We start from the raw sequence: 72,089 nt of genomic DNA on the forward strand, positions 1-72,089 counted from the left end.
ATGGGATGCCTGTGGGACAGGTATGTGAGTGCTGTATATTTGCTAGCGATCACCAGGCCGAATCAGTCATGAGTAGGGGACCTGTGGGGCAGATAAGAGGGGCAGGATCCAGGCAGGGGTACTGAGCATACAGGGGAACCATGCCAATACTTCAGGGATCTGCAAATGTGCATGCGCTTGTGAACCTAGAGGGTGCTGTGTGTGTGCCTGCACTAGTCACCTTCTGTTTCTGCTAGCCAAAGAGGAGGAAGGGGACGTGGACATCTGTGCTTTTTTTTTAAGTGGATCCTGTATGTAGATGCTGTTGAAGGCCATACCTTGTCTGACGCAGTCTGCGTGACCAGCCAGGTCAGTGTCCGGCGTGTGTCTCCAGGACACATGCTCAGTTTTGCTGCAAGTGGGAAAGCAGCAGGCACATCCATCAGCTTGAGGAAGAGACCCCCAGGTCTCTAGGCAAGGCTCCAGCATTCAGGCAGGAGGAATCCACAGACTCCCCAGCTGCTGGGAGCAGCAGGCACCTATAACTTCCCTTACCATGTAATAGTCTTTATATGGTGCACATGATTCATTTTAATACATATTAATGAGATCTCCATGTGACAAACAGCTGCAGATCTGTGCACAGTAATCTGCAGTCACTGACTGGATGGTAAGTGAGTGTCTTCTGGGTTCATCTGATGGTCAGCAGGTACAGTTATTCGGGAAACTGCGACATTTCTGAATTTTGGTAGGGTATTTTTTCAGGTGTTTATGACAATGAAAGGTTAGAAAAAGTTTATGATGGAAAATAATTTGGTTAGTGATTATCAAAATAATGATAACACAAACAACTTTGCTATCCTAGTTAAGGAAGGAACAAGAGCAACCTCAGAAAAGCAGGCTCAATACAGCAAACAACTGGACAAGATAACATAAGGGTTAGGGGGATGCTGAGTGGCATCTGCCAGGCCTCTAGCACATAATAAGCCTTAATGGCCCTGATCAACCTCACCTTGGGCCTCCACCCACACCCATGGGCCCAGGAGCTCTATTTAAGCTCAGACCTGAGGTCTTTAATCCCTGTTTGGTCTATGTATGGAGACTGGGACCAGGACTGAGACCGGGACTACTAGTCTCCAGCGCAAACATGCCCCTGTTTAGATATGGTGTCTCTTGATCCATATCTCAACCAGTGGGTAGGGCTCCTGGCTTGACCTCAGTCCTGTCTTGTCGCTATGGACCTGCCTGGTGATCTCTGGACCTGATCTTAAGCCTGATCTATGCAGTGACTTCCTGGCTTGGCCTAGGACATGCCTCATCACCATGATATTGCCTTACAACCTATCCTCTTGGTTGGACCTGGCACTAGCTCCAGCTCACCTCACTGATCCTGCTGGCCGTGCTATTGTTCTAGTGTCACCCAGTGGCAGGACTGGAGGCAATGGACACAAACCAAAATACAGGAGGTTCCCTCTGAACATCAGGAAACAGGGTTTTTTTTTCTATGAGGGTGACCAAGCACTGGCACAGGTTGCCCAGGGAGGTTAAACATCCTTGGAGATGTTTACAAGTCATCTGAATGTGATCCTGGGCAATTGGCTTCAGGTGGTCCAGCTTGAGCAAGGAAGTTGGATGAGATGACCTCCAGAGCTCCCTTCCAACCTCAACTATTCTGTGATTCTGTCCCCACTGCACCCCAACACCCCCACTGCAGCTACTCCTTACTGCTCTCAAACATCATCAATCAATGGAAAATCATAATGGCAAGCTACTCTAATGTCAAGAAAGGATATGATGTATACTGTTAAAAGGCTTTTATTATGACCTCAAAATGTGAATTATTTTTAAAAAACTGACTAATGATGAGCATGAAGAAATAGCACAATCAAAATGAGAAAGAGAAAAGATTGAATTTCATTAGAAAGGGCCAGAAAAGGCAACAAAGGTTCTGTAACTTCATTAGTAGACAAAATATAGAGAGAGACCCATTACTCAGTAGGAAAGAAAATAAAAGAAGGTAGATGTGGTCCATTCTTTTGGTTTTTTTTTTCCTTTTGTCTTTGCACATTAAAATGATACAGATACATAGGCCTCTAATACTTCCCAGAGTAAACATCTGGAGCATGCTTAAACAAGTCAATGTAATTTGGAAACCTTTATAAATACCTCTGTGGGCTAACAGAGGATTAATGTGGTCACAGATAACTGGTAAAAGCAAATTTGTTTTTAAAAAGAGAGAAAGAATTAAAAGAAACCAGGGAATAATAACTCACACAGACTCACTTCAATAAAAGATACTAGATTAAACCGTTAAATGAGCAACTTAAAATTATCCAAAAGAAATGATGAAACATACCTAAGATTGTAAAGAGCAAATCAGGTCAAATCAATCTATATTTCTTTTTTTTTTTTTTGCAGATTAACTAGCTTTGTGAGTGAAAAATATATAGAGATGTAGCATACTGTAACTTTAATGATGCACTGAGCTTTTCTTACTCTTACCTTACTTTCACTTACTCTTACTTACCTACCCAAAACTGGGCCAAAGACTGCACTACTTCTGCCCAGCAGTGGCTAGGAGATACCATATGCTGTGTGATCTCTACAGCTGTTGCAATGCAGAGTGTGCCTAACTTAGTAAGTAATAGGGATACAGATTGAGCTAATTGCAAAGCTCATATTCCTTGTCCAGAAGGTAAGCATGTGTTAAGTGGTTAGCTGCATGTGGGACACGTGTGCTGCCCAGCTATAGTGCATACTTGATGAAATTGTTGATGACAGTCAGCAGCTATGCAGAAGGCTCCTACGTCCACCTACAGTAATCAGTATTGCTATAGATAGTGGCCTAAATGTTACAGTGAGGATCCAGGAGGCAGAACATAATGTTGAGTAGGCAAGTATGAGAGAAGGCCTCATGCTGGCAGGGCATGATGGTGTATGGGTAGACAGTGCTAGGTTATATGGTGGCTTACTGCAGCATCAAGTTGGAATGGTGGTTCAATATTGAACGCTGAATTCTTCCATGACCTACCCATTCATTTGATTTGAAAATGCATGCCATAAGCAAACTAGGGAAGTATAGTCTATGTGTAATTGCAACAAAATAAGTGCACACTACTCTCTCTCTCTCTCTTAGAGAGAGTAACTGTCAACACTTGTTATCAAGTGGGCAGGTCATTTGAATGGGCAAGGTTCTGTCCTGAACCCATCTCTGTTCAATATTTTTGTTAACAGTTTGAATGATAGACTGAAGGCTATTTTTCAGAATATTACAGATATAATTATGCTAGGAGAGGAGATTTCAAGAACAGTGACAGACATGACAGATATTAAATGCAGTGCTGACTAATTGGAAAGAATTCAAAATTAGTTAAAAAGAATAAATAAAATTTAAAAGAATACTATATATATCTAGGAGAATTCAGACACAAGGAGTAGAGCCTGGCTGAGCAGAAAGCTATTTGTGCTTATACTGGTTAAAAACCTATGAGTTAACAACATGAGAACTCTGTAAAAGCCACATTTCATTTTGGAGTGAATATTAGCAAAAAGAAAGTTAATTATTAGATAAAATAACAGTCAATGTTATTTCAGAGAATAGAATTCCCTAAATCTCATTATATAGACTTGGTAGAAAAAGGTCATTCCTGCTGATTTCAAGTTTGATCTGTATGTGTAGAATAGGTTAAAACAATAAAATTCTGACTGTATGAACTGAGTACCATGTCTTTCTCACAGATAAATACACTGACATTTTAATCCCTTTTTCTGGAATTACATTTGATGGGAAAGAAATATCCAATATCATGCCTGTTATTACCAATGAGTGATTCCTGAATGTAGACATGGCAATCATCCATTCACACAAAACCCCTGCATTTGATAATATTATCAACACTTCTTTCACAGTAATTTGTATAAACCAATGTTTGATGACATTTAGAGAAACAGAAAGCACTCGACAATGACCATAATGGACATTTGTCCATTTATGAGTATGACTGAATTGAGAAATTTCCATCAAAACTTTCAATTTGTAGTAATTGAATATTCTCTCTGTAAAATGGAATTCTATCCTTTTACCCAAACTATATAAGTTTTTAATATTATATGAAAAAATGAGATTTTTCCTTAAAAATATTTTTCAAAAATAAATGTTTACATTGAAGTTTTCTTCAGAAACAAAATTTTACTTCCTGCAAAGCTATTCTTGAAAAACTTGGCTTCAGGAACAGAAAAAAGTCATTTGACTTGTGTGATTAGTTGCATGGTTGCATGAATGAATTGCAAGCATTTGAAAACTGGAAGCAAAGGTACATCTATTAATTTGATGGAAGTTTGTAGACTCAAATATTGTTGCGCCACATAGTCTAAGTTACTTTGTTCACAAGCTGTAAATAGAAAGAAGGGCTAAGTTTATCAGATTTTGGAAAGAGTATCAATTAGCCACTAAAATTCATTTGTGACCACATCCACTGTAAGAACTTCAATGAATCCATACTTAAAAGTTAATCAAACAGCACTGAAGATGTGGAATCAATCTCTCACACATTCTTCTGTTTCTCCTGATACATTTACTGTTGTCAATGTATTCACACTGCTCAGTTTCATCACATGTTCATGCTTACACAGCCAGTGATCTCTTTATCTTGGGGATTAATCAATATTTTTTTTTTTCAGATTGCAACAGACTAGGAGAGGATACAGCCATCTTCTCTTTCTCGGGTAAGAAATGGTGATTTCTTAACCGAGTGTTTGATCATCTGCACGAATACTCCAGCCTTTCATCTGGGGCCAATGAAAAGTAGAAGCACTACTGTTAAGTGCAGTATTACTAGAACTGTCTGCTCTCTTTGATTTAAAAAATGACCTAACTGTAGTGATTCATACCCATCACAGAGTTTAAGATATTAAGGGATTAGAGGCCAGGTAACCTAGCACCAGCCACCAGGTCTTCCAAATGCCAAGGGTATGTGCGCTGAAAAGCCCTCCTTTAGGCAGATGCAAACTGAAGACCATTATTTTGAGAGATGTCTATTTTGGCATTGCTGGATGGAACTCTCTGACTTCAGTAATTTCACAGGGTTTTTTGTTTTGTTTTTGCTTGCAAGGGAAGCGAAGGGAAGAAAAACAGAAAGGGAAGTTCTATTAAATGCAAAAGTACTATTAAACTGCATTGCAAGACTGGACTACTGATCCTCAGGCATGGCACACCCTGCCTAGCTGGGCTCTAAAGAAGAATCTAATTTAGAAGTTACAAGCCAAACTTTTAAGAATGTAAAAATATATGTAAAGAGGCCCAATATATTTGTTTTGTCCACTGCTCTGTAAAATGAGAATTGTTTCCCACAGCTATGGGTTTATAGCCTTGCATTGAAGTAATATCTTCCACTACTAAATGCTTCAGAGACATTCTCATCAACAGTAACTGAAAACCAGTTGTCACTCCATAAAAACAAAATGGGAGGAAGGAGGCTGGACATCGGCAACTCTGGTTTTTTTTCCCCAGTAGAAGTATACAATGTAATTTCTTGATAGCAAAACTGGTTTTAGAAAAATATAAAATGCAACACATGAGAAAATTCCCTGAGAAATTCCTTTATGTCACGCTGATTTTTGGCCTGAACAAGACTGAGTTAACTAATTAGACGTACAGAATACCACATCAAAGGCAGACAAGTAAAAAAGATAAAAAAGAATCAGACAGGCTGTTTCAGTATAAGCACTCTAATTTTCCAAAAGTTTTTATCACATTCAAAGTGTATTTTTAATGCTGATATTAAGTTAGGATACAATACCCAGACAATGGAAATGTGATACATTTGCCTTCTCCAGCATTGCATCAGACTAGCTGAATGCTGTTATAGTTCAGTCATACATGACATTACATCAGTCTGTTTGGTGTAACATTACTTTCTAGTGACAAGGTGGGAAAAAGCAAACTTAATTTGAGAAAAAATAGAATGTGGGCCTTTGACAAATTTCTTAAAGGTCATATAAAACCATTTTGATGTAATTATAGTTCTGGTCACTTGGAAGAATTATTTATTTTAGTAAGCACTCCAAGGCTCCATATAAATACATTTATCATGATTTTATATATATATATAGTGCATGAAGAAAATTAAAAGTATACTTTGGGTAGTTCAGTGTCTATGAGTAAATGTGCAGTTAGAGAACACATTTGCCATAGTTGTTATAGGAGTCCAATAACTAATTGCAAAAGAGTTTGAGAAGCAACAATGGTGTGTTATCTAAATAAGCCCCATGACATAGTTGGGAAAAAGTATCAGTTGCTTTTCATTCTGGCTTCCCACATCCCACTTTCACAGCCTATTCAGCTGGGCTGGTGGACTCAAATGTGAATTCTCTGTTTGGGTTGAATCTTGGTTTCAATATCTTTAGGTGCTACATAATCCAGTCTAAAATATTTCTTAATGCGTGCCCAAGTTGGGTTTTGATTCTGGAGTCTCATGTTAAGTTACTGTTAAATTTTAACTTTACTCTGTCCTTGCCAGTCTCCCAGACTCCTTTCTAAACAAGCAAATGACCTTACGGTCTTCCTGTCTGTCAAGTTTCTTTATATCTGGAGTCATTCCTGGACTTGAAGCTTCCTTACCCCATGCTGTGTTTGATAAAGGGGGCTGGAACATTGATTCTTATATACTACTAGGAAGGCAACATGTAGTTCTTGCACATCAAGCATTTGGCTGTATCTGTGGGATGTACACCATCACTATTTTGTTGAAAGAATCACTAAATACATCCTATTCAGTGATAAAATTTTGGCCTAGGAAATCTGTAAATACAGTAGTGCTCATATGAAGCAAGGGAACCAAGTATGGTTCCAAGTGGTGATAAGCAGTGACAATTGTAGTCAAACACATGACAGGGAGAGTATATCTTCCTGTAATACTTCTTTTATGAAGGTCAATGCCAGTGAAATTCTCCAAAAGCGAGGGAGGGGGGGGGGGGGTGTGCATGGATATTGTAAAAAAGGAAAAAGAGGAAATTTTTTCTAGGTTGGATATTACTGTGATTGTTGTTAGCCTTATGTAGCAGAAAGTAGCTTTGATCAGCTTTGATCTCTGGGGAAGCAAATGATTACCCACATTTCACAGATGGGAAGCCATGGAAGAGAAATTAAATGGCTCAACAAATGTGTCAGAGAAAATCTGTGGCAAAAGTAGAAATTAAAGCCAGGTTTGTTGTGTCTTCGTCTAACTCTATACCGGTGAGTTCCTTCTTCCTCTTTATGATCCTCATCTTCACAAAATATTATCCTGGCCTTATGGAAGGCACTAGAAAAAGTGAAAGAGAGGAAAAGAAAGAGACATGACTGGGAGAAGAGAAGGAATGTTCTTTGTGGTATGTTTTGGGAAAGGAGTCCAAGAAGGACAAATATAAACAGTCATTTAAAAAACAGGCTGCCTGCTTTTCTTGCTTTGTTCTGATTCCTCCCACTCATCAGTAAAATGAAAATATTATACAAAAAATTCCAGGAAAGTGATTTCAAGGAAAAAAGAACTAGTTGGCAACTTCTATAAATAGGCCTTTTTATTTCTTTCAGCTTTTCTGCTTTGTTGTCAATGCTTCTCCCCCATCAAACAGGTTTGTTTTCCCCATGCAGTCAGCTTTAAGTATATTAAAATTAATATTCTAAGGCAGATTGTTTAAGGACTTGACTCTGTTTAAAGTTTGCCTACAGTTTAGCTGGCGTCGGTGTAGATAATTTCTATCTAAATCAGGCTTAATATTCGGACGCATGATAGAAGGCAACTGTTAACAGCAGCTTGATAGAGTGCCGCTTGCCGGCAGAGTGCCTGTAGGATCTGAGGACTGTGACCGCTGCGCCCTGGAGCAAACAGCTGCTTGATGAAGATGTGAATGACCTCAGCTGTCTGGCCCTACCGCCAGACTCTGCTGCTGTCCTCCCAGAGCTGGCAGGAGCTGACGTTCGCTTCCTCCTCACTCTTCCCCAGGTCAGACACTACTCTGCAGCACCCAATTTCCCTGGCAGTTTGTGTGAATGCAGCAAATTACAAAAGGGTGCAGCTAAAGTGTGTCGCAGATTCCCCTCTGCTGCTCTTTTATCTTGGATGTGACCCATAGCAGAGGTTCAGACAAGCAGCCTGGGGATCTGGTACTTTCAACTGTTGCAGTCAGACTGAATATAGCCCACCTAGGAGCACCCTTGGCCCAGGTCATTTATGAACTTAAAGAAAAAAGGCAGACATTTGCTAACATTATACTTTTTTTCCCTTCATAAACCAAAATAGGGTTGCTAGTTTATAAATTGCAATAAAATGGAGGTGAATGTGTAACGAAATCCAAAATCCTGCATTCTATAGGATGTTATTATTACTTTTTTAAAAATAATCATGGTAAATATGACACTTTAAATTACTTAGCTTATCCTAGGGCTGAAGTTTATAATAATTTATTTAATTAATTTAAATTACAAAAAATATTCAAATTGTAACATTGGTTACCATTTTTTCTGCTGTTTATCAAAATGAAATATCGAATAAACTATAAGATGAGATTTAGGTCAAATAAGTTCTTCATAGTTATCAAACTAATGGTAAGGAGAAAAATAATTCAAAAACCTACCAATAGAAAGCAGGAGTAAAGGAATATACTTTAAGTATATAATCCTTGCTTGTTTGCTAGTTTCAGTTGTGATTAGAAGTGGTCATTTATTTCACTTTGATTCAAAGATGTGGTTTTCAAAATGAGGTCCACAGATCTTTGGTAAACTCCAGATTATTTCTACCAGGCTTCAACGATAATTGAGAAGAGAAATCATCAGTAGGCTTAAATTTGCCTTTTAGGAGTCTGTACTCATGGGGAATTTGAAATCGTGACTGGTTGACTAAGGACTGAAACTAAGTCTCTGGGACTGGTGCTGGACAACTATAGCATTTCTCCAAGAGAGCTGGTGCAGAGGTATGAGAGAGTTTTTGGAGATGCACGAGACCTGAGGGGAAACTAATACCTGATGTTCGATGACTTTTCATGTTAGAATTGTGATAGTGTTACAGAATTTGAAGATAGTACTGCAATTTGTACTGCCAAAAGAAAACTGGTCCTGATTTTCATCTGACTTGCATTACATTACCACTATAATTCCGTGAAGTACCACATTTACTTCTGGTTTACATGACATAGGTGAGGCAGGAATTTAGGTCACTCAGTGAAGTGGATTCTGGCTATAACATTCTAGTAAGTTTTTGTTGTTTGTGTTGTATATCCTATGCTAGTTTGGCTGGTGACTTTAAATTATTTGGGAGAAGGAATTGTTGTCCAACATGTTCATTGATATTGCCAATGGAGACTCCACAGCTGCTCCAGGAAATCCCTTCCAGTGCTTCACCATATTTTCTGCTAGGCGCTTTGTTGTTATATATCTCCTTAATCTACTTTGCCATACGTTAAGCCATTATATCTTTGCTTATACACCAGATATAAAAAACAGATTATTGCTTCATTTTTGCAGCAGCATCTTATCACTTCCTCTGTCAATTTCCACTTCCTTCAGTTAACCAGCCACGATTTTATACATCTTTCCTTGTAACTAACTTTCTTAAACTAACAATTTTTGCTGCTTTCCTCTGAACTCTCTCCATCTTTTTTAAAAGTGTACTGTCAAAACTTGGATGCTGGATTCCCACTGATAATCACATCACTTCTGCACAGATAATTTCGCATCTCTCTTTTAATATGTATATAACTGTCTATGGGGTTTTAGGCAATAGCGCAGTATGTTTTACTCCTGTTTAGCTTCTGATTATGCACAATAACACATAATCCTTTCCTGCAGAAATGCTGCCTAATCTCTTATTTTCTGTTCTGTATTTGTGCAGATATTGTCATAATGCAATGTTCTATTGTTTCATCCTTTTTTGCAGCTGTGACATGAAGCTGACAAGAACACTTTAAATTGTCTAGAAATAGGCTGTTTTTCCTAAAAATGTCAAAAAGTGTATTATTGCAGTTCAACTTTTTCTTAGTAATTGACTGCAATTACATTTGATATGTTTCTTGCTATAATAAAAATGTACAGCCAATCTCATTATCTACAACCGATACAAACAACTCTTGTGGAATAGAGCAGCATTAAGAAAATAATCTAAATCGGGTACAAAGATTTGTTTAAAAATCCATTTTACATTTTGATAAAAATAGAAAGAAAAATAAATAAAGCTGAGTCTTTCTCTCCATGACTTTAAGAAAGAGGTGCTCCTAAATGTAATTAAGGTAATCCTCCAGACTACCTGTTCCTGGAGGTCTTCCTAGCCAGGAGACATTCTCCCAGTAATTAGAGACATTTCAGACTCTCCTAAATGTCAGCTCTGGGGCTGCTTTCTCACTTTCTGGGGAGGAGCTGCCAGTTAGAGCTTACCATGAAAAAAGCACTTAGGTCTTCCTCCCCTTCCTTTCAGCAGCTTCCACAAAGTTGTCAAAGGAAACCCTTTTTTCTCCCTTCTGCTTTCCTTTACATAAATTCTAAGACAGTTATTTTCAGTCCTTTCCTCTGCTTCCCTACAGCTTTGCAGCTAGACAGGAGAAAATGAGACTCAACTGATCCTTTCCCAAGGTGGAAGGAAGAACAGGAAAAACTACTACAGCTCTTAAGGGAGCAGAAGTGACTGCTTACGGATGGAAGTGAACTGGAAGCTAAAAAAGTGCATAAACGTGGTGTTGAAGTTGAACTCAAGTAAATACTGGGTTGATTTGAGAGTTGGAGGATGAAGTGACTTCCTGAGCTGAGGAATTCATAACCAGAATGACTGGATACACACAGCCTTTCAGTTAAGTAGACTATTGAACTGCTAGAACTTCAGAAAGATATTTTTATATCTTTAAGATTTGAAAGACTTTAAACTACAATTTTTTAAATCTTTTAAGTATCTGTGAAAAGTAGGCTGTTCTACTGATTTCAATGAAAATTCAGTGGAGACGTAATTTGAAGGTCAACAAAAAATTTCTTCATTTTTTATTTGTAGTTCTAGCTTATTCTGAAGGAATACTTAGAATTTTGGAATGATACTACTGAGCCTCTCTACATAAGTGTTTATTTCAGGGAAAGCAGTTGAATTGAGAAAACTGTAATATGGTTTTTTTTTCATGTTTTTAGTTTTTCTTAAAAAAAATTGGGGGGGGTGTGAATTTTATAAGACTTTCCAGGTTTCTTTCCTCTGTGAATGTGAACACTAACATCACCGTGTGAATGAGAACATTAACCTAGAGCACTTCAAAATTTATATGGGTTCAGTTTAACAATCAAATAAATATACAAAACAAGCAAAGTTCCCAAATTTTCATTGCACTTGAGCTTTTTTTATCCCAGACATTCATAATGCTTCATATGTTGTAATTATTAATTATTGTATCACGGCTTCGTCAAGAGAATACATACAGTGAGAGGCCCCAGTGAAGAAGATTTTAATTTAGTAAGGCTTGTGTTCTTCTGTCTAACATTAGGCATCTTTAGAAATCTTGCTGTAAACTGCTCTAGTCAACAGAAAGGAAGGCACCGCCATCCATCTCAGGAATGAAGCCGCTTTCGGAAGTGCCTGTTTCTTTTTTCCTACTGACTATAGAAGGAGTTTAGGATAATAAGCATCATAACTTGGATATCTCAGTTGAAATCTTAGATTTAAATGAATCTGTATATCAGAATTTTACTTCTCAGTGAACTATTCTGATAGTGCTGGTGTAATAGGTGACGAATTAGTCTACTAATAAAAATTTTCAAATTTTGGAGTGCCTTGTTTCCATGCAATTTAAATTGATAAGACAGCTGGTATTTGGAACAGTATTGGCAGATGGCATCATCCAGCAGAATCTATTCCAAATTCACTTGGGATCTTAATCATAAATTAACTTTCATACAAATACAGGGTGAAACTTTGTTAAATTCTTGTCACTTTCCATGTATATACAACAGTCTGAACCATTCCACACTTTCTGTTACTTGTTTCCTGGTACTTGGGCCAAATTATGTTTAATTTTCAAATGGTTATATTTCACACAATATCTGTTGAAAAAAGAAGGGATAATTGTATCATTTCATTCATATTGGATCTCTAATTGGAGGATACCCAGGTATTAATTAGGATAAACCAGTGGAACTACTTCAGTATCAAGTATCATACTTTTGAGCGTTAATTAAGGATATGAGATAGTAATTTAGAGACAGCTAAATTTCTATTGCTTATGTATTTTAATGGCATTTTCAATAATGTAGTACTTCCATTGAAAATGATAATAAATAAAGGGACTGATGATTACCCATTGGCTTAGTGAGTAGTACCTTAATATATGATTAATTTCACTTAAAACACTCTGTATGCCTAACAGATTAATAAACAATGAGTAAGGGTAGCACAGATGGGCTGCATATTTTGAATAATTTTATAGAAAAGTAATATAGGATAAAGGTTTGTTCTACAATTATTTCTCCCACGAGTTAACCTTACTCACTAGGGTAATGCTGCTGAATTTTCTAGTTAAATTGCTATGATAATTACTGGTGAAGAAACTGAATAATCTCAAAGGTTTAAGTCAAAATAGCAGGAGCTGCAAATGGAAGTAAAACATGGAAACTACCAATGAAGTAAGGAGGGATTACTCAGTGTCAAGCTTCCAGGTAAAAAAAGCAACCGAAACATGAATTTTAGTAGGAATGTCTCTTCATAATGCCTTGTTCACACGGAATCAACCAGACATTTTCCTGTTTTCAAAGCAGAGATTTAAACCACCTGAAACAAACCTCATCTTCCATTCTCTCAGTCATTTCAATCTCTCTCATTCCCGTGCTACATTCTTGGACCTAAATAGGCAGTGAGTGAAAGCGGGTAGCAAAGTTTCATAGTATTGAATCCATGTCCTGCAAATATTTCAGAAAGACTGTTACTACTTTTTCCTAAGGACTTATAACTTCAAAATACTGTGCAAGTGTTTTAAATTCTCTGCTTTTTAAAGCCACTAGGTAGACCTTCTAGCAGTTTGCAAACTTTTTAAGTTAGGCTTATCGCCCATCCTGAACCGTAAACTGGTAACACTGAGATATGACCTGCTGCTTGAATGGGCCTAATACTTGAAAGGATGAAAAGTCTGGAGTCAAATTTCTGATATTTAAACATAAAATTGGAGCTGAATCAAGTAAATGCATGTCGATGTTACTGTGACCATGATGGTGAACAGGACCTGTTAAAACTGTCATCTCAGAAATTTTCTGTGGGCCAGGTTCTTCCAAGTGTGGCCTTGCTAAGCCTGTCTCATGAGAAATCAAGACAGAAGAATTTCTTTACAATGTTAATCCTGCACACTTAAAGCCACATACAGAGACTATTAATAAAAACTGAGTAAGAGCAGGATGCAATTATGCAGTTCAGATTGATTATTCCACGATTGCTTATTCCACATATGTAGACACTGTGAGTTATGCTTCTATGAATTCCTTTATTTTATTTAGGAATCCTTCTGGGAGCAGAAAGGTGCAAACCTCACTGCTTCCCAAACGAAAGTGGCTGTATTTCACCTGAACTTAACTTAACTCATAGTCCACAAGTTCTAGGGGGGTTCTTATACTACATTCCTTCTTTCGTTGATTATGCCTGTTCGGGTTGCAGAACCTGCTGGCAAACTACATACAAACTGATGTAGCACAAGGCATAAGGACTAACCTGTAGAGGTATCTCCCTTCTTGCAAAGCTAGGTAGAGTGAAAAAAAAAAAAAAAAAAAGAAAAAAAAAAGAAAAAAAGAAAATCTTCAAAGAAACTTCTAATTTTATTTACCCAACTGCTCTGTTCAGTCTCATTTTTGGCTGAGGACATATTTTCTAGCTGTAGATTTAATGTTGTGGTGAGATTCTTGAAACTTTTTGAATGTTCTGCACAAAGAATACATGATTGTGAAATTTTTTTCCACGAACTGTACTTTAGGTTTTAATTAATGATGGGATTATATTAAAACCTGATTTTGCACAGGGTAAGTGCAGCAGATGAATGAAACATGTTTACTGAGCATGAGGTAATGGAAATTGCTCTGGTGTTTTTGAAAGGCATGTCTTTTCAGAGAAAGAAAAGGAAGGCTCTCAAGACCAAATTATTCTGACACAAAACAAAAACCACATTTATATGGTAATGCAGAAAAGTCAGAGGTGGCAAATACAGTATTAAGCGGAGAGGGAACAGTTTCAGAGAACCAGTGACAGCCAGTTTTGAGAAAAGTGCAACAAAAGCTTTGAGAGAAGTGGATTTGTGTCTGGAAGTTGAGCTCAAGTGTGAAGTCTCTGATGCCTTAAATTTAAGATTTGAGCTCTTGAGTGTTGCCATTCCCTCAGTGTGGGCACTGGGAGGGTCACTCTTGTTTACACAGAAAACTGTTTTCATGTAATCTGAAGGAACATGGTATTCTGGAGATTTACATATCCTCAGTCAAATCTGTCTGATGTTGGTCCAGCAGTTCAACATGTTCAGAAGAGCCTAACTTTGACACAGAAGGGAAAAATGAGTGATCACATTAAGCCACATTTCATTAATAAGCCAGGCTAAAAATAGGTGAGAGAGCTTTAACACCTGAATTGTGAACTAACCATATTTTACACCTTGTAGATAGGTCTGAAAAGCCAGTGACACAAGACAAAAAAGGAAAACTTCTTTAAGGCTATAAATTTCTTCAAGAGGGGAAAAAAAAGTCAGCCTTTAGAAATATTTTTTGAGGTACAAATATGTATACTGCCCTGGTATAATGGAATTTCTTAAGATTTGCTGTATCCCTTATCCCCCAGTTTGGTGAGAAGAGTGCCTGCACTGTAAAGTAGATTGTGGTCTAGTCATCACTGTGCAATGAGAACCAGGCAGATACCTTGAAATTGAAGGAATTACTGGGAAAGGCAGCATGGAGAGGGAAGGAGAGAGAAATTGTTTATGGCTACTGAAAAGCACCTGTTGGTCAAACTCTTCTGATAACTTCAGGACAGTGAATCTGTTGTGATGAATTTAGTTTTACGTAATAGATAAGGGAATGATTTAAATGCATATAATGGCACAAATTAATAAAGATAGAATTGCTAAGAGTGGCAATCCTGATTACAGTAACTACTAAGGAAATAATCTCCTTTTACCAAATTTTCCTGAAATTCTTCATTTCCTTTTTATAACTCTGTTTACAAAAATGGCAAGCCCAAGACATTCAGCATGAAAGTTCTACTTATGCAGACATCTAAATAAGTGGCTGAGACTACCAAGTAATCTAGCACGACCCCTTGAAATGAATGAATTGAAGTGTTCAGCACCTCAGAAGCTGTTTAGCATGACACGTAAATACGTAATCTGAAAGCATATATAGCAGCACAACTTAGGGATAAATATTTGATTAGCATATTCGAGTATTTAGATTTTCCTAGTATTCTGAAGACACTTTTCTAAGGATAGAAGAAAATGCTGGTTTGGAGCAACAAAACAATATATAAAAAGAGATCAACTGTACAAAGTTAAAAAGCAAAAAAAAAGATCCATTCTTTAAAAATAATTTTTGAAAGGATTTGTAACTAGTAGGAGAGCTTGGTTAAAACCTTTTCTTAAGTTCAAGGTGTTGCATTTGCAGAGCACTGGTGTATACACAATGATACACAAAATGCAAATTAATCTAGAATTTAGAATGTGATAAGTGATATAGTCACATTTAGATCTGTCAGCCATGGTAACAAAAGACAAAGAACTTCAAAGGATAATAGATCAAAGTTGGAGTCAGATTCCTGTTTGTAACATGTTAAGAATTATTTTTTGCGTATCACGTGTGTCAATCTCTAAAATTTTTGTAGACATAAATGAGTGTAGAGGAGCACAAACACATAAGTATGAAGTGAACAAACTAAAAAAACAGTGAATTTCAATTAGCCAAGAACATAAGGCAAAATTAAGACACTACAAAATATATTTAAATAATTTTAAAAAAACCCAGCCAACCAACCAACCAAAAAACGCAAAATGTTGATATGGTACTGATATGGACATATGTTGATATGGACAAGAAAGAAGCAGAAATACAAGATGTTTTCTTTTTACAAGGAAAGTTAATTTGACCAAATAATTACTTTTAACAAGTAGATGTGAGTTGAAGAATATTTATCCAAGATAAACGTTCAAGTTGGCAAGCCCTGACGTAATGTATTCCTGAGTACTTAAAGAAGTAGATGAAGTAATCCTTGAAACTCTTAGTGATTGTGCTTCAGAATTGTGAAAGATGAAGAGAGGAGATGATAAGACAGGAGCAAACTTTTTTTTTTTTTTTTTAAGGGAAAATAAAGAATGTTAGGGATTGTATTTCGGACATACTTTGACATTCTCTTAAATGAGGTAAGGATGTACCATCCAATTATAACTGCCGGAAAGAAGGTTTAAAATTACTTTGACAGAACAGGCAGACTGAAAGAACATCTGAAGTTGCAGTTGTTCACGTGCTTTCTCTGCTGATCTCAAAATGGGAAGTAATTGGTTAGGCAGCTAAAAATGATGTCCTTGTTGTTATCCAAGGGGCGATAAATTAAATATAGAACAGTGTGTAGATGCTGGAAAAATGCTGGCTCTATTCTAGGCTTCATTAACAGGAGTTTTTCTGTAAAACAATGAAAGAAGTTAAAAGGCTTCAGTTTGTTTAATCTGGAAAAGAGAAGCTGGAGGGGAGTCATGATGACTGTTTTTCCAGTATGTTCTCCATTGCCACTGAAAGAAAGAGGAGAAAGCATTGGCTCAATTTTAAGAAAAGTAGATTTTGGCTTGTTATTAGGAAAAACTATCTAACTACACAAGGGTAGAGAAACTGTGGAGCAGGCTAGGTATGGAGCTTGTAGAATCTCTTGTTGGAGATTTTTAAGAGTAGATTGTGTACCTGTTGGGAATATGCTGGTAAACAGTGACATGATGCAGATAATCAGACTAGATATTCCTTGAAATTCTTACTACATCTACATTTCTGTGATTCTGTAACTCAGAATTGCCATATTCAAGACAATGATTAAGAGGCTGCAGAGGACTAGCATTTGCAGATGAAGTCATGAGGCTACTGACATTAAGGCCGCCTTACGGAAATGACTGTTCAGCTTTTTAGCAGGACTGACTGCCACATTCCCTTAGCGTGCTGAAAAAAAAAAACCAGAAAGCAGTGCTTGACAGAATAATAGGACCTGCCACTCAGAGCAGGAATGAGCATATAGTCTGTCTTCTGCAAATCCAGATCCCTGACAGCTGTAGAGAACAAGCACATAGAATATGAAATAGGAATTAAGAAGTCACAATTTACAGTGGTTAATCAAACTTTCATGACGAATGCACTTCCTCTGAAAGCAAACATCCTTCATTCTGGAATTAGGTGGTAACTGAAGACATATAATCTGACAACTAACTTACTAGATGTTATGTGAAGTAAGACCTCATTTCTTTGATGAAATAATTTTACTTGGTGTTGACCGTGTGTATTATAATAATGTATTTTATAACTCCACCTCATTCTCTAGAATTTACAAGTTTACAAGTAACAGTGCAAGCTTTTGTTTAATGATGCTTTTCTTATGTCCTAAGAAGGACATTTGTTTGCAGAAACAATCATTTTTTGTGAAGGTACATTTACTTTGCTTTCCTTCTGTTGTAAACTTTTGGTGGGGGAGGTTAAGTCTTCACTTGTGTTATTTCTCCTTCCAGCCTTTTATTATAGACTACTTATTGAAAAAGATTTATTTGGAAACCATACTTTTTTTTTTCTATCCATTAAAAAATATAAAACTCAGAATACTATAGTAAAGAATTCCACGTATCCTAAGTAAGATGTAACCCATAATTCTTTTTTTTGGCAATTCATGAATGGGCCATTCAAGATTAATGAGTACTCTCCTTAAGCCTGGCACAGACTAAATGAAAATGCTGTGACATGTAACTGAAATATTTAATTATTTAATTTTGAGAGCTCTTGGGAACATGAGGCTCATTGCAAAAAGATCTCTGATTTCCAGACCTGTTACCTAGCACTCTGACACAGGTACTATTTGAAAAGAAAAAGACATTTTAAACAGACTTTATTCTGCTAGACAAAAACAAACAAACAAAGTGAATGTAAAGTTAAGAGAGATAATTTGAGGAGGGGCAAGTTTCCTTGCTCTGTGAATTTACAAATGTAGAGGCTAGCAGAAGGCAAATGAAGGCAATGAAAGCACATAGGTAAGACTTTAACATTGCTGCTGGTCTGACCATCTGCTTGAAGAGGCCCTCCTCCAAGCCCTGGGACACTGTCACTCTCACATCCTTGCAGAGAGACAACAGTTGTTGTCATTTCAGCTTTCTTAAATTGCCAAGCAAAAATCAGTATGCTGGATGTGCGTATAATCTGCCACTGTAAAATAGCCTGCTGTTTCATTCAAAAGTATTTTCCTGTTTATCCAATATTTTATTTAGGACTCAATTCCATACCAACTATTTTATTTTAAAGGTGCTACCCTTCCATTTTTGTCTTTGTGCTCTCTTAAAACCCAAGCTTCTTGGAAACAAAGACTGAAATATTCTTTCCCCCCAAGTTCTCTCCATATTCTTCACATCCTACCTGGAACTTGAATTAGGCTGAGTTTTGTACAAAACTTCCATTTACACAGTCTGCCTGATATGTAACTTACCTGTAAGCACTACGAAATATATCAGACTGCTAGAAGCCTGTACAGAAAAATCTCATTGCCTTGTTTATTTGAAATGCTATAGCAGAACCAACTTCTATAAGGTTTAATTCAAATAACAGACAAAAGGTTCATAACATAGCTTTCACATGCTCTGAAACTAACATCACATTCCAAACAATTAGATATATGTGAAAACCTGTTTCCTCAAATTTAGTTCATCCAGTATTATCATTTAATCGTGGATCTTAATCATTATCTTAGATAATCGAGTATTCATCACCATGGTGTCCAGAAACAGTTTGCTATGAATGTGTCCATGTTTCTAGAAGATAATTTCCACTGGTCTCTACGCAGAATAGTTATGTAAACTAGTATTAATGATCCAAGTACAGAATGAAACAATGCACAGAATACTTGCTCCCTAAAGCCCTTTTTAAAATGTACTCTGGATTGCTGGAAATTTTTTCAGAAATTCTCTTCAGGAGGAGAAGAAAAGATTCTACCCCAAAGAGAAAAGTTGGAGTTTTTCTAGATAGCTTTTCATCAGGATGACAAAGTGGTACCTTATACAGAGTCATGGCATTTTTATCGGCAGAGAATCAACCCCTATGGTTGGAATTTAACCTAAGAGTATAGATGGCAATGCTTTTTCAAATTCAACCAAACTGGTTTAAGCAATTACTATCCTCCAGTGGATGTGTTGGACTCAGCTGCTGAGGTAAAGTAACTGGCCATATCAATACTCCTCAGTTTCAGGAAAAAGTTTTAAATGGTTTAATTGAGATGATAGCCTTCAGTTGAAATATGCTTAGCTTCTTTGAATATTGAATAATTTCATTTGTTTCCTCAGTTCTGTTTGATCTTAATGGGTATTTGTTTACAGTTTATGTTCTGTGCTGTGACTATGAGATTTAGCTTTTCTTTTGGATTATATATTTTAGCAAAATTTTATTACAGTTGTTGCTTCAAAAATATTTTGCTTTTATGTAATGCATGATTTTAGATAATTCTATACATTAATCCTTTTAAAGTTAATTTCCTTTTTTCTCCTCTGGACAATGTATGAAAACATGAGTAGCATGGCATAAATAGATTCATGGTTTTTTAATGCTGTGATGTGCTGACTATTTGCAGTGTAATAATTTATTTAGATAGATTTTGGGAGGAGTATGATAAGGCATTTTACCCAAGAAATCTTTTATTTCTGCTGAAGGAAAGTGAGTTATTCTTCCTACACTTTCTTCTTCACTACTTTTCTAGTGAAAGTCTCTGAGTAAAAGGGTATGTCCAGAATAATGCTATTCTCTCAACAGAGTCCTCATTGCCTCTCACATAGATTTGAGGAGTAAGTCCAGAAACCCCATATTAGTTTAAGGCAAAGATACAGCCCAGTTCTCATGCATAACTTCACCAGCATAAGAAGATTTGTCTTAGATCTAGCTTCATCTACAGCTGCTATTCATTCCTTTCCCTCTACTTGAGCCCGTTCTCAGCACTTGTAGTTTTTACATCCTCAGTTTTGCATAAAGGATCAAGATATGTTTCTCCTGTGACATTCTCATGGTTTATCACCTGATTCCAGTGAGGGACTGAATTCTTTAGAAGAAAAAAAAAAAAAAACAAACCAAAAACCAGCCTGATGGTAGCGATCTGTCTGGATGCCAAATACAGCCTATTGGATTTGGGAAGCTGTTACAGTACTCCAGAAGGTAGTGACTGTTGCCCTTGCCTTTTGCTTGATCTAGTGTTTAGCACTTAACCAGGAAATGGAAACTCTAAGAAAGAACTGGAGTTCTCAGAAGAGAAACCTAATTGCCAAGCTATTGGCAAGACTTCGTCTTTTTGGCATAACTTTAATGAAAGCAACCAGAGAAGCACTGGAATCCATTGCATAGTTGTTAGGGCATTCTGCTGAGAGAAGAAATCCTGAGTCCGGTTCCAAGCCCTGAAATAAAATATTCCTTTTATCAAATGAAAATAAAATTTTCTCAAATACAGTGTAAAAGCCACCCATGGAAAATATGAAGAATCCCTCTAAGTAAACTCAGAGGAACCCTTCTTTATTCTCCTGTTGGTTGGCATATTTAGTCTTCACTGGGAAGGACTATCATCTTGAGGTATCTCATTCTTCCCCTTCATTGTGGTAGAATTTTAAGTGTTTAAGTCCTAACCTTCCTTACTCAAAGATGCTGGGGACCTAAACAAATCTTCATGGAACTGGGACTTTTTCCTTAGGTGGCCTCATTGAGAATCAGATTTCCCTTGGTTGCTTTAGAAATAGAGGAGAATAGATACATATTTTTTAGCAACAATTTCTCTGTCACTCTCCCATATACTAAAACAGATTTTCTGGAGACTAGAGGGATTATAGCCATCTCCGCCCCCAGATCGTTCTGCAGTTCAGCATGCACTCTGTGTTTCACAATGGATAGGGGAGCTGACTTCTCACTCTCTCCCCATCAACACGTGACTGGATACAGCAATGCATGTTTTCCCTAAAAGTCAACTGAGAACATTAGGAATCACAGTAGGACAAGTCTGGCATAAGTTAATATTTCGAAAGACAGGCTGAACTCCAAAGCCATATGGGTTATGCACCCTAAAATCTGAAGGTGGTGACAGAAGAGATTGTCTGTTCACTAATAGAGATGTTTTTAATAGCTTCTCAAGAAATAAGCAGAAGCATTAGAGGACTAGAGGAAAATGAACATAAATTCATTGTTTAAGTAAGGGATTAGTGAGGAGACAAGAAACCGTAGACAAATAAATCTGAGTAATAGACATGCTTCTAATGACATCAGTAAGCTTCTAATGAAAAACAAATAATGTTAAAATAAACCAAAATAAATACTGTTAGTCCAGTTGTCTGCAGCAATACCTTCAGAGGAAAAAGGAAAAAAAAAAAAAAAAAAAAGGCCTGTGAAATTCTGTTACAGCAGATCAGATAAATGAACACTGATCTCAGGATCACAGTCATCTTGGTAAGCCATAAAATAATAAATTTCCTGAGTAACATCCTTTCCTCCCACCCTGTCTTCCAAAAGTCACCGTATTTCTGGCAGATAACACTGAACTTCCTGTGATCTCTCCGTCTCGGTGGGAGTTATACACATGTACGCACTGAACAATAAGACCTTATTTTGCAGACCAGCTTTCATAAATAATATTTCAAAAAATGCATTGCAGAATTAAACTAAATACTGATAGACTCATTAGGAGATTAAGGCATAGTTTCACTGAGTAACTTAACTAATAAGTAGTTCAATATTATGAAGGAAAGTTAGAAGGGAAAATAGGTTAAATAGCAAAGTTTGAAAAACTAAAAACTAACTAGGGCTTCCTGTTAAATCATCCCCTAGAAGTAGAGTGATTTGTCCATAACCACAGTGGAAGTAGGAACTCTCTGATCTACAAAGGATACAGTATATTATACAATTACTGCTATTATAGAAATTCTTAATTTAAGCTTAATAAAAGCTGCCTTACATTGCATTTATTTTAGTAGGAAGATTTTTTTGCTCTTTGTATCTTAATATTTTCCTTATTTCTTTGTGGACTTAATTGATGGTCTGGGGACAGTTATGAGGATATGATATCTAAAACAAAGCATCTTATTTAATGACTCATAGTCCCTTTTTCAGAAGGATAGTTAGGGCAAGCTTAGTTTAGGCTTAAGATCATATTTATTCAGCAAAGTACACACTGATTTTTAAGTCAGTAACTTTTTAAGTGTGTTTAGAGTTGATCATTGCTTATATCTTTTGAGGAATCAATGCTTAGACATGAACTACAAACTCTGTGATTAAAAAGGTTAGAAAATCACTGGGAAAGACATACTGCCTTCTCCCTAACCCACCTAATATACCTTAGTTTAGTAATACATCTGGGTAAAGAAAGTGCTTTATTTTCTGGATGATGTTTAGTGTATGGCTAATTGCATTGGAAGCAGAATGATGGAATATGAAATACTTAATTTAAAATTTATGGTCTCAATTTGAGGTATTGAATGCTTGGTATTTCAAATAATTGTTATTGTCCATGTAATTATCTGGGTGGTAGCGTGTCTGAAATTTGTGCGACTATCATTGTCCACTAGTCAGGACTTCTCAGAAGAGAAGAGCCTCATAGAAAGGATGTCTGGGGGTGTTCATTCATTCAAACCTTCTTTCAGAGTGTCCTTTTAGCTGTTGCCTGACTGTTGGCACAAACAGAGAAAGCACTACTAGGTGTAGCTCTTTTCTTGCTCAGCCCAATGACTCTATTACCTCTCCTTTGTGGGAAGAACTTTGTAGTACACTCTTATAACAAGGAGATCTGGTCACTGGTAAAATTTTTTATATTTTCTCTTCCAGTAGTTGCATTCCGTTTACGTTCCAGCAGTCACACAAACTGTGCTGTGCAAGACTATTGAGGCAGCCATGATTTCATAATCAGTGACCAGGTTCTATGCAAGGGGCACTCTGGCTATGTGCTATGTACCCTTAGTTCAGCCAAAAGTCTATAGTCTGGCAAATTATTTTTCACTATTGTATGGCAGCATACAATTATGAACATATGAATGTGAATATTTGTAAGAGTTAAGGTCTATCCAACCCAGCATCCTGTCTCCAACAACAGCTATCAGCCTAGGAAAGAGTAAGAACAGTGCATATATGTAGTACTCTAATATTGTCCCAGCCTCCAAATATTTTGAGATCTGGGATTTCCCAAGCCTGATGTGGCCTCTGCATGTTTAGTTAAATGTAACAATTTTCTTTTTCACATTCTTCTCAAGTTTCCCATTTTGGCCCGTGTAAACCTCTAGGATCCACAGTTTCCTTTGGCAAAAACTTCTACAGATCTGTACACTGTGTCAAGAACCACTTTCTTCTCTTTGAATTTGGCTCTTCCTGGCTTTATGTGATGTTCCTGGAGTGCTGGAGGAGAAGCTCTAATCTTTCTACTACACAGAACATAGCTGCTTTGGGGGCCAACCAGAAATGCTCTGTAGAAATATCTAGAGAAAAATGCTTCATACTTCATGAAGCTTACTGCCCAAATCTAATCCAAGTAAGTCTTCTACCTTTATAGAGTTTTATATGTGCATCATCGTATGAAGGATTGCTTATGATAAATACTGCATCAATCTTACACTTGAAAAAAGCAGAGAAAAAAGTAAATATTTCAACTGCTGTGTATTAACTACGATTCTTTGCTGACATAAGTCATGGCATCTTTCAATGTACATTTTTTGGTCTATTTCCCTGGAAAATAGATATTTTAAAATCTACGCCTCAGTTTGAAAAACCAGCCACACTTTGAGAACTTTTGAGAACATAGTAATATTTAAGTATATGCTATAGCTATTCTTAATCTCATGTACAGGATTCCTCTGAATCAGGGCCTTCACATCTGTCAAAAGGGCTCATTAAACAAAGCCTAGTATTCCCACTGAACTCAGAGCTGATGGGTATTGTATTCGTGTGAGGTTTTTGGAGCAGGCCCTTAGGGTTTAGGAAATTCAATGCAGAACAACTCAAATAACAGTCACCAATATAACTAAATTAGAGTCTTGGTATATTTTTATTGCAGAAAAAAATTTCACTATCTTTGTGGTTAATATTTTGCAGCCTTCAATTTTCAGCTGTCAACTGTTAACAATTAACTCCAGTTATAAACATTCACTTTTGTTTCTGGCAGAACTTCAGTCTCCCTTTTTCTTCTTCCCCTATGTCTGTTTTATGCTCTATGGCATAGTTTACACCTTCCCATTTGAAAACTTTGCAAAGCACTAACTTAATGTTACAACACTTGCAAAAAACCTCAAAAGGCAGTAACAATCCACTCAGGTTTTTTTTTCCCCCATTAAATAATGATTGCCCTTTTTCTTGTAATCTTTACAGAATAATATAACAACTTAAAAATCTGCTACCTTATCTGGATATAGGTAGCAGTAAACAAACAGATACATTCACTAATCAAAAAAAAAAATGCAAGGCAGGTGTTATTTAAACACAAAGTACTCTTTGGAGATCTTCTACTGAAACATAGCTATATGTTTTCTCTCTACTTAAAATTGATAGAAATTGCTCCATGAGATGAATAGTTAACAAATACTAGTCTTAGATATTTTTTTTTATGTAGCATTTGTATGTGGAAAGTTCTGGATTTTATCATTGTACATTACCGTCTCTGAAATCCTCTTTCCCTGTGTATCTTCCATGGAACTAGTCCTAGTATTGACTTTAGGTCTAAATATTCTCACTTTAAGAGACCAGTTCCTCCACTACCATGACAGACCCAAGTACCAAAATCTATCCATCATACTTTCTATAGCTGTTGTCATACGCCACCAAAACTTTTGGAGCCTTTGCTGTAAAGTGTGCATCCCTATTCTAGATGCATCACACAAATCTCTTGCTACTTGCTAAGTTTCATAAGCAAGAGACCATCTCTGTAAGTGCCTGGACCCTACATACCTAAAATCTTCTTTTTCCGCGTTGTTGTGGTTTCAGCCCAGCTGGCAGCAAGGCACCACACAGCCGCTCACTCGCTACTCCCTCCCTGGCCTCGGTGGGATGGGGAGAAAATATAAAGAAACGCTCGTGGGTCGAGACAAGGACAGGGAGGGATCACTCCCCACTTATGGTGACGGACAAAAGACAGGCTCAGCTTGGGGAAGAAACAAAATCAATTTAATTTGCTACCAGTCGAACCAAACCAAGGATAATGGGGAGTAAACCCCAACGCGAGAGCAGCTTCCCCCCCGCCCTCCCTCCCGCCTCAGCCCCACTCCCGGTTCTCTCTCCCCAGGGGAGCAGGGGACGGGGGCTGGGGTCGGTTCCTCACCCCTTGTCTCTGCCGCTCCTTCCTCCTCGGGGGGAGGAGGACTCCGCGCTCGGCCCCTGCTCCGCCGTGGGGTGTCTCCCGCGGGAGGCAGCCCTTCACCAACTGCTCCAGCGCGGGTCCTTCCCGCGGGCTGCAGTTCCTCACCAACTGCTCCAGCGCGGGTCCCTTCCGCAGACAGGGTGCAGTCCTTCAGTCACAGACTGCCTCAGCCACGGAGGCGCGGCCATTTTGGGCGGCCTCCGCTCCCCCGCTCCCCTCCACGGGCTGGGGGGGACAGCCTGCCGCCTCACCGCGTCCTCCCCCGCTCCTCCTCCTTCCCTGACCTCGGTATCCGCAGAGGGGTTCCTCTCACATCCCACTCCCCCGACTCACGGGCCGTTCCCCTCTGGAATCTGCTCTCCCAGAGGCGCGACCGCCGTCGCGGAGGGGCTCGGCCTGGGCCAGCGGCGGGTCCGGCTCCGAGCCGGGGGAGCTTCCAGCGGCTTCCAGCAGGAGCCGGCCCTGCGCACCCTCACACGGTACCAAAAAAAACCCTCCACGCCACCTAAACCCATGATATATATCAAATCCCTACTTCTTTCCTTTCATTTTGGCTGATTCTTTTATTCTTCGTTATTTCTTTCATCTGGATTATTGCTATGAAGGTTGTGCAAGGAGGTCACTTAAGTTTCCTTGCTCTCCTAAAGATGGTTTCTCAGTCCTGCGGGACCAAAAAGCAGCTGAACATTACAGGTGCAGAGCAGTGAACAGCACGCTGCTGCTTTGTCAGCATTCTGGGTCAAATGAACTATTCTCTGCTCGTAGGCTAGTCAGTTCACAAGAAAACTTTGAATAACTGCTGTAGATGTGTTGTAGCTCCTGTTTGTAGTGCATTGTACTTGTCTTGGGAGGAGGGCTGGAAGAGACATCAGCATGAAACTTTTGAAAGCTTGTATGTGGCCTAACAAAACTTAGCTTTGATTTTAAAGGGATCAAGTAGAAAAGTTAACGTCCGAATTTAAGGCTTAAATTGAAGATAACTCTTATGTTCAAAGTCTTGAGCTTAAATAAGATAGTGAATGGATAATACGCAACTATGCAGAAAATAGAGATAGATTTTATTTTTGTATATTATTCTATTGTCAGTGGGTTGGATTGATTCGGTCAGATTATAAATCATATCGGACTAGATCAAGAAAAGTTGGTTAAAAAGAACATATTTTTTTTGTGGGATAGGTTTTTCTTCATTGCACAAAGCTCTGAAGAAATTTTCCAAATGTCTAGTTTTATTAGATCTGTAGCTTTCCCACATTTTAACCAAATGCAGTCAGAAAGCCAAGTGTAAAAGACCTGATATTCACTAATAAATATTTTAAATTAAAAATTATTTTTAAAAACATCTATTCCAGCAGTGGTATTTTCGAAAGGATCACAATTCAAATTTGGTACTATAAGAATACATTTTGTTCCAATGGTGAAAAACATTCACATACACAATTCCCATGTCACATATAGTAGACAACACTTGTCTGTTATGTTCCAAACATAATCATATTATTCAAGCCATAATTCTAAATGGTTTTGAACATGCTGGGTATGACACGTTCCCTCCAATATGCCCTGATTGAGTAAAGACTTGAAATTCTGCACTTAAGTAGGAACAATCTGAACACCAGGTTTAATTCCTTTGCTGAATTAACCTGTCAAATGTTCAAAAGTAAGCTGATTTACATTTATTTTTTTTAATTGCTCAGAGCCTGGTCCAAAGTGAATTTCTGCTCCAAGAAACTGTCAATAAAACATTGGATCAATATAGGTGAAAAATATTAATTTTGTAAAATTGTGTAATCCATAAAGTATGTCTCTTGTTAATTTTTGCTTATCTATGCAAAGTAACAATTCTGCTGTTTCTCGTAACAACAACCATCAGCCCATAAGACCTTTGCTAGATTCCATACACAGCTTAGTTCCTCTCCCTCCCATCTTTCTCCTCAGACCTTAGTACAGGAACCCTTAACCGTGCTGAGTACCACTTTCTGACATGAGTAATGCCCCTGATTTAAGTGCTGATTAACAACAGTAAGAGTTTTGTATTGGCACACCTTGATTCCAGTTAAAGGAACCATCCCTCCTCAAAAGCATTTAGGCACACAATGAAAATGCCTAAATCTTTCTAATGAATGCATTACTGTGTTTTTTTCTGTACCTGGAATTAAAACATAAAGGATCAAAGGGTAAAGTCTTGTTCTCTTCTTAACAAAACTCCTAATGACTCAACAGGACCCTTATTTTATAGCTGAGCCATCTCTATTTGTAGTGGTATTCAAGGCTGATATATTTATCCTTTCTATGGCTATCTCTTTGTTGCTTATTTTATTTAGTTTTTATGTTAAAATATTCATTGTTGATATTAAAATTGTCCTAGAACTGGAATAGACACAAGTATATGTGTGTTTTTAAGGTCATAGCTTTCATTTTCCTTTGTTCATCACTAGCGAAAGAAAACAAAAAACAAACCAATCTCATGTGTAAATGAATTCTTGTGTATGTTCCTGGTATCTAGGAAACTGTTGAGAAACAGATTGCTTGAATCAGTCATGCACAAAAATGTACCTTTTATAACACATCTCTATTAGGACATCAGATATATCTAACATACGTACTTTTTCATGTAAGGATCTATTTTTGTTAATATCCAAAACTGTGCAGCTATAGAAATAAGCGTGTGTAATACCAAATCTCTACTTCCTCACTACTAATCACCATAGATAATACTTTTCATCTCTATTCTGAATGTGATTAGGAAGATTAAAGCTGGAGAAGATATGGCACTGGACTTGTTGGCAGGCAGTTTAAGCTTTCTTCTTAGCACTTCCACAGACCTACTTCATGCTCCTAGGCAAATCATTGATTTTGCCCAGGCCTCTATTTTCCTTCCTACTCACATTATCTCTTCTATTTTATGCCATGACATCTTTAAAGATCTTCTCTTATTATGTTTGTATACTGAAAAAACAAATGTTGTTCTGATTTTAAAATCATCCTTAAACTTCATTGTTCTAGAATTGCCTCTCCTATAAAATTTGTGATTATTTATATTTGTGATGATGCTGATTCCTAAAGATTTTGTAGAATAGGATTAAATTGCTCTATGGTCCTCAATCACTTTGTTGATTTAACACATATTCACACAGATACCATTTGCTTCTGCATTTTTGGTTTTTATTCAACATATTTGTATTGTGATTTTCAGAAACTTAGTTTCATGGATTTCTCTGAGACAGCTTGTTAAGATAATGACTTTAGACATATTTTATAAAAGATACTCATTTTTACAAATTACATTTCAAGTGAAATTTACTTCCTTCTAGATTGTTCTTGTCCTTATTATGAAGATATTGCATTCTCTTTCACTGTTAATTTCAGTTGTTGAAATCAGTGATTAAAAAGTTGATTTTGTTGTTGAAATCAGTGATTAAAAAGTTGATTTTCAAGTCTTTTTAAACTGAACTTCCTTTTTTTCACCCAGCATTTTCACCTTGTAGATTTTATTCTAACTAAGTGTGCTGCAGCCATCATTCACATCTGTTCTGTTTCAACTATTGCTTACTATTAATCAGGTTTGCAGCCTGTAGCCATTTCTCAGCTTTGGCCTTTATTTGAGCTAATTTGTTATTTAGTTAGACATATAGTTCACTGCTTTGGTGCCATCAGAAATTTTCATTTTTCCTTCTATGGAAAATACAAGTCATGAAAATACTGACATACAAAAAAATCTTTACAACTCTTTCATTACTGAGTTTCTATTTTCTATCATGTGCACTGATTTTTTTTAGGTGAGCACATAAGGCTTTTGTAAAAGGTCAGTACAGCAGCTCAAATGCAGACTTTCATTTTCTAGCATATGTACTGAGCTTTTGCCGGTTTCCAGGAAATTGATCTACTGTTCCTTTTCTCTTTGTCTCTTGGGAATTATCAATGTAATCCAAAGTACATTGGAAGTCATTGCCCCCTCTATGAGGCAATTGCAAGGAATGAACCCAGTGATCTAACAGGTCTTTTCCATCTCTAATTATAATTCTCTTATGAACTCCAGTCCCATGGTGAGGTCTACCAGGTAATCTCTAAATGGCCTAAATAGCTGTAAGCTATTGTTTTTCTTGAAAACAAGATCTTGGGACGTTTAAACTCATAGCAGTATATTATTATGACAACACCGACATGTTATCTCCACTGTATCTAAGCATCAGTGAAACAAATAGATCAAAAACTGGCACTGATTTATTTACTTAATTAGTCAGTGCTACATTATCACGACCCATACTGAGACGCTCCTGCGTACTCTATTAATAATCTCAAATGGATGGCCCTGTGTCTGTATGTCAGTTGTGCACCTTTCATCCTCCCAGTAGGATCAGCTTTTGATGAGAAAAGTGTTTCAGTGTTTTCTGAAAGGCTAGGAAAGGTATTTCTAATGTTGCCTGTTTGCTCTTGCCAGCATGTAAATTAGTTCACAGCACACAAAAGTCTTAACAATCCCTGCTGGCTATTCAGAGATCCTTTGTATAAACTATTAATTTGTTTTCTTTAACCCTCTTATCCTCTCTATAATGAGAAGAACAAATAAGGGCAATGCAATGACAACTAAAATTTGCAAATGCTTCTCTGTAGTGAAGAAGCCAAATAATTTTCTTCTCTTGTGTCTGGAAAATGAAGAGTAGATAACTGAAAATCAAATGATCTTTAATTCAGGCCAGGTACAGTCCAAGTAAAGCTAAAGCAAGGGGATTTTGTGTATTAAAATGTTAATTTAATAACATGATTGAAACTTTTACATATAAAGTTTATGATTATCCTTGCCCTGTTCAAAAATAAATTACACTACCAGTCCAAGCAAGAGAACTATGAAAAGTGCATATTGAAGTGTTATTTTTCCTTTCCCTACAAGGGTGTTCACAGTGGTCTTGATATTTTTGGATGCTGAAAGACTTTTATCCCTCACTCCTGCTACAGGGAGTAAAATGCTCAAGGCTATACAGGCAGTACTGAAAGAAAAATATAATTTCTGTTCTATTCAACCAGTTTTATTAATAGACAGCTGTCACATAATAAATGTTTAAAACTGAGATATAATTTTAATGGATTCAGAAATTTTAGTACATCACAAGATGAAAATAATTCTTTGTGCAGATGACACTCACCTGAGCCAGAAAAGGAATCTGAATCTGTTGATCAAGTCTTGATTACGTGTGAATCTGTTAGTTGTGCTCCATATAAAATTAGTCTGTGTAAAACAGTATAGTCTCCTTGAGGTGGTTTGGTAGTCTAGAGAGGGATATGGATTACACTATCTATTTACAAGGCCTCACCATTTCAGAACACATGAACAAAAAGACCCTTTATCTTCTACTCATCTTTTTCTTTTTCATATCAGGGGGATGTTTTCCCAACACATAGTATTTACTGCCACAAGCTAACTAATAGTTAAATGTCTGGAGATACATCCTGACAGATGCAGATGAGCAAGTCCTGTCAGACTAGGGTCCCAGGCAGAACTGTTCAGGCTGAAGAACTGTAACTATTCATGGCAAGAGTAGTCCCCTTTTGTCATCCTTCGTGAGTGAATCACCAAAGCTGATGCACTTGCACTTGGGGGACAGCTGGACCATGTGTTCCACATCCTGGTCCTTGAGTCATCCATACTGCAATTGTGTTTAAAGCTGTTTCCCTACTGGATATATGCAGTGATTCTCTGTTTATTCCCTTTTCCCTGTCTCCAACAAATTAAGCAGAATGCTACTCCTATTGTAATGCTACTATGTTTTTGATGGTTACAGCAGAACTACATGCAGCAGAGATGCAACTTGAGTCACTTGCCATTGTTGTTGTAAATATTCCATAAGTAAAAGTAACTTTCACCAATACTCATTTGCTACTGGTGACTGTGCATTTTACTACCTGCTCTTACCATAATTAATAAATCGTGCCTAAATTACATAATAATTTATATACATGGGAAATTATATGTTTTACCCACTTTTCATTCCACATTTTTTGCAAACAGATGAATCTAAGATCACAAGGCAACATATGGAAGAACTGATACTGGCCATGTTGATTTTGATGGACAATCAGACTACTGAGCTCTGTAAGAAGGTCCACAAAACTTGATTTTTCCTGTAATTTGGCATTCTGTTACAGACATCTAAATAGTGTGGCAGGGCCTGGAACATAAAGCCTTTTGTTCTTATTAGAAAAATTTTAGTGGACCTGAGAAGCCTTAATTCCAGTTACTTAGTGACTGCACAAGGTTTTAGTGGAAATAAATTAGTACATGCTTATGAACTGGTTCTGCAAAAAATTCCTAACTTTGTCATGAAGGTGCTGCACAAGATGGCTACTTAGGGCACTAGGCTTTGAGAAACAAACTTGTATTAAATATTGCAGTTTGGGTTGTAAAGTTTCTATACACCCTTGTGTAGGGAGCTGTTTTGCTCTTGGGGAAAATAGTCTTCTGTTGATGCTTAGTCTACATGGCACACCTTTGTTATGCATCAGCTAGCAGAATGCCACTGATTGTACTCAGTGATAAGGGCTAGTTTAACAACTCCTTGCTCATTGCCAAGTGAGTTGCTTCACAGAAAGTTCAAAAGAACAAGGAGTTGCTGGAGAATAAGCATGAAGAGCTTGTAGCTGAGGCTGGTTGCTGTTAAGATTGCACATGGAGGGTTTGTAAGCTTTACCCTGGCCCTGCACTAGCTTAAGTGGGAAATTATCCATTTAACTTCAAATATGTTTCACAATTTATATAGGATGAACTTACCAAGTAACTTTCAACGGAACAAAATGTGTTCAGTTTTCCTAGAATGGCAGAGAAGACTTCCTGGAATGCTGGAAGAACTGGAAAAACTCTTTCTAAATCTGTTACTACTGTCGAAAAAGCAGCAACTGAAAATCTATCTATATGAAGTATATGGTTGGTTTTCATACTATCTGTGTAAAAGAATCCATGTTGAATGACTCCAGAATGTCTTAAATGTTCAGTAACAATGGAAACAGCCAAGTGGGATCCCCCTTGAAATAAATCAGAGGCCCTTCTCAAATACAAAAATATTCTTGGAGAAAATTGTCATGCATTCCTTCCAAAGCAGGACTTCTAAGGGTAAAACATATTCAGTCCAAGCGTCATTCCAACTGCTTTTTTAGACTGTTTTGTTGCAGTATCCAAGGAAAAGCAAAGATAGATACGGTACTATTTTGCCACCTAATATCCTGCAATTTATTCAATCAGAACATAAACATTTGCTCTGGACTGATGTCCTGGCAACATTTGCTGACTGGCCCAAATAAGACATGCTTGCTAATGGTTCAGATTCAGGTTATTTTGCCCATTCATTCCACTTTAGGGTGGCTTTTTTACACCAGGGAATGGTAGTTAATCACCAACACCTGCTGTCTCCTATGAGCCAATAAATCAATACTGTCCCACCACCACTTTTTTTTTTTCTTTCTTTCTTTTAACTTGTAGCCCAAAATAGATAGCTAAGCAGTTCCCTTTCACAGGCCAGACTCACGTACAAAAAAGGCTTGCAAGATGTGGAATTCAGTTCAGCAGAAGCTGGCACACAACAAACCGAGTTTTCGTCTTGCTCACATAGATGGGAGGCAGTACTGTGTGGATAAGTCATAAGCACCTACTCTCAGGAAAGTTGAGGGTGCTTAGCTCTTTGTCTTGCAAAAATCCTTAAGGGATTCCATTAGCTTCAGTCAAGTTGCTGTATTTATATCAGTGTAACAAACTGGAGTCAATAAGGCTGCAATCCAAAGCCCACTTAAGTAATTGTTAGTGTTAGCATTTAATTGGATTTGGACTGATGCCTAAGAGAGGACATATGTTCATTTTAAATGTATTTTCCAGCTGTCCATTTTCATTTTATCCTTTATTCATATGTCAAAAGTTTAGTCCTTGAACTCTGTTTTTAGAAACGATCTATTATAACTTAATCGGTTGTCTATGGGTGTTTTGGCATTCTTTTTTATTCTGTCCCAGTGGGCCAAATTGTGTCCATTACTTGGTTTAAGTATTTGACCCAGTGAGACTGAATGAGTGACCACACTTCAATTCACTCATTGTTATTTTTAAACTGTGCTCAGTAGGGAGGTAAAAACGTGTTATCTTACACCTCATAGTTTTGTGCTTATAGCTTTCCTTAACTCCTGTACTCAGTCTCGTATTTTGTTAAGCAGTTTAACTGGCAGGAATGGCAGCATCGGCAGCTAAGACATTATCTCTACACAAGTTCCCATGAAAATCTGATTTATTTAATAAAAAAATTACAAATTCCTAGGCTTTTCAGTCACACTTTAGACGCTAGTAAGGTAGACTAGAATGTTTGTCAAGAATATTGTTAAATGCTAGTGGATTGTTTTAGACTTAATTGTAGGAATAAAGATAGTAGGATAAATGCCAGCTATAAATGAAATCTTAGCATGTACATGAAACCAGATCTCAGTTCTAGCCTAATCTTTTTACCTGTTTCGGTTCCCCTTAGAACTTTATACGGATGAGACATTTTTTGTTTTCTGGCTTATGGTGCATTATAATCTGCTGGAGAACTATTAAATCTTTGACGTATCTCATCCAAACCTGAGGTGATATTTTGTGTAATCTTTCCTGTAAAACTGCTGTATATCTTGCAAAATTTGTGTTCTACAGAAGCGCTGTAATTCTGCTGCAGCAGCAACAGCAATTAACAATCCTGTTGTTGCAAAACTGTCTTCCTAAACAGTGTCAGTGCTGAGCTTGTGAATTCAGCTGATAGATTATATCTTAGGGCAACCTTCTGACATTTATAAATTCCAGAAATTCTCCTAAACAGGCCTATGCAAGATTGAGACTCTTAAAAGTAAGACCCCCCATAGCCTATAAAAAAGATCAAAGCTCTCTTCTATTCACCCTATGTTTTCCACAAGAAACAGGTGCAAGGGAATTTTTTCAAAGCATTCATGGATTCAGGCATGAAAATTAAGTATGACACCTTTTCAAATATGTCAGTAATTCTCAAGTTTTCTAAAGGCTTGGCGTTGTTAGAACTGGTTTAATAAGTATAAAGATGAAATATAATGATCAAGTTTTCTTGTAGAGCTGTTTCTCTTTTGAGAACAAAATCTAGAAGTGTTGGGTGGCTTGTTTATTGGGGTTGTTTTGAGAGAGAGAAAGATAAATTCTGCTTGGCAGGATTCTGTGCTGTACTCTGTTATGAGACATGGAAAAAGCAACTGGGAGTGAAAAAACTCTGTCATCTAAGAGAAATTATGCACCCTTCTATGGATTTTTTTTTTTTTTTTCCACTTTTAGGGCTGTGTCTAGCATAAGAACACATGGCTGTAGGGGATACAGTTGGGAATAGGTGTTGAAATCAAGCTGATGGCATTAAGCTGCAAGCAGCTGACACCAAACAGCAGATACACTCCCTGTGTCCTCCCCGACCGAGTCCATCTGTCAGTTCTGCTTTGCAGTGCTCCTTTCAAATGTTTCAGAGATCACCTGAATAAACAATTTTGCCACTTTCATCTTGACATATCCACGTTGGTCTACTAACCCATCTTGGTCCCAGACTTCAAGGTTATGTCATTCCACCCAATAACTTTGCTGATGCTAAAAAGCATCCAACATCTAGAGCAGAAGCAGGCACTGGCTTTCCAGACAGACTAGCTGGCCTGCTGTTATTTTCCTCCCTGATCCCACTGAGCACTCTGTGTGTACTTTTGTAGTACGAACCAAACCAAGCCAACTTTCTGTTTGTTTTAGAGTAATCCCCTGTTTCACCTATTTGAACTCTCCTTCCCTATGACATTTCAGATGCTTCGGCGCACCAGTTGCTGAGTGGCTCCAGCCTGTCCTTTTTGTGTGTCTCGTTGAGGGTGATAGGTTCTGTGTGGTACAGCTGCGTGGAGAACAAAATCATGCAATAAAAAAACAGAGTTAGCCTTTTAACATTGTTACTATAAAATACGGTTCTGGATATCAAAATTGAGGTCCAAGAGGTTGTTGCTCCCATTCTGTCTCTTAATTACGAGTAGTCTGGCTCATGTAACCTGAGGCAGAAAACAGAGGGCAGCTTCCTTATGTTTCAGTCTACTCTCATATCAGTTTTAATGCCAAATTTAAAAAAAAAAAGGATAAATGCAAACCCTAGTAGATAGGCTAGGCTAATCACATATTAGACACTTAAAGCAAAACTCTCCTGGCAAAAAAATGTGATCTATATAAGAGACTTTGCATCTTTTCCTCATTCTGTAGCTGCTGCTGACAGGAGACAATCACTGAAAAGGAGTTCTCAGACAATCACTGCACTTATTTTGAAGAATTAGCTCCATTTTAGCAACTTTCTTCCAGATAGGAACTTCCACCTCAGTTATTAAAATGTTGGCTGTAGTATCAAGCCAAGACATTTCATGTACCAGCAGTAGCATCCTGTAGATTTCTAATAGCTGAAGGACTTACTTAAAACCTAAAACTCTTAAAAAAACAATTAGTAAGAAAATTATAGGTTTGGTAAGTTGCTTACTTTCAACGAGCAGTAGTTATAGGAAGTAAAGCTTAGTCAATAACTAAAAATTAGCAGAACCAATGAAATTGGTTTATCAAAGTCAGTTTCCCAAATAAATGTCTTTTTTTTTTAAATAAAAATGATTGCTTTTGCAGTGTTGAAATGCTCCTTTGAAAATGTGAAAAAAAAAATAATGGAAACTTCAGTGTTTAATCCAATTATTAGAAGTTGAAATCTGAAATGCAGTCTTTCAAATGCATCAAAAAAAGTGTTTGAACTGGTCCCAGATTATATACATATACATATACATTTTTTGAATCTGTTTTTTTTTTTAATTATGTGTAATTCCTTTTGAAGACAAAACACAAACTACAGTTTTTTCCAGTTGTGGCATTCCTGTTATCATGCATGTCATTTCAACATGTTGAAATGCAGATGCTACAAAACTAGTATGTGAAAATTCTCTGGGAAACCAAACTAACTCTGTTTTGATATAGGTTAAATAGGCCCAAAATTCAAGACAGATTCAAGACAGACACAAAGCTCTTCAGAGAATAATTTAGTAATTTATGGTTTGACTGAGGAATCAAGTAAATCTGGTATTTTTGGCAAGGTTTAATATGTGAAAATTATTAAAACAGAAACATCAAAGTGAAATGCAAATGAAAAGTGTACTTATGAAGTTGATTCAGCAATGACCACTGTAGTCCACTCAAGTCTCAACCTGCTGAATTGTGCTGGACATCTATGCAGCTGTATCAGATGTTAGATGCTGCAGCACCTATTTCATAGTATAATTCAGAATGTCTGTTATGTTGTGACACGCTAACCAAAACACTCTTCAGGTGAGGAAACAAAGTCTAAAAAAACCCCAAGAATTGTGTATTTAGCAGGTGTTAAAAGAACAGAAAAGAGGCAATGTCATTTTAATCAGGCTCAAAAGCTACTTTGTTCTATATAAAAGTGTGGTGTGGGAGTGTATACACTCTTAGAGCAAACTCAGTAAATTGAGTGTGCCTTTGAGTGTGCCGAGTTCCCTTCTGTGATTTTGCCCAAATGAAAAAATAAAAAAAGGAGAGTAGAAATGTAGCAAGATTTCATTTGAGTGAGGTGGAAGAAAAGGCCCTCTTGATTTACACACTCTGCCACTAGAACTTTCCAACTGTTACCCATTTCACAGTAAAGTCTTTTTACTCTTTGTGCTCATCTTTGGCAAGGTGGAACTTACCTCTTTCATCTTGAATAATTTATGTTTGCACAGGTTTCAGCTGGTAGATGCATGATTATTTCCATTTGCTCCATTTTTGCTAGTTTATTCTTTTCTGAAAAGCATATTAAAATTGAATTAACTTTTCTTAGGAGATAATACTCCTACTTTCATTAGGAGGTATTTACTCCTTCACTAAATTAAATATTCTTGACTTGTTACTGAGAAGAATGCATACTATAAACCAATTGACCTTTTACATACAAAGTAATTCCTCAAGTAAACCCCAAACTGCTTTTTTATGTAGGTCCATATCTAGTGCTCAAAGTTGCAGAGTGTCTTCATTTCAATGTACTTTTCACTGGGATATCTATTAAACTGAACACTAACTCTAAATAGCACTCTGCCAATTCGTCAGCTTTTTTTCTGGCTCGTAAGTCTGAAATTTATCCAAATTTCTGCAATTTCTTGTTACTGTTGTTGCATGCTGAAGAGTCAGGACCAATAAACTATGACTGTTTGGGGGTTTTTTAACTTTTTTTAATGAGGTTTCTATCCCCTTATTCCATTCATCTTTCCCCTGTCCTTCCCCTCCTTTCTTCTCCAATAAAGTATATCTTCATCCCTTTAATTTTCCCTTTGCAGGACCAACTGTTTAGGTGGTTCCACACTAACAGAAGAAGAAGGTAAAACAAGGACAATATTACTCACAACCCAAAATTAACAATTTCCAAACTCATTTCCTGATGATTCTATTAACAATGCATGATGAGTGACTGCACTCTGGTAAAATTCTTTACACACAGAACTATTAATAAAGAACAAAAGAGAAAATTTAGCAATTAACTTACCCAGTTCATATTTTAGATGTGTTTTTTTTTCACTGAAAATCACTAAAATGTTGAAGTTCTTCTCTATTTTAATCCATACTTCACTACTGGTTGCTGTATGTAATACTTGTATTTAACAGTTCAGTTCACTATTGCTATGAATACAAAGCTCCAGACTGTATCCACAAAATAAATTTAGGTTTTAGTTGTCTTAAATTCAGATTTAGTTGTTCCTAATCTGAAGTCTGCATTGGCACAAAAAAAAAGAATCCTTCCTCCAAGTCGCAGACATGTTGTGATAAGTCCTGATGGAATCTTGTGTCCATATAGACGCTTCTAAGACTTTGATCCTCAAATGATGATTAGCCTAGATTGATAATCATCTTCAAAATTCCTTCTGAAGAGGATAAAATCTCATGAAGCTCTTGAAGGATCCATAACTGTATACCTAGTCATGTGTAAATTTCTGTAACCAGCCATTCCAGCTGCCTGTTTGTGCTGTGCTTTGTACTGCGTTTGCTCTTCCTGGTTCTGACCAGACTGGAAAAGTAGTGTGAAAATATTGAAAAATAGACTGTTTTCATGGCATTTGAAGCCCAAGAAGAACAAGATGTACAGAACATTTTCTGGAAAATTGAGAGATTTAGTCAAATTACACTAGTCCCCTAAACAGCTCCAGCTGCACTGGCTTTTATTATGAGGATAGTACATAGGGGCCACAGCTGGTAGGTGTTCCATATATGAATTGTTATAAGTGCAAAAATAGAGTCAGTGCCCCTAACAGTTTGGTCCAAGCTAAATATCATATGAAAAAAAGTATGCAGTGTGCAAAAAGAGGAAGTTAAAGAACTATGTTTATATAATTATTCATAAGGGGGGGGTTATTATTGCTTATAAATAGCGTGCCATTTGTCTACCTTAACTCAGCTCTGTCACACTCTCAAGTGTCCTTCCATCAATCTGGCCCTGAGATACAATTTGAAGGAAAGGAAAAAAGTACCTTGCAGATCTTTTTAAGAAATGTGCTTAACTTCAAAATAGTATAGATAGGCAAATAAACTGCATGCTTCATTATGGGGCTGCATGCATGTGTATGGAGGTGTGCCTGCCTTTGCCGGCATCAGGTAACCAGCTCAGCAGATAGCCGTTGGTTCTTTAACATGTATTAACTAATTATGATACTTTATATGCACATCACCTCTCTCATTAATTGTTAAGTTTTTGTTTTTCTTCCTTCACCACTGCACTGTAGTCATCCCCCATTTGTGTGAAGGAGTTGTTAGTTTCCAGGCAGGCTTTGCTATGGCAGCCACCACAATTAGTATGTTAGTGCTTCACAGCTATTCCTTTCTTTTCACAATGATTCATCAAAGTAAGGCAGTAGTAATATCTACCACTTAGAAATAGGAAGCTGAGTCAGAAAGAGATTATGGTCAAAATTATTCATTAATTCTGAATGTCTAAATGAAATGTGAAGAACCTTAGTTCTTACAGCTGTTGTTGTGTAACTCGTATATTCAAGAACAACTTCAGTTGCAAATATGACAGCATATCACTTCTGAAAATAATTCTGCAAACATCAAGGAAAAGTTGCATAATTAATGACTACCTGTAAAATGTTTGGTTTGCATTTGAATTCTGTAGAAAAGATAAATATGGAATATAGCGCTCCAGGATATAATTGTTGCTTTAACCAGGAACCCATGCTTTCTTTTCCTTCCTTTACTCTCTTTATTTACCAACCAGTCTTTCAACTTCTGCAAATAATTACTGTTTGTGCAGAATCAGCTTTCTTTTTTACACAACCAATATTTATTCCTGTAACAAATGTATCCTGTGACCTGAAAGATGTACAGCGTCCATAGAGAGAATTAGTCGTCATTGCAGAAAAATTAAAATAAATACTCAGAAGAAGAATGATTAGGAATGTAAACACATCCTTAATATTGACATCCCCTGAATGATTTGTGCGTGACTGAAAAATTATGTTAACAAAATGTTACCATATAGATCATTTCCTAGTAAACTCAGAGGACTCAGCAAGTCTGTTAATGTGGCACTGTCTTTATGCCCATAGTGATTATCCTTGATGTTAGGACCCTTAGGACCCCATCAGTCACACAGGACTTGTCATTTGAACAGGCTTTGTAAGGCTCACCTGAGTAAGGAACAGTCATCTCCAATGTGCAATGATAGAAAAGAATGCGAAACTTTGCTTTCAGATTTTACAGACATTGGGTGACAAAAGAATTGTGGGTTTTCAAGCCTGGAGTTCAAATCCAAAACTTAAGAGTAGTGTTCACTTTAGTGATTCAGCCTGTTCCCTTCACTTTTTTCCAAGAAAGATTTCATCTATCCGAGCCAGTTTATTCATGATTTTTCCCTGTCTCTGCCTCACCTCTATTTCTGATCTCTGTCCAACTATTTTTCAATCTACACACTCTCAATCTCCATTGTTTTTCCAGTGTAGACTCTGTCTTCTTGCTCATCAGGTCCTAGTCTCATCTCTCCAGACTCCCCATTACCTTTTCCTGTGCTTTACACACAACCCCAGAAGAATGTGCGATATGTTAAGGAGTTTTCTTTCAGTTTTTGGTTTTCCCTTTCATCTCCAGTAGTTCACAGAGTCCTGTTTCCCCTTTCCTTGGATTTTGTCAAACACTTTCTACCCCTCCCCACCTCCCTGATTTCTTCTATTCCTGACAAATGCATCTTTGACCCAAATGTTGTCTGCAAAGACTGCTTCTGCCTCCTGGTTACTTGAACTACAATAAGAAGAAAAAGGTTGCGTTTGAGCAAGACAGCTCCACCCAGCCAGAGATAATAACACTCCAGAGATACAACTGCAAGAACAGATTGTGAGAACATCAGTTCACAATGTTTTGTAGATGAATTTCATTTGAGAAATGTAATAATGTTACTTGTTTTGCTGGGTTTAACTTTCTGCTCCCTGCACATTAGGACTGTTGTCTTGTTCCCTTGTTGCACAAAACCCAACCCCATGAGCGAGATCGAGCATGGGTAGGTAGAGCTTAGGCATATGAGACACACCCGTGAGAGGAACCACTCAGCTGAGGCATGCCCCCTGTAAATCTAACGTTCTGGAATTGCTCTCTGTCCTCTCACAAGTTTGAGAAAATATAAAAGGCAATTATTCAAAGGTTTAGAGCCTGCAGAAATGTGGATAAGCTTCCTAGCTTTCAAAAGGAGTAAGATATATTCTTGGCCCACAAGCTGTCATTCTGTAGTATGTCAAGTCCCTGCTCCAAAGAATGAGGACTCTAGTAAAAAAAAAAAGATGTTACCAGACTTTTCACACATGGACAAAAACTTATGTTTGTCACTGGCCTCATTCTTGGAAACAGCTGAGCTGGTTTTGCTGAAATTTTCCAAAAAAGGTCATCCCAAGGCTAAAGCTCAGCATGGAAAATTTCAGTTCAAAAGATTTAAGTTTTTCCAAGTTATTAACAACTGAAAACTCAGTCTTACAATATGGAGTACCAGGCAATTCTAGCATATAATATATTACTAATCCTTTATGTACATGTCTTTCCACATGCAGATGGAACCTCTGGAAAGTGCTCAGTTACTGCCCCCACTGAAACCAATTCAAGTAGTACATTCAATTTAACAGAGCATGCTTAGGCAACTGCTAAGCACTTGAGAACTCATCAATTTGTACAATATTTGCCAATGCTTTTCAGTACTTTTTGATGCAAAATGGTAAAACTAACAGTTTAAAGGAGTACACTTACTTCCCTCAACTGGACTCCAGGCTAGTTTATTGAATATTACTGTCACAGTTTAGATGGGGGTGTTTTTTTGGTTTGAGTTTTTAAACACATGTAATTGAAAAGCAGGTGAATACATCTACAGAGCTATGACAAACAATTAGTTATTCAGTAGTTACTTGCCTTGCTTCAGGTAACAGTCTGTTTCAGACTGGGAAAGATGTTCTGGAGAGCTGGTCAGGAACATCCTGAGTAGAGTGTTTTACCTGATTTGTTATCTGGCAATGTTTACTGTGAAAGGACTGTTAGGCAATCTTCCTATTAGAAAAGATAAAGGAACTTTTAATTAAGTCCTCTTTGCTTCTAAATCACTATGGCATATCTGGTCTCACATCTCATTAATAAAGGTACTGTGTATAGTAAATCAAACTGTATCCATTTGAGTAATCTAGTCATACCCACCTTTCTCAGCATGATTTACAGAATGCCACTCGCTGTGCTCATTGCTACCAAAAATGATGACCTGTATATATTAAATTTTTTTCCAATACAATTAAGAGAACCTTGGAAGTGGAAAAGGTGTTTCACAGGAAATGCAAATTTCAGTGTAAACCATTCAATTCTACATCAGTCAGTGAAGAAGAGAAAATCTTCATGTCCCCATGCTTTTTCTCATTTATAATGAATTAAGATGACCAGATTTCTTTTTATTTTTATAAATTATAGCCTTTTAACGCGATATAAAGAAGCACACACAAAAAATCCTACACTTTATATTCACAATTAAGTTTGGTAGAAATTAGAAGAGAAAAGGAATTATGTAATTATGCAGAGTGCAGTATAATGAAGGAGGAATTAGCAGTTTTTCAACATTCATACGTTCAGGTAATCACTACCTAATCTTGAAAACTACATTGGGTTTTGCCCCTTAATTTTAATAGTCATCTCAATTTTAGCCACTTGTAGTTCTGCCCATAATTTTCTAGTGTTTGCAAACCAGGGAACTCACCAACCACAAAGTGCCTTAAACTTTTCTGCTGTAGTGCTATGGTAGCAGTCATAATAACTGCTGAACTGGTGGAATATTTGAACTTTATTTTGCTAGGCCTTCATCCTGCAAACACATTTACATTACATTTACACACATCCTTATCTTCCTCCATATAAATAGTTCTAGTAGTTCAATGCTTAAAAAATATGCTTTGCTTTAGTTTGTGAGTAGTCCCATTGAACACATTCTCACCAGATTAGGGTCTGAAGCAGTAAAACAGACCTTTTGTAGTTGCTACTTAGCCCAATTCCAAACTTGATTTAAACTAGGCATGAAGCTTGCTCATGAGGGCATGAACAGCAAGAATCAAATCAAATGCTCAGTAGTATAAAATACTTTAGTTAAAATTTAAACTTTGTAGTTCAAGGTTTGCTGGATGTGGTGTAAAACAAGACAGAGCAGGGAAAAATGGGGGTTGAAATCAGGAAAGTCCAAAACCAGAAGAATTATCATAAATTTTACTTGTTTGAAAACCTTCTGGGTGGTGCATAACAAAACCAAGTATGGTCACAATACACCCAAGCAGAGAACTTGAAAAGTTTAGTTTTGGTTGTGGTATCATTAATCTTAATCAGCATGATGCAGCAGTCAATTGGCAGTGCAAATATCATAAACCATTCACATATCAGGGTTCCATGAATGTAGGAGTCTCTTCTGTCTAAATATTTGGATAACATGCTATACTTCACTCCTTGCGAACCAAATGGAGCAATTTTAAACAAGAGCAAGCTACAAATACTATGCCTTGAGCATTTTATGTAAGTAAGGAGGAGAGGAGGTAGAAAACTGCTAAGTCTAATAAACAAAATCAAGCATTTTAATTATTGATGTAAAATAGAACAGAAGAACCAGCTTCTTCATCTATGTGCTACAGAGACGACTATAATTTTAAAGCATATCTCATTTTCCCAATAGTAAGGGAGAAAAGGGAAAGTTTTGGTCTTACCTCAGATTTTGTGCACACAAACAGGTTTACTGTCTCAAAAGATTGAAACTAAATTGGTTTTGTACTAAAAAAATAAGATTTGTAACCCATGTAATCGTAGTCCTAGGGTTGAAGCTGTGGGGAGCTTGTGCACCTGCACACTGTGATGTTCAATTTCCAGGCACCCTATTCTCTAGGGAAGTCTTGCTGTGCAGGGTCTTGTGTCCTGACTCCTGCATGAGCAAAGACAGACTGCCTGCAAGCAGCTCCATCAAAATAATCCATGAATATGTTTTTACCCCACAGAATATGTGAGGTAGTTTCAAGTAGCTTGCACATGAGAGAAAAATGCTTAAATTGTACTAATTTGAGAAATTTCTGTAGAGCAGGTCTTACATGGTGGTTTGGTTTGGGGACTAAGACACTTGGGGGCCTGGGAAGCTATAGGGAGCTACCTATATGACCATGGGAAGTGCCAAGAAAACTCAGATGGAGTATAGCAAGATGTGGTTCCTGCTTTCACCCAGCATTGCAGGAAAATGCTCTGATCCCCAGCTTATGACAGAGCTGGGTAGTAGCTTTCAAACTCTGCTGTTGGAGCTACAGCACTGAATAAATAACTAAACATTCAGTGGAGCAGAGCTTGCTCAAATAACTGCTGTGTAGGGTCACTCTCTGACACTGTGGGAGAGCAGTTGCTTTTTCCATAAAACTGTTTCAGTGCAGATTTTCTAGCACGTGGGCCTTCATCAACTCTCTCCATTTTTCTCCATAGTTCTGTTCTGAAATAAAATACTTCCACTGACAAAAACAGCAAAAGATTCTTTTGATTGATCATTGTCTTTACTTAACTGAGCTTTGCATTTCTTCAGTGACTTTCAGAGTGTAGTATGTGTTTGTTTATTTTTTTATAAATCATATTGACCCTAACCCCTGAGACTGGGCACGTGTGTCTGCCCAAAAAAGTCAATGGAATATTTTCCATGAAGCTCACTGTGCAATGCTTTGGATGTGTTTCCAGAATTCAGATAATCCCCACTGCCATTAATCTATTCAGTACCTCTGTCTACCTTTTCCCCTCCTTCATCAAGGTGTTTTGACTTATATTAGGCCCTTACCATGCAAAACAACAGTTATATACCCAGTTGTTTGCAGGATCAAATTTTAACTTACGCAAGATGAAACAAGTAGGAGTGATGAGTCACAAAATAAGCAAGGAAAAATGAGGTATTTGATAAACTATTTCAAATGCACCTCTGTATTCTCTTAATCCCTAATTTACAAAGTAAATTGTAGTATAGAATATAGAAGAGAATAATATTGAATAGTGAATATAGAATATGAATTTTTTTCATGAGCAAAATGGATATAAATCTCTATTGAGTATCTATTTAGGTTTTACTCAAACATGTAAACTAGTTTACTACCCAGGATATCTTCAAACGCTTTCAGCAGTTGGAATTCTTCCTGCTATACGTGTCAACATAATTTCAATTCTACTTGCCTATAGAAACTGTTAATACAATGTATTCATGCCATTCATTTGCTTTAGAAGTGCAGTACATATAACAGTGAGAACTTAGCTTCTGTAGTTCTTCATGGGATCTTTCCCCAGTATTTCTTACTCTGTAACACTAATCTATCTAGGTATTGGTGCTTAAATAAGGTTTACTGAAATTGATGACCTTTGGTGAAGGGAAAGCCCTGCTGGTTTTCAGGTTTCTGCAGTGTGGAAACTAAAAATGAAATGTCTCTCTATATTTTATTTGGTTTCAGACCACGGTTAAGGAAGTGTGACCTCCATCCTGTTTGCAAACTTTAATCAAGAGGCAAAGGGGTTTTGGGGGGTTTTGGGGAGTGTGGGGTTTGTTTTGTATCATCAGTCCTTAAAACCCAATCTCATGTAAATAGCATAACAATTGGATTAAATTACTTTTGTGGAAAGCACTGAGAAATATAAATACATAGTACTTAAATACATAGCTTTGTGGAATCTGAGTTGGCGGAAGCTGAGCTGGCAGTATGCTTAAGCAATATTTCATTCAGTGAAAATCAGCAGTGCTTTCTATGACAATGTGTTTGAGGAGTAGGATGTTTCAAAGATTTCACACTGGAGTCCCTCAGGGCAAGATCACTTCCATCCAGAAACCTTAAGTTGTTACTTTCCATTTGTAAATATATAGACCTTCAGTGCCTCAGCTACTGAGAAAAACAGATTAGCTTATTTATGAATTAAATTTATGAATAGCTAATTCTGCTTCCATAATCCATGATAGCAGTTCTCTTTTCCATAGAATGTCTTTCTGATGGTTATTGATTCCCACACTTCCTACAGTGAGACTGGAGAAGTATGGGTAGGTTGTTGGGTTTGAGGTCATCCCTCAGTGAGCAAACCAGCGTTCACACTGGGATCTCCATATCTGAAGAAGTTCAAATTTAATTACAGTGCTATGGAGAGATATACACAGCAAAAGACAAAAATGGTATAAAATGGTTAAGATACAATGAAAATAGCAAATGATACATGAACACCTTGTGCTACCAACCAGAAAACATACTTCCTAAATAAAGATTCTTCAGGAATTCTCCTTAGCAAAATATCTCATCCCCTACTTCTAAGAAAGTGGAAGCCAGACACTACCCTTATAGTGTTACTAGCTTTACAACTTACTCCTTTTGATATGTTTCTTAAATGATTTGCTATTTATTTTAAAATACAAGAAGCCTTTTTTTGACTTTGCAGTTTATTCAAATGAAGGACATATTTGTACCTGTGTGCCTGTGCAAAAATCTGCATAGATTTTCTACTAGCAGTCAGCTGTTAGTAGGCAGGGGGCAGATCCTTGCAGTAGGAAAAGAGAGTAAGCCCACTGATTTTGGTGGAACAAGGCCACCAGTATAGAACTTGGCTTTCTGTCTTATTCCAGTCCCATTGTAAACTTGAGATGGCTGAGCATACACACACGTTTTCTGAAGCTGGCAGAACTGTCAAATTCCAGTCTCTTTCTTGGGAGCTAGACACCTTGTAGCTTCAGTATTTCAGAATGTAAAAAGAAAGCACATTCCCAACCCTCAAAAACCTGTACTCTTTAAAGTAGACAGGGCTTTTTTAAAGAGTTCACACCTAAGGCATGTAGCTATCACAACCATGCAGCACAGCTGGGAGAAAAATTTATTCCTCAAGAACAATCACTGTATACATAATAACTTCAGCAAAAACATTTGAACTTTAAGTATGCAACTATGATGTTTCCAGGTTTCAGCTTCTCTGAAGCAAATTCTTTCATTATTTCAGCTCATTATATGAATTGCACACCTTAACCACTGTAGGAGTTGCAGCATGAGGTCAGGCCACATTCATGGTTAATAGGGGAATGGGTGTAGTTGCCCAAATTCTTATATACCTGTAAAAAATGCATGCATGTAGGTCTCAAATACTGTTAAGAAAGCAGGACATACTGAATCTGCTTCTTTTAAAAGTACACCCGGGCATAAAAATATGTATGCCTAGTTTTGCAGGAGTATCCAGTGTCCTGATATATTGCTTTATAATGTTTATGTACTCTTAAGTAACACTATTGCTCTAAGGCAGAGCATCAGTTCTTGAAGATGCTGGATCATGTTGACAGCTTGATTTCTAAGTGCCTGAGGTTTTCTAAATGGTGTAGTGCTAAAGCACTAGAGATAATAGGTTGTTAGAATCAGCTGGTGATGGCCAGATAATTGATTAGTCTTCAAAATGGTTTTAGCATTCAGGCAAGCCTAAGCCAACTCTTGGAACTCCAGGAAACCACAACTTCACATTGGTGCTGGACATTATCCCATGGAAAAGCTGTTTTGTAGCTTCAGTAAGATGGAACAGCTCTTTTTCTTGAAACATTTTTTAACAGTCACATAGGCCTCAGATGTGTAGCTGAGAAGAGAATGAAGAAAGCTCCTACTAAGCCACAAAAGAAGAACCTTAAGGGAAATGCTGAGTGTTTACTGCTTAACGATTTACATGTTTGGAAGATGGCCACTGCCACTCTAAGAAAATGCTGACAAAAAGTAGTGTTCCACCAAGACAAGAGAGAGTTGGAGGGCAGGGGTTATTCAGCATAAATATTCAGAGAGAAGGCCATCAAATAAGGCCTCCCTTTTACTTTTTTGCACCAGAGTAGACTCAGATAAGGCTCTTACGGTTCAGTTGTCCCACCACTGTCCCTTATCCATACCTGCAGCAATTACTTTTGATGACAAAAATAAAGTTTATTTTCCACATGCATTCAGTCCTTGATTGAATTTCCAGGTGTGCCTGAAAAACAAGAAATTCCAGACAGAAAGGACAAAGCAGCTTTGGTATCTACTTTTTTCTCTAGATATGTGGTGGAACTCATATCTTACTTCAAATGTCCCATTGTGCTGCTTTGAGATAGGACAGACTTCACTGGTCTTTTGACCTTGACAAAAGTCAAACCATTGGCCTCCTTTGGGAATGTTTGTAATGCGCATACTGAAATGTGTATATGTTGACAAGAGTGCTGTTGAACTCCATAAATTACATTAAACCAATGAGAACAGAAAGATAACAATCAGACTATTACATTGCCATATAACATTATCAAATAACCCTGTATAAAGAATGCAGAATTGGAGCATTTATGCCCTATATATCTTGGAAAAAATATTTTCCATTTATAGTACTTTTAATGTTTGCATTGTTGTTCAGTCTTAATCTCTCTTGTTTACAGCAACAATATTCAGTAAGGAAAATGCAGAGTGGCCAACAAATAGTAATGAGAAACATAAAAGTTAAAAGCTGAGTTTTGTAAATCTGATCATATTTTATGGTCTTTTGTAAGGTATGTAGAACTTCTATATCTCAGTGCCTTACTTCCTTGAAGGCAATTTATAGCAAGGCTATGAATTCGACATTTTTACTTCAGTTTAAAAAGTACAACAGAACTTTTCACTAATTATTCCTCACTATATGTCTTTAAATGGGTTTGCCTGGGGGAAAGGAAAGGGGAAATCATGACTATATGTGGTGTAAACTCATCAGATCCACAAATAGAGATTTAGTGTCTGCAGTCCCATTATTTCATCAAAATATCATTTTGACTGTCATCACACTATAACAGGGCCTGCTTTGCCACCTCTGCCTTTTCCAGTTAGGGAACAGGAATCCCTGCAGTATGGATTTTGGACTGTGTTGAGGTGCAAGCAGAGTTTCAGATCACCTGCAGCCACTTTGGAGATGGGCATTATAAGCAATCTGAGACGGAAAGGGGAAGCATTTTGCTGAAGTCTGTGGACAGACAGTGTCACAGATGGAATGAAAACTTGAAAAGTCCAAATTTCCAGACTCTAACTGGTTCATCCAGACTGCATCTCCTTAGATGGAATCGTAGATTACTGTGGAAAAGATTGCAAGAAGGGTAAGAAATGAGACTGAGAGAAAAAAAATGTCAGAAATCTACATTTCCCTGATGCTCAGCACAAGTAAAAATGCAAGAGTGATCAGCAGTGTTGATAGTCAGACTTTTGGGGGCCTCTATGTTGATTTTAAGCAGCTTTCTTGCCCTTTTTGTTTTCATACAGAATACACAAATGAACAAATAAATCTTCAGTAAGTATCTATCCAGCTTCTTGCCTTCTTTGTCGTGTGCTGTGCTGCCAGTGTTTTAAGACGGGACTCCTCCACAATGTTTTCCTCTTACCAGATGTGCATGTCCTTGCAAAAAGAAAAGGCAAGAGGCTGGGTTTCCATTCCTTTCTGCTCCTATTAAAAAAACATGGGTATTTTTGGTCCTTGAAATCAAAATCATTAGGCAAATAAACTGAGCAACACTGTGTTGCAAATGTTAGTCTGTGTTTTTGAAGTCTGATACCAACTATACTGTTGACAATATGTGATACCAGCACATAAACTTAGACAGGGAAAAACCCTATAAAACTTTGAGAAGGGACTCATCACTGAGAAATATTTTGAAGACAGTTATTTCTGTCTGTTATTTTGGAGAGCAGGGTTTTCTCCAAAAGCAAGCCTCTTCATACGCAGAGACTGGTGGGGGGCAGCTTTGGGTTTTTTTTCTCTTTAGAATAGCTTACCAACTGATGCTGGGAGTTTGAGTCTCTCTGGTTAACTGGTTAAGTGCTCACTGAGGGGCGGGTCTGAAGCCCAGGTTTGTCTTTAGTGATGTGAATGTCTTCTGTGCTTTATTGCTAAGTCCCACTCATTTTCATTCTGCCTTCCTGGCTTAATAATAATCATCACAAAGATGATCATTCTCTACAGAAAAATCCAAGGCCACCACACATTTAATGACTGCAGATGACTGGGCTAAGTATTTACCAAGGTGCTAAAAACTGTCGTATCTTCTCAAGCAGGATAGTAATCAAAACCACTGGCAGAGTGTTCTGTCTGGGATTTAAGACACAAAGGTAAAGAAACAAATCTTCTTGCTTTGGCAACCTTAATGGAAAGGTTTAATGTAGAGACTAAACTACAAAAGACAGTCCAGGATACTTTTTGACCCAGCTACTCTCCCGAGCATTTTCTATGCCTAATGTAGGCATCTTCTTGCTCGCTGTTCTTCTGCTTTTTAGGCCCCTAATTTTTCCCATGAATCTTTGTATCTAAGTTGAGATTTGTTAGGAAACTAAAATTAGGCCAACTTTTGCCAAGTCTAAGTCTTTTTCACCTCTCAGTATTTTTCAGTAGCTGAAATTCCTTCTTTGTACCCCTGATACTGGTTGCTGGTTCTTTTCCTGCAGCTTAATCTGGTCTATGGTAACACAAGCCTGAAACAGCATCCTGTCAAATCTTTGATCTTTCCTCACTGAGGAAAATAGCTACATGTGCTGATACCTAATATTTCTGCAATTCAACATCTCTACGGCAGCATTATATAAGCCAGTGTCCTGGTGCACTTTTCATTTCATTTACATTCCCTCATTCTGTATTGCTTTTGTCACCATAACACACTGATAACCATTTCCCTTCATTTAGAGCATTTATCTTGGTACTTCAGATAGGCAGACAGACCTGTTGATAGAAACTAAAAATGTGAATACCCTCCATGGAAGTTGGAAAGAACTGGGGTCTGCCTCATCGCTGCAGTATTCAACACCAGAACTTTGCTTGTATAATGTCGTTAAAGTCACTGAAATGACTGTCACTGCATTCATTGAATTAGAAATTTTGGCTTATGCAAGCCCAATTCGAGTCCTGAATCTGAGCATAATTGTTGAGTTTTGATCCAAAGCGTTGCAGTTCATGATGAAATAAACAAGAACACAATACCCAGCAAAGCTTCTATCCAGAGAGATTCATCACATTAACCACATGGTGGATGAACTTAATATAGGACAATACAGTTAGATTTAATTTGAGAGGTAAACAAATTTCAGGTTGATTCTTATTTTATCCGAACAGAATCCCTGAAGAAACACAGTAACTTTGAAGACTATTTATTCTCTCATCTGGAAGAAATAACAAAAGAGAAGAAAAATTACGTCAGACACTAAAGCAGCACTTTTATTGCATTTTTAAAGGGCTTGAGACCTTGGTTACAAAACAGCTGTAAGGAGACTGAGAACTTTCTAATGCCTGAAGCACCAAGAGGTTTTATCACGCACACACATACACAAGATCATTTGCTTTAAAGTTGAAATCTTTCCCTGAGATGGTGATTTATGGCTGGGTGTTGTCAAGACTCAACAATTATAAGTTTTTCATACCATTTTTCCTTGAGAGATCACAGTTCTGAAGCCTGACTGTTTCAGGCTTCCTAGTGTATTGGCTCCTTTGTCTTCTTATAAGACACCAACTCAGATAAAAACGACTGCCTGACCTTGCTCCCACCTGGGTTGCTCAGTTCACTTTTGCCTTATTTATTCTTCAGTCCTCTGCCCAAATGTTACAGACTTCACAGATAAAATTGAGAGCACATCTACGCCATATATGCAGCCAGAGAATTTAAATTCTTTATTGGTGCTTTAATAGTTTTTCTTATCTCTTCCATAAGCATTTGTATTGCCATTTCTCAGATTAGGAAACAGAGCAAAAAGAAGTTTCTGTCAACAGTGCCTAACTGATAAAAAGTGTGTGCAGTATTTGTAAGAAGTCACACTACGAAACATAGCTTTGACAAAGGAGTGGGCTTTCTTTTTCTCAAATAAATAAATAAATTTAATTTTGTATTGTAGTGTTCTTCAATCCTTTCACCTTCGGCATCCCCTATTATACATTCTGTCTTTCCTCCCAGTATAAAAGAAGAAAAAACAAGGCCTCCTGACGACTCAGATTATTATCCCAAAGGAAAATACGTTCCAATCTAAATCATAATACATAACCCTCAGGATGCTATATACAGTTATTGAATTGTACACATATTGCTTTAAGAACAATTAATTTTACAATACAGAATTCTTAAATAGCACTTTAACTAAAACTTTTTCCAGCAAGACTCACCGGTGTTGAAATAAAGTGTATGCTGCTAGACATCCATAAAGTAATGACTTCAGAGTCTGTGCTGTGCTGTGCTGTGCTGCACTGTTTTAGGGGGCTGACCACTGTAGGGTCATTGTAATTACAAATATTTTACATGCAACGCCTGAAATGCTCTCCAACTTCACTTCTTGTTTTGTGACGATAATTCAGGTTCCCTGACAAAAAGATCTCCAAGCTGTCACTGTATTCTGGAGTTAATATCAAACATCATATCAAGCTAAAATTTCCCTAAAATAATTTCTTAAAAGCATTTTTTCCTGGATAGCTATTTGTACGTGGTCTGAAGGAGCTTTATTTACAAAAAATACAGTAGAAGGAGAAAATAAAGTTTCGAAAATGAAGATTTGGGGTGGGTTTTTTCTTAGCTAGATCAAATTGGACCCTGCCACTGTTCTGTACAGATTTATTAGGATACATTTGGCATTTAATTAGTAAACAATATAATTTTTTAAACTTATTGTCATTTAGCATTTCCAATACAAGATATTGTGCAGCAAAACCAGGAGAGTTTGTGTCCATTTGTTATTGACTGATAAAGGAACATAAAAGAATTTTGTCACTGGGTTTGGGGGATTTTTTTGTAAATTCAACAGTTGATTTAATCAGTACTTGAATGATGTACTGATATCACACCTGTATAACTATATATGAGTGCAAATAGCATTCAAGCTTTATTATCGGGTGTCTGCTCTTCAAAATAATTTCATCTGCTAAAAATCCCATCAGGTTAAGCAGGAAGAGTTCCACCCTTTACAGTCAAAGCCTGACACCTGCTCCTTACACTAATAAAGATTTTGCCTTCTAAGATCAAGAGGTATTGACAGAAAGAAGTAATCACCCTGCTCCTAGTTTTTGGAATATCTGAATCACTACTGCTTTGCTGAAGAGAAAAAAAAAGAATAGATGTTTATTTGCTTATATAATATCTAGGAAAGTCACTGGCTGGGAAAGGAAAATCCCAGAGGATAGGGCTACATTGCTGACAAACACTATAGACAGTTTTCAGTTGCCTTAATGTTACCTGTGCATCCTGCCATCCATCCTGTGCTTCTCAACATGGTGTCAGAGTATCCATATGTGTTACAATTAAAGTTTACCATTTCAATATCCCTACTTGCTTTCCCTCTCTTAGATCATGATGATAATTTCTGACAAGCATGTCAGTCTATCATTGCACTATACTCTCTGCAATATAAAAGAGAACATTACTGTGATCTTTGGTGTAATTTCACAAGATAGGAATTTATTTAGCCATCTCAGATGATATGAGGAACGTATCAACAGTGATATCTAGAGCAGAAGTTATGCAAAAGTATGGTAAACACTGCCACCGCTTAAAAGTGATCTGGTCTCAGACTTCATAAAGCAGTGGGCAGGGAAAGGATGCTTTCTAAAAAAATATTTAAAAAAATTGGAGACATACTGATTCCTTGGGTGCTACATGATCTACATTGCAAACAACCTGCTTTATTTCACTTCCATGTTGACTAACTGACTGGTGAGGTAACCTCTAATTGTGGTTCATGTGGCAATAATAAAAAAAAAGTGCTCATTAATTCTAATCCATCACATTCAGTGTTGAACAGCTAATGTAATGTATTACTCAGATACCTATTCAGTTGAGATAACTTTCTTGCAGAGTAATCTTATTACAACAACTGAGTGCCTCATGATATCGAAAACTTTTTCAAGTAAGCAGTGTGAATTTGTGTCCTATCAACACCACGTGTTTGCCTGTAAAAATGACTGGATGGACAACAGCTTAGAGAAGCTTCTTTAAATCAGACACTAGGTAACTGTCATAATGGGATATATCCTCTAATAGGCCATATTCTTAAATTTTCTCATGGAAGAATATAAAAATGAATTTAAAAAAAAAAAACTACAAAGCCACTTTTTTTTCTTACAAACGAAGATACCACCATGCTTATTATTTAATGTAGCACTATTAGAGTCATGAAAATAAAAATGTGCACAGGTATGAACAGAGCCACATGACCAGTTTCTAGTTAGTATCTCAATTTAAAGCTTTGATTTAAATCCAGAGACGTAAAAGCTGAAGGAGGAGTGTTGCTTTGCTTTTAAATAAAAATGAAACTTCAGGATGATCTAGCTTCTTGTCTCTCCATAATGCAAATTATAGAACATGCAAGCAAAATGTTTTCTTTATATAGTATATGTCTAAATGACATGCTATCCCTGGATAGGAATCTGCTGGGCAAGGAGTTGGGACATTGAATATGTTATTAGGTTCAGAAAGGATTTTTCTTGGTATTAAGAAACAATGTATTCCTGCATAATATCTTTGTTGGCATTAGTCCCCTAGAAGAAATTAATTAGTCTTATATGAAAAATATCTGTAGAGGACACAGTGATGATTTGCTAGATGAAGTGATTCACAAACAAATTACTGCTGACAGTGATAAGCCAAAGATCTGCAAGGCACAACAAGGTCTTACAGGTTCTAGTAAAGGAGACATCATCGGAGCAGAAAATTCCGCAACTTTGCCTAGTTGTGCTCAGGGCTTTTATCTACATTTCACAATATGTGAATTAGGTCCAAAACACTGGTGTGATTATTACTGTGTATATATAGCCATTGTCCAGATTTGCTTACAGTGTTTTTGGCTTTCAATTTTGGCTTTTGAAAAAATTATTCTCTCTCTGCATGGGAGAATTCCTAAGTCTGGGGCCACCTTCTCAGCTGGTTCCAAGTGCCACAGCTCTGCTGGGTTTGTGGTTCCTCCTCCTCTCTTTTCAAATCTTTACTTGAAGAGCAGTAGTGATGCTTCTTGGCTGGAAAAAACAGTTTTCTTTGGACAAGGTTTAGAAGTAGATTTCTAGCCTTCTCTATAAAGCCATGATTGCTTATCCAGAACTACCACCTCAGGGGAGATAAATAGACTTTTAGCAACTAAGACACAACCCTGTTATGCACAAAGAGGTAAGCAATATTGCATTTCACAATTGTGAACACTTACAAATGCAAACTCCAACCCTCCCCCTCCAGTAAATTGAGTTCATTATAAGGATCAGTAAAGAAAGCTAATACACATCTGTGTGTTTTTAGCTATAGATTAGGAAATAACCTTCAACATAAGATTAATTTTTTTATTAACCAGGAAATTTGTACACTACAAAACTGTTTGATAGAAGTTCTTAATTCAGCTTACGACATTTTAAGAGAAACACATTTTAACTCAATTTTGGGTTTTGCAGCAAAAAATATTTTTTTCTCAGCCATTTCAAATACATGTTTCTGAAGCCAGAAGATGTGTCTTCTGTGCTCCACTGTCTGATCTAAGAGTAGAAGACTGACATAAGAATTTGTTGCAATTGTTGCTTTATACTGGCCAGAGATACCGCTGCTGAGTCTCACAAAGGAATGTCTCCTTCCATTAGTACCTTCAGTTTGTATCAGTCCCTGGAATGAAAACTGAGCTGTAATTCAGTGAAGTACCGAGCACTTGGATAACATTTAGTAATTCTTAGTCCCAGCAGAGTATGTATTTAGGGATTGTTCAGTGCTTAAAAATAAGTATTGCTGAACTTGAGTCAATAAGGACTGCTTAACAATATATCAAGCATTGTTATGCTGCTTATTTTATGCGACCTTGTTGTCCTTCCTTTCAGTGAGGAAACAGCAAGATCAGAAAAAATTCAGTTGAGAGTATTCCAGTGTTCAGGGCCAGAAGTTTATGATTTGCAGTTCATCATAAGTATCTGGACGGATACCCAGTGCTGACCTGCCAATATCATAAATGTTACACTGCTGAAGTGTAACATGTCTGCTTTTGCGACTTCTAACCATATATCTGTATTGCATGATATAAAGCCGTAAGCTGGAAACTTCTGGTTACTGCAGAATTGCAACACACTATTTTGAGAAATACACAAAGTAGCCCCACATCTTGGGCAAAATACCTTTTTGTGACAAAACTCCAGAGTATTGTGCATATGACTGTGACAAATGGACTAGTTTACATTGGTTATTTTCATCACAGCATGAGTAGTAAATCAAAATATTATACCTGAGCATGAAAGAGCATGTTGCTAGAGAGCCAAAGAACAATCATTTTTTACTTTATTGTAAAATGTAATGTGAACTTCCAAGAAAGAGCCATTAAAGAATAGTAAGATGTTCATGCAATGAGTGTAGCATCATAGAGATTATTGCCCGGCCATTTAGAGCTATCTAAGAGCTCCTTTGGTTGGGGACCTCCTCCACTGGTACCGTCAGTATGGTTACAGTACATGCAAAGACCTGAATTTGAGAGATTAGCTGCAGCTGGATACATAACACTGGATATGTGGTATGTTTTCTCCTAGAACTGTCAAAAATTATGCCCTGAACATGTTCTATTTATCCCAGGGGCCACTTTCAGCATTTTCCAGAGGTGATTTTTTTTTTTTTCCTTTAATTCTATCATCCCTCTCAATCACTTTGTCTTTTGACAGAGAAGAACATAGCTTTGTTGTAAAGACCTAGAACTTGCCACTTCTGGGAGTTCACTGGCATGGTGGAGCCTTCAGAATCCCTGCAAAATGTACACAGGCTTCTGCAAAATGGATGATTTTGCTAACAGAGGCAGTGAATCAGTTATGATTAACGGACATTGTATTTTTATTATTATGTCAATGGAATAACATGTCCCTTTGGGCTTCTGTGCTTGTGTCTGGTGGTCACGATGAGAAAGATTTTTATAGGCTGGTAACAAATAAATACAGTGCTCTTTCAAGGTCTGTTTTACTAATACTGAGTTGGCTCTTTATTTCTCTAGGCTGCTCACATGTGGCAATGATCAACTCCCACATACAGCCCAGAAGCATCTTGGTTATCTGTAAGGCAATCTTGCTATAAAATAATTTTGCTCAAGCCAGCTAGAGAGCAGCAAACTTGCTGGGATCCAGAGTTAAAGATATCAGTATTTATCTTATTTGCATAGCTTCCTTTAGAAAATGAAGAAGAAAATTACTTTGAGTGTGCAGTTCTCTCTCTCTTTGCTTAATAAACAGGCTCTATCTGCATGAATCATGATGGTGTGGGCTAAGAATACAGGAAATGCCGTGGAGTAAAATCAAAGGGGCTCCTGCACCAAAAAATTGGATGTGGGGAGAAAAAGAAACAAACACTTGGAACAATTGTCTTCAGCTGGACCCTGCCTAGTTAGAAAAAGCCTCCCACATCTCTTTTTTGTTCCTGTGCTCTAGCCCAGACCATGAAGGTAAGTTTCAGTTACCCCTTGCTTGTGCTTACTGGAGACTTCCCAGTACATAGAATCATAGAACCATAGAATGGTTTGAGTTGGAAAGGACCTTAAAGATCATCCAGTCCAACCCCCCCTGCCATGGGCAGGGACACCTTCCACTAGACCAGGTTGCTCAAAGCCCCATCAAACCTGGCCTTGAACACTGCCAGGGATGGGGCATCCAGAACCTCTCTGGGCAACCTCTTCCAGTGTCTCACTGCTCTCACAGTGAAGAATTTCTTCCTTACATCTAATCTAAATCTAAGCTCTTTCAGTTTAAAACTGTTACCCCTCATCCTATTACCATACTCCCTGTTAAAGAGTCCCTCACCATCTTTCCTGCAAGCCCCCTTTAAGTACTGGAAGGCTGCTATACGGTCTCTCTGGAGCCTTCTCTTCTCCAGGCTGAACAACCCCAACTCTCTCAGCCTGTCTTCACAGGAGAGGTGCTCCAGCCCTCTGGTCATCTTCGTGGCCCTCCTCTGGACTCACTCCAACAGGTCCATGTCTTTCTTATGCTGGGGGACCCAGAGCTGGATGCACTACTGCAGGTGGGGTCTCACAAGAGCAGATGGGCAGAATCACCTCCCTTGACCTGCTGGCCACGCTTCTTTTGATGCAGCCCAGAATGCGATTTGCTTTCCGGGCTGCAAGCACACATTGCTGGCTCATATTCAGTTTTTCATCCACTAATACCCCCAAGTCCTTCTCTGCAGGGCTGCTCTCAATACACTTATCACCCAGCCTGTATTTGTGCTTGGGATTGCCCCAACCCATGCGCAGGACCTTGCACTTGGCCTCATTGAACTTCATGAGGTTTGCATTGGCCCACCTCTCAAGCCTGTCAAGGTCCCTCTGGATGGCACCTCTTCCCTCCAGCGTGTCAGCTGCACCACGCAGCTTGGTGTCATCAGCAAACTCACTGAGGGTGCACTCAGTCCCACTGTCCATGTCGCCGACAAAGATGTTAAACAGCACCGGTCCCAGTACCAACCCCTGAGGAACACCACTTGTCACTGGTCTACACTCACACATCGAGCTGTTGACCGCAACTCTTTGAGTGCAGCCATCCAGCCAATTCCTCATCCACTGAGTGGTCCATCCACATATATAGCTTCACACAGATCCATCCCTAACCACTTTCTTCCTTAGCGACAATGCATGAGCATCTTCTCCACTATGAACAAGTGGACAACTCTAAGACTTTGTTGCAGTCTTCAGAAGAGACTTCATGTTCTAAGTTTAGTTTTGAAAACTAGCAGTTTTCCTCTCACACAAAAAGGAACAGAGGTCTTTTAGCACAAGCCTCATTCCTACTTTTGTCTGATTCTATTCTCATTTATATGCAAACAAAATCTGACCCTTATAGCAATCTGTCTTATGTTTTAAATGTATGACAAGCTAAGAGATGAAGGAGATGTACCAAAACAACACATACTAGCCTCTGTTGATGACCCAGATTTATTTCTTGCCCTATATTTCTTGACACTATTCACAATATGAATTGCTCTACAGGATACCCCTTCTGAGTACACTTAGTTCAAAAAAGTCCTCTTGCTGAGTAACATGTGCACATAATAAATCCAGCTGCCAAATGTAAATTTTCTAGGAAATTTGTTGTTTTTCTTTTCTTTATGGAAATGTTCTGGAATATATTCTTTTTTTTTTTTTTTTAATCCAATGGATCTTTCAATACATTGGTCATTGTTTCTTTTTTAAATTTTCCTAAGGTTTCACAATGTAGGCTTCGATAACAAGTCTTCCATTGCAGAATCATTCTGTATTTTGATTCACTTTGTATTTACTGATGAGTTTTGCACAATCAAGCAAAATAGAAAGTACAAAGTCAGCTAGGACTTGGAAAAAAAGAGAATATTTCACTGCAATATCATGTATGCAGTCACGATTTTTGTCAAAGCTAACATATGGAATACTTATACTACAGAAAGGATAAGTCTTAAGTACTGCAATGATTTTGTGTCTACTCTCCAAGATTGGAATAGTTAGAAAAACAAACAAACAAACAATTCCTTAAACCTTTGCCTAATATGATTAGTTTAGCTATTTTTTGCAGTAAGTTTGGGTTTAGAAACTTAAAGCACCTAGGGGGTGGGGACTGTAATTAGTTATAGTGTGCTTTTTTTCTTATAATGCCTATCATCACACATGTGTATGAGTACCTTCCCTCAGCTTTACCTAAACTATCTGCAGCTTCAGATTTTATCCTGAGAATAGAGTAGTAGACAATACCTGTCCAGTTTGTGAATTAGCTTATTTAATAAGAACTACATAGAATGTAGCATTTTTGCAATAGTGAGTTCTGATACTGAGTACTCCAGAAGTAGGCAAATTCTAAGAATTAATTTTTCTTCACTAGCATTAACTTAGTCATATTACATAACGTTTATTCTCCATGGGAAACAACGTGTGAAAATTTATATTTAACAAAATGGAAAGGTAAAAGAATAGGCTGTGAACCTGCTATACAAAACAAAGAAACAATTTCCTGATTCATACATCCTCTGAAGTATGGGTTGTTCAGTTTTAAAGAAGTTATTTTTTTCCAGAAGGCATTCCTAGACCTTACTTTTGAGTAGTTATTAAGCATTTGGCAATTACTTCTTCCTGATGAAGAAAAAATGGATCAAGGACTTCCCATATCTATCTTACTTCTTTGATACTCTGTACTGACAATGAGTAAAGTGGCCAAGACACCATCTTGCTTCAGAATTTCCAGATCTTTGAGTGTTTAATGTCATAATATTCATGATAGGACTTTGTATTTATTTCTTGGGAGTGTGCCTGGGGGATGTCTTTATTTTTACTTTATTTTTTTTTAGAAAAAGGGGGAGAGAGACAATACATTATTAAAAACATCTGGTATTAATTAACTTATAAAAGCTATTCATTAACTCAATATCTATGTTTCTTCCTCAATTTCTGCAAAAACTTCCTCTGAAACAGATTAAAACTCTCATTGGTTCCTTTTTTTTCTTTTTTTTTATTGGGGTGGCTATTCATTTGATTTCTGATTTTGATTCATGTATGATCAACCCTCACAGTTTCTGCCTGAGTTTTGGAATCTTGTGAACCCCAGGTTTCTGATGAAGTTCAAATGTTACACTAGGACCTTACTCACCTCCTACAAAAATTCCATTCGTTTAAGCCTCAAGCTTTTATCAACCTTGAGAGGAAAGACAGATTTAATCTCTAAAGTTTCCACATTGCCTGAGCTGAGATAGGCCCTTCTTTGTTTTTGGTGATCCATCCAAAAGTTTCTGCAAACTAGCAATTCTATTGCTTCCAGGAGGTGCAGAAGTAGCTGGAAGCTTTTATCTTTAAGATGGTGAAGCTTACTCCTTCTCAGCTATCACCAAGGACAGAACTAGAGTTAGTTAAGTGCCATACCAACTTGCTGGCCCTCCCCAGGCTGTCTATCGTACGTCATACTGCACTAACTGATCCAGTAACTACAGTAAAATGCAGCAGAAAGTTCCAGGACTGTAAAAAGTATAAAACAAGTAAGCAGGAGGCAAAATTGTTAGTGAACTAACAGCATCTAGAGGCCCCTGTATCATAAATGCTCGATCTACTAGCAAGACAGATGCTGAGCCAATAAATTATTGGACCCCACAGTTGTCCTTCATATATGACTGTCCTCATCACTCAATTACTCGCCACAAAGTTGCAGCCTGGCTCATCCTCTTACTTCTTTCAAATTCAATATTCAATTTTTTATGGAGAACTAAACAGATTCAATAGCAGAGTGTTTTATCTTCAGCCTAATGAAGGGTTGCTTGTCCATCTTATCATTAAACACCTCTTGATTAGAGCATTTACTCAGGAAATGGGAGGCCAGTCCCAGTGCCGTCCTTCACCTGAGGTTCCTTTTGTTCCTGAATGCTGGTGTAGCATCAGCAGGAGTCATGTCGGCCCTGGTGCTGACTTGAGATAAGGCTTTGATATTCCTGTTCCTTTTGCAAGCAGAGGAAGGCACTGAACTATTTCTGAATGAGTGTTCCAAGGAATATTTTGTTGTAATATAAGACAATTCTTCTAAAAGAAAGCAGTTGTTATGTTCTTGGAGGCTCCAAGAGGACAGAGAAGTCCCTCAGTGGGCTGGTTGCAAACACGAGATATTTATGCCAAGTTACTCAGCCTGCAAGAGTTCTAGTATGCCCAGAAGCAAAAAACTTCAGAAACTTTAAATCCAACAAGGTGGTACATAGGAAATGTACATACCTTTGGGATGAAGTAGCAGCTGGGCAGTTCTAAGTGCTCTGGAAGTCAGACACCTACATTCTTTGTTGAATTCAGCCACAAGATCACATTATCTTTGTCCTGTTTCAATATCCTAACCAGAAATCTATCCTTCCTGATTAAATATCATCTTGGAACTGATCATCATTGTCTCACAAGAGAGTTTAAAGTATTTACTGGAAGAGGACTTTTAAATGCTTAAGTGTTTCATACTTTAATATTTTCCCCATATTTAAAAAGTTGGTTTCCTATTGATAGCATTTTTTGGCCTGAGAGCTAGATCAAATTTTTTTTCTCCTTTGTTTAACTTCTTCATTATAGTTTCGACTCTAAAAATTTTAGCTGCTAAGGTTTGGAAATAAAATAATATGAAAATTTAAGTGTTGAGAAAGAATATTACATAATGCAAATCCTAATAGAGGTAAGGAAATATAAATGGCAAAGATGCTGATGTAACCATATTCATAAATTTTACAATTGGCATACTCAAAAAAAGTCAGTTATTCAGAATTAGAGCACTGACCTTTCTAGGAATAATTGGGAATAAAGTATTATTAATTCTGGTCTATTAGCTAATTAAAATTGTACTAGCTACCATTTAATATGCATATTAAATGCATATTAATGCACATTATAGCTTGTGTTTGAAATCCTTATGGAATAAATTAAATATTGTATCAAATTTGTCCTCTTCTAATTCTTAGTTTGATGGATAATAACTGGAACATCCATAAAGGGATTACAATAAAGCAGTAGTCTCTAATGTTCCTTTTTACCATGTAAAAATTGCACAAATTGTAGATTTAGCAATTAGAAAATTTAAACTTTACCTTAAAAGATGTTACAGTTTATTTTGCAAACAAGATGCTAACTGTCAAGACATCTATTATTAATACAGGAGTAGTCTTTCTTAGAGCTTGAAAAATACCCTTTGAAAGAATCTTTTTTCTAAGTATTTAGACTCTGAAAATATATACATCTTGTTTGAAAAAGAAGTCAGAGTTCCCAAGGCTTAAATGTGGTCTTCAGATCTAGGCATGGCACCTAGAAATTACCACTGAAGAAAAATATGCTTAGTATTTCTGAGATATCAGTGGTCAAACTTTGACAAGCAAGGCTCTCAGAAGAGAGAGCCTGGTTTATTACTCTGCCTTACCTGGAAACAGGATATAGGTAACATTGCTAGTTGCTATTCCAAAATCAAGACAGATGTTTGCTCCCTGATATAGAATCACAGAATCATAGAATCATTTAGGTTGGAAAAGACCATTAAGATCATTGAGACCAACCGCAAACCCAACACTGCCAAGTCTACCACTAAACTATGTCCCTAAGTGCCACGTCTACACGTCTTTTAAATACCTCCAGGGATGGTGACTGAACCACTTCCCTGGGCAGCCTGTTCCAGTGCCTGACAACCCTTTTGGTGAAGAAATTTTTCCTAATATCCAATCTAAACCTCCCCTGGCGCAACTTGAGGCCATTTCCTCTTGTCCTATCACTAGTTACTTGATAGAAGGGACTGACCCCCACCTCACTACAACCTCCTTTCAGGTAGTTGTAGAGGGCGATAAGGTCTCCCCTCAGTCTCCTCTTCTCCAGACTAAACAGCCCCAGTTCCCTCAGCCGCTCCTCATCAGACTTGTGCTCCAGGCCCCTCACCAACTTGGTTGCCCTCCTCTGAACACGCTCCAGCAGCTCAATGTCTTTCCTGTAGTGAGGGGCACAAAACTGAACACAGGACTCGAGGTGCGGCCTCACCAGTGCCGAGTACAGGGGGACGGTCACCTCCCTGCTCCTGCTGGCCACACTATTTCTGATACAGCCCAGGATGCCGTTGGCCACCTTGGCCACCTGGGCACACTGCTGGCGCATATTCAGCCGGCTGTCGACCAACACCCCCAGGTCCTTTTCCACCAGGCAGCTTTCCAGCCGCTCTTCCCCAAGCCTGTAGCGTTGCATGGGGTTGTTGTGACCCAAGTGCAGGACCCAGCACTTGGCCTTGTTGAATCTCATACGATTGGCCTCAGCCCATCGATCCAGCCTGTCCAGATCCCTCTGAAGAGCCTTCCTACCCTCAAGGAGATCAACACTCCCGCCATACTTGGTGTCTTCGGCAAACTTACTGAGGGTGCACACAATCCCCTCATCCAGATCATTGATAAAGATATTAAAGAGAACTGGCCCCAGTACTGAGCCCTGGAGAACACCTCTTGTGACCGGCCACCAACTAGATTTAACTCCATTCACCACCATTCTTTGGGGTCAGCCATCCAGCCAGTTTTTTACCAGCGAAGAGTATGCCCGTCCAAGCCATGAGCAGCCAGTTTCTCCAGGAGAATGCTGTGGGAAATGGTGTCAAAGGGTTTACTAAAGTCCAAGTAGATGACATCCACAGCCTTTCCCTCATCCACTAAGCAGGTCATCTGGTCATAGAAGGAGATCAGGTTAGTCAAGCAGGACCTGCCTTTCATGAACGCATGCTGACTGGGCCTGATCACCTGGTTGTCCTGTATGTGCCATGTGATGGTGTTCAAGGCAATCAACATGTTCCACTCTAGATAACAACTTGGCCATTTGGGTAACTAAAGCTCCCACTCACGTTGTATAAGGACTTGACAACAACTATAGGGAGATTCCAGAGGCAAAATTAACAGCTCCGTAGATAGAATTTAAAAAGTGCTATGAATGAAGAGTGGAAGGAAACTCATTTTGAACTTCCATATAATGTCTGCAGTTTTAGCATTAGTAAGATATTGATACATTAAGAACAGACATAGCATTCAGCATGCTAGAAGGAAGCTTCACTAGGTACCTGAGTTGTTATCTACCTGTAGTAATGAGAGCTATGAGAATTTCTGACATTAAAATTCCATTTATTCAGCTTTTTCTGAAAATTATGGGAAAATTTTATTACAAAATATCAAAAAAATTGATGGAATCCTTAAAAAAAGACTCAAAAAAAAATTCCTGAAATTATGAGTATGCATCGCATCAGCAAGAAAAGCAAACTTTTTTAAAGGATTAACTTTTAAAGAATGCTTGTCCCAGGCAATGGGACTAAACACAGTGTCTACCGCATGGAGTTTTCCAGTTGGCTTTTCCACTGGAATTGATAAAATGTTACAGCAGAGAATCAAAAAAGTATTTTAAAAAGGGTGTGTGTGGAAAATGTATGTCTCTCCTGTAAAGAGGTTGGTTTGTCATTGTTAATTGTATTTGACACACTTATAACTAGATCTTGCATTTCTTTTTTAAAAGGATAACTGAGTTATGCTGTGGACATATACCACAGTTACCACCTACTTGTCTTCAACTAAAATACCACAATAAAGCAGTCTCTGGCAATGTTTCCACTTAAATACCACAGAAATGCTCCTCCCTGTTGTATTTTGGTTTCTGTAAAAGTGGAGTAGCCAGAAGTGTCCTACTTTTGGAGAAAGAATGATTTTTCCATTCGTTCTGATAAGTCACTAGAGCCTATTGCAGAAGGTAACATAAGCTCTGATTTTTCTTTAGAGTTGAAACTTACTTTTTTCTGTGTGATCCTTGTACATGGCAGTTCTGTTACAGAGAATATGTCATAAGGAATTGTACAATATATATGTCATAGTGCTGTGAGTTGCAGTGAATCCACTGAAAAACCTGAGGCCAAACAATCCTTAAATTAGTTAGGAAGCAATGCTTTTTTTTTTTTTTTTTTTTTTTAACTGCTTGTTGCAACCTAATCATTAGGCCTCAACAGTCTTTCTTTTCTTGAAATAGTTAAAAAAAGGGGTGGGATACCTGTGTGCACTCTTTGCAATACAAGAAAACATGCTAGTATCTGTGCTTGGTAGTCTAGATGAGGCAATTAAGCGTTAACAGTTATATAGATGCCCACCTACTAGGAAAAGGAGGCCAAAATTTGCATCTGAACTCTACTGTATCACAAGAGTGATGTTCCCACGTGCTTCGTCAGCTCCAGCATTCATAAAGGATCTAAACCTTGCTGACCCAAGATGAGACTTTGCTTTTGCCTTTAGATACTTTGGCATCCTGCAGGGATAGAAAGTCAGGAGAAATAGATGCAATAAAAGATGACTTAGCAGGGTAATAGTAAATTCTATATTTATATACTACCTATCATACAGAGGCTCTTGTCCTAGTCAGTATTTTTTATTACATATTTTTGATTACATATTTTGATGCACATTGGTAATAGAATGAAGGGGAGGATTCTGAAGACTGGGAAAATTTAAAAAACTGAAAAAGAAACAGATGAATAATGGGAAGGGCATAGAAAAAGGGATTTGCAAGATGTAGACAAATGATAGTCATTCATCTGAGGTCTTTCAGAATTTAGCTGAATCAAGACTCTAAGCCTTTTCAAAACTTACAAGCTGATATGAATGATAGACCTGAAAATCTGCCACACTAATAGTTAAACTGAGATTGCCAATACATTCGTGTGGGAGAAGAAAACTGCAAGAGAGCTTCTCCTCATCTTCTAATCCTTCCCAGACACTGAAAATAATCCACATGGATAGACAGCCTTCAAAGTACAGAGGGAAACATGCTGGAGAGGAGGCTGAAGCCGGTGGTCACACACACCAACAGAGCAGGCTGGTGTGGAGGGGGAAATGTGCTTCTAACATCTACCTATAAATAATTAGCTGACATGGCTTAGATATTTTTATATTAGAAAAACTGCTTTATTAATGCCTCTCTGAATAAGAACTGGCAAAAGGTATTGTAATTTCAGGCACATGTCTACTGTTTTTCCAGATACTTGTATTTTATTCATTACAGATAATGTGCTACAAACAAAGAACTTCTGGAATACCCCTGCTTGTCTGGCTTTTTCTGTTAAATTTATTTGTGTGGTCTCTTTGCTATTTGCCTACGGTACCTACCTACCTAGCTATCAATAAAACATCTGGTAACCATCGGAACACTTGCATCATTCAATTTTCCATTAAAGCAACTGCTACAAATTTGTATTGGAAGATGCCCAATGTTTAACTTAAAACAGACATCTGTAGCAAGAAGAGTGCCAAAATGTGTTGTAATTGAATTTACATTTTTACTCACCCAATTTTGAATATGCTTTCATGTCCTTTAATTTCTAATACATATTTTTGAAATAACATGTATTGATGTATTTGAGAAATTATATATGCAGACATCATAGCTAAAAATTCAGGTTTTTTGTATCATCACACAAAATTTTCTCATCTTTACTCCTACAAGACTACCTCTTTGTAATAGACTAGAGCAAGTCAATGCCTCCTGAACAGTGTATCAGGGAACACGGGAAGGGAAAGTGTTAGAAATTGTAATTGTTTGATTAAAATTCACATAAGTGAGTTAGGTCACTCTAAGGTGGGGTTGGAGAGGCTGTTAAATCCTTTCTGAGATGCCACAGAAGAGAGGACAACTTCAGTTCATCCTATTTGTAACTCTGAGAATGATGCCTACAAATTCCATCAGTTAAATCCTGGGTAGCCGGCCACAGTTCTTGAGCATTCTGGATAGAAGTGATCCAGGCATTTTCATCAGAACATTTGGTCAGTATATGCACATTGTTAAAATCCTTCATGGGAAAGATCATCTCAACAACAAAAGCTTAGAAATTGCCAAATATTCTTTTGATTATTTTAAATGTTTTCACTTTTCATTCCACACCACATTCTTCACTCAAAATTTTAAATTATACTAAAAGTTGAAGAGAAGAAAGTACTTCATCTGATTTATAATTTTTTCCAGATGATCTATTTGTCACACTATCGGGTTATCTTTTCCATTTCTTTCGAGCTTCCATACAAACTGTGGATTATGATAACTGCTGAGCAAATTCTGCCTTCAGATTCCTGCAAACTTTTTCAGTAACCTTTCAAAACTCCTTGTGAATTCAGCCAGCTATAGAGAAACTTTGTCACTCATCTCTTTTTTTTTCTTTTATTTTAGAATATCTTCTTTGTATATATCATCAAACATTCAATATGATAATGGAAGCCAGATTAATAGTCAAGCACTGGGAGAACATTTCAGGTATTAATTACATGATGGAAACCCCTGCTCCTATGAACAAATTATCATGAAATACAAAGCTAAACTAAAAAAAACAGGACAGAAGTTACTATGAGGCTAATGTTAGCATTTTAGTTTTGTGCATCAGTTAAAAAAAAATTTTATGCCATAGGAAGCAATAAAAGTTTATATGTAAACATATAGGAAACCACAAAGTGCATAAATATCCTTATCTGAATTTATAGTCTGAAACTGTCAAGGCCTCTTCTTCTTCCAGATTAATTTCTGAAACTACTTGGTCCTCTACCAGCACTATTCCACAGCAGTATAAGCAAGAGTTACAGCTGCCTGGCCTCATGGGGATTTTCAGAGGAGTCTGAAAGACTCCAGTGAGCCATTTAGCACTGAGAACTCTCATTTATAGTCCTTTTAAAGATCCAGAATTCTTTTGACTGGAAAACATAATATATGTTTTTTATGCAAGTAACACTTTATCAAAATACCTTCAAGGTCCATTTTTGCTCAACTGGAAAGGTAAAACATTGGTGAAAAAGTTTACAAAAGCATTTCTATGTTGTTCCAGCAAATTTAATAATAATAATTATTATTATTGTTGTTGTTGTTTTGTTTTGTTGTGTTGTTGTTATATACTGGGCCCATAAGAAGCCATAGATACCAAAATTATGTCTAATTGCCATCACCAAGTCCTGTGCTCTGCAGCTCCCAGTCCTGAAAATGCTGAAGAGGTTGGTGTCTAACCCAAGCCATGGAAGAATTCACAAATGTAAGGACTAGGGGATCCAACCTGCCGATCCCCCTGCTTTCCTACTGGATGGGGTTCAGGACGAAGGAGTAGGGAAAGGGAAATGCAAACTCCATTCTTCCATGGGGCATTGTGGCTGCTCCAGGGATAACCTTACCTAACATGAAGTAATTGCAACTGGGGGAGAGAGAAAGAGAGAGGAAGTATACCTAAGGAAGCATGAGCCTTTGACTTCATGTTTAGTCCATGGGTGGAATAACTTCTGCAAGTGTTAACGTCTTTTATACTAAATAGTTTGATGCAGATATTTAAATATTTGAAGTATGCTGAAATTCTGGTTAGCTATATGTTTCAAGGAAAGTGTTCTGTGGGAGTATACCAGCAAACATTTTCTTGTCTCTTCTCTTTCAAACAACTGAGACAAATATAGCTGAAAAAAATGTGGAATCATTTATTATCTGAGATATAAAATAGAGAATTTTTCACAGCACTGACTAAAACCAGCCTATAAATCTGCATGCAAAATGTAACCATAACTAACAACCAAATGCAATTTTAACTTTTTATTATTGGTATTCATGTGCTTGCAACAGCTCCTGCCAAATCAAAATCTGGTGGAATTGGAATGATCCAAGATATATGCACCTTAAAAATACAACAGCCCTATAAATGTCTTAAAACTGCCTGGAAAAATTAACTGCCTTGTAAAGATATTGTATGGAAAACACGGTGTCTGATATTATCCAAAAGAATTTGGACTCTAATGCTCTAAAACTCTAATAATTTACTAGGTTACTAGCTACTTAAAGCCTCTATCATTGCAGAAGTTTAAAATGTCATAATATATTGCCAAAACCTGACAATTAACACCCCCAAATTAAGTTACTTTTAACCACCTTTTTTTTGTTTTAAGCTAGTCCTATAAACAGAAAGCACTTCCTCTGAATCATGAGCGAGGCTTTGGATTAAATCTCTAAGCAACAAACACCACTGTTAGAGTGCTTTAAGGGCAGATTCTAACTCTTCTGAAAATCAAAACAAAAATCATATTGATTTCAGTGAATCCAAATGCCCCGTCTAAACTCTTTGCTAACACTATACTATAAAGCTATAGATTGAACATCAGGGCATTCACCCAACTTTCTGTTACTTGCTGAAAAAGTCAGCATATCTTAAATATGATAACAGGAAAGCTAGGTGAATGATTTGACATTGTAGGTAAGAAAAGTTAGCCTTTCTGTAGTCAGGGAACTACTCATTATTTAAGAAAGCCAGAAAATTTTCTGTTCTGCACTTAAGCTGTTTCTCAATGATTACAATAGTAGCTTTTGAATTAATTACTGTACAGTCTTGAGTCATTATTTATTGGATAAAAACACTCAGAGACATGATCACAACCACTTTTGTATCACAGTTTTCAGACAGATGAGGATCAATTTCATCCCAATGCAGCTGCAAACTACTCATTAATCACCAAATAATGGAATTAACAGTGAAGAGCGGTAAAAAATTTTATGAAGCCACTGTAATGCTTTGTGAACATGGTTGAACAGAATTGTCATTTTTCCTTTCAGAATATGGACTTTGGAAAGACCAAATGAATGCCTAGTTTGATTTACTTTGTGTTTTCTAGTGACTGAAACAACACATTTTAGTCATCAGGAATGTCTCAATACGCTTTCTAAAGAACCATCTCCCATCTTGGAGAATTCTGCAGTACAGCTTTAACTAGCAAGTGACCTACATGGCATATTCTGTGAGAATGACACTCCCCTGTGTCATCTATTTCCAGTGCAAGGCAGTCTTGTGTAATACAGTTCTGTCACCTAAGATAAAGCACTCCAAAAGACACAATTCAGCTGTGGATACTAACTAATGATTGTTATTTACGATTTGGAGGGATGAGCATTATGTTCCTTCTGAATGAAAAAGAACAAAGGAGACATGTGCCCTCACAGACATACTTTTAGAAGATCTGTTGTGTACACATTGATTGTGTTTGATTTAGAATGTAAATTTGTGTTTTAGGCTTGCATTTTTTCTTGCCATTTGTTTGCAAGTGCTGTGTAGATAACCTTATTTCCAGAATTTTCTAAAGTCTGAGCCTTCTTTGCTCTTCAAGCTTAAATAACCTTTTTTCTTGCACGTGTGCAATGCAATATATGTTACACCCAAATATGCCCTCCTGCTGGTTTTTATAACAACACTGCAATGACTGACAATATAACAAGCCACCTATAATTCTGAACTAAAAGAAACTGTGTGTTCTACATAACACTTTCTAACCTTTAAAGAAAGATGATTGCGAAATGCTAATAAATCTGTCTTTGTTTGAAAATCATTAATATCTAGCATAAATCTATGCTGAATTACCTCATGTACAAAGATGTAGGTCTTCTGACTGCCTGACTGATGGTCTCTGATGTCATGACAGCTGAGGTCACAGTCACAATGATATATGGAATATAACAGTATTAAATGAAGTCAGATGATCCACAAGATAATTGACATCATTGTGCAAACAGGTAGAGGTGCAATTAAACCACCAAAGATTTTTACAAATTCCTTTTTGATGCTAGATAGAGATTTTGTGTTGTGTTTTTGTTTGCTTGTTTTTTTCAAATGCACTGCAGAATTCTGTTTTTCAGTCAATTGACTTACAAAGTCAACATATTAAGTCATACATTGTCTTGCCTTGTAGTAAACTGTATGCCTACTTGACTGAACTGATGCTATGTGTGCCTCAGTCCATGCCACTGACTGGAGATTAGGGACTACAAGGAGATCACTTACAGGACAGAACTGTGATGTTCTGGTTGTACCTTTTTTTTAAGGTGGATTGCTGGTAACTGAGCTCAGATGACGAGGGAAGTTTCCTAAACTTCTCACTCCATGGTTCTCTTTCTAGCCAACAGAGCAGAGTGGGAATTGTTTCTCAAAATGGTCTCTCTAATTTCTGTATTTAGGGTTGGGATTCATGTTCCCATTTATCAGGTTTGGAGAAAGATGGAGCTTTTTTGCGAAACAGATGATGCCCTTAAGGAATGTGAGAGGGAGATTGGACACTAGGAATACAGACAAGTACCAGTAAACTCATACACTACTACCTTGTCTGGGCATATCTTGTCCTGCAAAAGATTATGCATAGCATCATGACCTTCCCTCATGTTCTGCTGGTTGATTATTATGGGAACAGATCATTGCATTGGGAAGAACATATGTGGTGAAGCAGAGGGTCTAGCCACTGCCTGTTCCTCTGTCCCACCTGTGCTGGTGGTATAGTGAGGAAAGAAGTGGTCTGAATGCATCACCTCATGTAACTCTTCATATCTTCTGCAGAGAAATAGGGAGGTTTCACAACAGAATTCTCTTCTCTCTCTGCATTCCTGTATAATGGCATGATGTAGGCCATGATTTGGCTTCACATGATTATTAGAATAAAATTGCTTTGCTAGCAGATTATAGCAGAACATTTAAATCAAGGCATGAAACTTTCATTTCAGAGGTCAGCTGCTCAGCAGCTTCTTCTTGTTCTCTCCAGGCAGTATGCATAC

The sequence above is a fragment of the Aquila chrysaetos genome, chromosome 18, assembly GCF_900496995.4.
Source record: "Aquila chrysaetos chrysaetos chromosome 18, bAquChr1.4, whole genome shotgun sequence".
In the NCBI taxonomy this organism is placed as follows: Eukaryota; Metazoa; Chordata; class Aves; order Accipitriformes; family Accipitridae; genus Aquila; species Aquila chrysaetos.